We start from the raw sequence: 72089 nt of genomic DNA on the forward strand, positions 1-72089 counted from the left end.
CTGATCACCTAACTAGGGTTTATTCATTCCGGTTAATCAATTAATAGAATCCATAATTGTTCTAATTAATTGGTAATACGTAACAAGTAATAATTCAGTTCCGTGTTTGGCATTTGACTTTATTATAAACTGAAAAATCATACCTTTACGCTTCCGAACTTGTGAGAAGTATTGGGTATTGTTGGGAATTTTACAAAGAACTTAATGCAATTTTTCTGATTTAATTAAGATCTTGTTTAATTGAATAGTAAAAAGTTAGGGTTAATTCAAAGAGTTTATTTTGATTAATTAATTTAGGTAAAAGAGATTATGCTAGAGCTTGTTTGTAACGCCTGATTCCTGGTATGCATTTAATTATAATTTTATTCATTTTTAGTCAGGAACTCGACGAGTTGGAGGCCCAAACTCATCGAGTAGGAAATGGATTTGGGACACGGGTTTTGAAGTCTAGTCGACGAGTTAGAAGCCCCAACTCGACGAGTAGGACCGCCAGAGTGAATCCCTAATTTCGGGGTTTTGCACCTTATTTAAGCATCTTAATCCCTTTATGTCAGCCTCATTTACAAAAAGTCCCAAAACCCTAGCCACGAAACCCTAGAGCCTTGTGTGAGCTTGTGTGCCATTTTTGAATGAAACATTATGTGTTTTGAAGCTTGTGAAGGAAAAGGAAGCTTGAGGACTCAAGAAGGAGATACTAGATCCAACAACTTCGTTTCTTCCTCGTCATTTTCTGGTAAACAAGTCTCAAACTTGCTTAGTTATTGAGGACTCAAGAAGGAGATACTAGATCCAGCAACTTCGTTTCTTCCTCATCATTTTCTAGTAAACAAGTCTCAAACTTGCTTAGTAGCTTCTTAGATCTCTTTATCATCTTTTATTGAGTTTTGGTCCAATAAGTTTGATCTTTGGGATATGGACGTCCCAAGTGAGTGGACCATCAAATCTGGAATCATTAAGGGTTTTCATGGCATAAAGGTGCAAACTTTATGGCCATTGAAGCCCATGCAAGCCATAGGATGTTGTTTTTGGTCTTTTAAGCTCCAAAAGGCCATGCATGGAGTGAAAGGTGGAAGATTTACGTGTTCAAATGATGTCTAAGGACTAGATCTCTGTTTGTATTCTTTAGTTTGGACTATGGATGACTTGTGGACCAAGATCTAAGTCTTAAAGAGTTGGGGTTTGAGCCAAACCCGTCAAATGAGGGTATTAACGAATAAAGTTGGAAACTTTACCCTTAAAAGGACGATTTTAGTGTGTATGAGAAGCAAGAAGCTTAGATCTGATGTGTAGGAGCTTAATCCATTAAGATGGCCCAAACAGACAGAGGAACTCAACGAGTTGAGTTGACTTGTCCCGATTCTGCTTATGGTAGGACTCGACGAGTTGACTCACCTAATCGCGACTATGAGTAGCCAGGGAACTCAGCGTGTCGGGGGGATGACTCGACGAGTTGGATTATGATTTCAGGGTTTTTGATTTATGGAACTCGAAGAGTTGATGGGGCAACTCGGAGAGTTGAGTCAACCCGAAATGTTAACTTTGATCAGGGGTAAAATGGTCATTTTACCCTAAGAAGGATTATTGAATTTTGACTAAGTGTTATTGTGATAATGATAGTCGGGGAGTCGTTGGAGCAGCAGTTAGAGATTCCTCATCGCGAGATTTCACAGTCAGCTTTGCGAGGTGAGTTTTCCTTCAGTAGGAACGGGTCGAAGGCACCAATGATCGCCCATTTATGTATGTTAGCATGTGCCGGACTTAGGTCCGATGTTGGGGTTAGCCCGATGTAGGTTATATGTTTCCAGACTCCGATCTGATGCCGGAGAAAGCCCGAGGAATGTTTGTATGCTTGATGTCTTTGTGATTCTTGCATGTGTTTGTTTATATGTGTCGGGCTTTGGTCCGATGCTAGGGCAAGCCCGAGGAATTTTTATATGCTCATGTTATGTGTTTATGTTATATGCTTTGTCGATATGTTATATGTATACCGGACTTCGGTCCGATGCCGAGCGGGGCCCGATGTAGTGGGCAAGGCCCAATGTATGTTATTATGTGATTATGTGTATGGTATGTGGTAGTTTGGGGAGACTCACTAAGCTTTGTGCTTACAGATTTCAGTTTTGGTTTCAGGTACTTCCTCTAGCAAGGGGAAGTGCTCGGGATGATTGCAGTGCACACACACACCGTATATTCAGCCTGGGATTTTTATACTCTGATGTTGTTGACAGATGTTATGATGTTTTGAGATACACTACTTATGTTTTATGAGATGATTCAGATTATTATGGTTTTATTTATAATTTAAAAATGAAACTTTTGGACTGTATTTTTGGGATGTTTCATTGTTAGTTTTTCTCAGTAGCAGCTTAGATAGAACGCATCTCAAATAATTAGATCTGGGTTAGTTGCATGATTAGGAAAGTCACAGCAAAGCTGAAACCGTTTTTTTTTATTGATTTTCGTTTAATTTAATATCACTACATTTTTACTTTTTAGTTTATAATTAAAACCCCCTTTTATATTCTATTTCTTGACTAGATGTGCTTGATGCAAAAATGCATTGACTATTAGGCTGTGTCCCTGAGGATTCGACCCGGCTTCCATGTGCTATATTTTTAGTGAAACCGGTAGTGATAAATTTTATTTGTTTAATACGTGCGCGCCAGCGTGTTAACACTCGGTAACCGTTTGTCACCAAATTAGCTAAGTTTTCGAATACAATCATTTAACGACTTAACCCCGCAAACCATTAATCTAAGCGACAATTTGGTAAATTAGGGTGTATAACCCTTACCAACCAGATTAACATTAACTAATCAACGAGTTCGTAATAGCACTATATTATGAAATCCTGTAACACACTCAGGGTCTAACAACCCACTACAAAATACTGCGTAAATATAATTACGTAATAACGAGATAAAAGTACCTCAACTTATCTCGTAACTCAATCCTCGTAACCCCGTACACCCATAAAATCTTTCGGTCGTAAGTCTCTGGGAACACCTCTAGAGCTTTTCCCGATCTAAACGTAAAAACTCCAAACAACACACACAAAGAAGTTATATATACTCGGTTGGATAACCCATCAGCACGCCGCAACCAAGTAGGTTACACGTTGTGTTGCGGTGTATTGTTCACGATTCTGACATGTGTACTACCTGATTGTCCTGTGTCTCGACCATTCAACACGTGCCTCTGTTGGCTTATCGCTAAACAATGTCGCGTCACCTTCAGGGTCGTGTCGCGTCCATGAGTTGAATTTCATTGACTTCTTCAGGATATCAACATACTTTTATTTCAACTACATACGACCATAACATCTTTATATGTACTCCGTTTTTAACGAACTTTATATCCATAATATAGCCTCAGAGTGAATTATCATTTTTTCCACTAATCCATGTTTATTCTTACACCGTAATAGTTGTTATAATAATAGATAATGATAAGAAAAATATATAATGAGGGTAATATGGTAATTTTATATTTAGTAACGACCAAAGATGCAATAAAAAAACGTATTATGGGGACTGTCCGAGTTAAAAAAAAAAAAAAAAAAAAAAAAAAAAAAAAAAAAAAAAAAAAAAAAAGTTAGAGACCAATCACGTAGATTACCCAAAACCATAAGGATCATTTGTGTAATTTACTATTTTATTTATTTCAGGATACCTTAAAAGAATACAAAAATTCATTGTAGCTTGATAGTATGAGAGTTTATAAGACAACAAAAAACTCATAGTAGTTTGATAGTATCAGAATTTGTGTAAAAAAAAAAAAAACTCGTAAAATAGTTGGTCTATTTTTATAAGTTTTTTTGTTGGTTTAATTATTCTTCTTTGAACTTTAAATGTGTTTTGTATGATTTTTCTCATTAGTGAATAAAAAAATTTGGTTTAATTGTTTCTTAAAAGAAGTGGTTTCGATAAGAAATATTTCCTTTGTGCATAAAATAATGTTCACAATCATATTTAATTATTTTGCAAGGTTACCAAACACGAGAATGAATGTATTGAAAATCAATAGGTGTTTATACCAAACACAAGAATGCATGTATTGAAAATACGTGTTTATACCTTTGTATTTGATATCTTTGGTTTTCTCGCACCTGAGATATTGTCTTTAAAATAATTAGTTTTGTCATTCAGAAAGGCTTAGCGACATAATTTGTTACCCGTTTGTCTTCCATAATTATATACCGACTTCTTTTGTTTTAAAGATTATATAATAATATAATATTGCTAGGATACAAAAAAATAAAAATAAATAAATAACAATTTAACATGAGATACAACATGAATAAAGAAATATTTTGATTTTTACCTCTTTTTCAATTTCATCGATGAAAATGCGGAATTGATTCAATATATATTAATTATTTAATTATTTATTATTTTTAATGTATTAAAATTGATTTTTTTTAATATGATATTTTGAGAGTACACGAAGAGCTGTATTAGTTGATGTTTTAACGGATATTTATAAGACATATATAATATTAGTTCGATAAAATAAGGATTTAAAATGATTAGAAAATATTAAAAATAAAGATTTTGGCGAATCTGGTATGTCGGAAGTTTATGAAGGTACGTATGATATTTGAAATTAGGTTAGGCAAAGTATGAAATTTTAATTTTAAGAAAGTTATATACAAATTTCTCCCATATTATTCTTGTTGTATCTAATACTTAAAAAAAATACTACAGGTGTAATCTCACATTGAATTTAAAAATCTTGAAATCAAAATATTTGTAATATTACATTAGAATTCAAATAACTTGGAATAAATTCAAAAAATACCGAGGTCATATAGGTGTTGAGAATGTGAAGGGAATAAATAAGAGTTTTGTGTAAGATAGAATATGTAAGGATTTGGTAGATGGCAGAGATGGTAAGTAAGAATATGTTTCGTGGGGTATGGTGTTTGTTTTTGAGATCAGAAAGTCAATGTGGAGCTTGCGATACCCATTTATTTTCTAGTTGTCTTTTGTTCCCTAGCGTCTTCGGTTCTCATTGAAATTTAACTAATACCATCTCTCTTTCCCTCCTCTGTGTATATAGATTGTAAGTTTGAATTTACTTAATTTTCTTTAAAGATATATAATATTTAATTAGATGGTGTTTAATAAAAATATCATGACAGTTTATTAAATAAAAATATCATTGCATTTTGATTGATCGGAAGGAAGTTTGTGAACGTTTAAACTTGAACAAAAATCTAAAAATAGTGTAGATAGGATTCCTATTGTTAAGATGTTTGCATATTGTGACGAGGATGAAACATGAAGAACACAAACTAATTTGAGCAACTTGGACTGAACAAAATGAACGTCAATATCTATGTGTATCTATGTCTTAGGTGCACTACTCTAGTAAGTATTGGTGGATCTAGTGTATGTATTACAAGAGTTCCGTTGCATGAACCCCACTTGAATGTTGGATCCTAACCGTTATTTTTTATTAAAACAGCCATTAAAATTTTCATTTTTTGCTAAAATTAACCATTTTGATATCATTTTTGCTGAAAAAACCTAATTTGTGTAACATTTTTAACCAAAAAGAAACTTCCAAAAAATCTTAAATTTCAGATTTTTATAAATTTAAATTTGTATTTATTTTTTAATATAAGATGGACCCGTTATATTTTGCTTTGGATCCACCACTACTTACGCAATTGTGAGATACTAAACTGGTTGCTTGTAGACCTGGCAATTTCAGACACGTAAACACGAATCTGTGAGAGACACGACACGACACGAATACATCTTAAAAATTGAGATAAAGCTTATTTCTTATCGTGTAATCGTATCGTGTCAAATTCGTGGCTGACACGTTTTCATGACACGAATACACGAATTGTCAGGTCTAGTTGCTTGCCCTCCTATCGATTATCTATTTTTTTTAGAATGACCTATCTGTACCGTAACTAACTATAAGTATCACGATCATTGACAATATTTCTCTTGATACCTATAAACTTATCAATAAATCTATGGATTTTATTTGAGAATTCAAGAACATATAATTTATTTAAAAAACCTCATTCATCAAGCCACACCCGATCACAATCTTCCTACAAGATTCCTACATATTCATCTTGTAGATTCAAAGGAAACGTAGATAAGAAATGATTTCATGTAATGACACTTTGACCCATATTTTCCTATTATAATGTTGCGATAAGAAACCTGCCTAATTAACTACATTGAGTGTAGATGTGATGCTTTACTCGAGCCTGGAACTCTGGAAGCTAGGGTATTGCCAAGAGAATGATGAGATTTTTATTGGTTGTTCAACCATGTAGATTAGGCTCTAATGTAACATAAAACCATTGTTGGTGGCACACATTAATGCTGTCAAAAGCTAGAGCTACTATATCTTATCTATTAACTTGGATATATACTAGCTATAAGAAGAAGCAATGAAGCATCATGCCAACATTGAACGAGATAAAAACTATGTACACCTACCAACAACATGCAATGGTAACAACAATCCATGCATTATTACTTAGTTAAGTTTTAGGACCCAATGATCACTTTGGGGTATGTAACGTGTTACTCGTCTCATTGAAATGAAAAGACCTCAATATTTTTCAAATCGGTCTTTGATAAATACGCGTTTCTATTCAAAAATCCAAGAGTATGCATATCACTGTTTGTACTTGTACGTCACCTAAACTTATGAATTATATATGTTGTGCATACAAAAGATGCCGAAAACAAACAAACCAATCCAAAATAGAGAACTAACATAAGAAATCATACCCAAATAACTCAGAGAAAGAGTTATGTGATTATGAAGTGCATGGTGTATGTAGGGATAAAGCCAGTTTGAAAAATGAAATTCTTCAATGAGTGAAAGGTTTCTGAATATGTTTTGTTCGGATGCGATGTTAATAGTGATCTGACTTTATGGTACAAGTACTTTTTTATGCTTATTTTTAAAAGTGGTACTGAGTACTCGATCGATTATTGTATTAATGACAATAGGACACCTGAATATTGCTAAATATATAGGTTAAAAAGAGAGTCAGAGCATCAAACATTTAGCAAATGTACTGTTGAAACAGTAGATACTCTTCATATAAAACTGCTGATGCACATGGGAAAAGAAATCTTTTGTTCATTTCTCTTCAAACTTATCGTAAATCCTAATCGATTTCGTTGACCACAAATTACACCCCAAGTTGTATATCTTTGATCAACTTCTGCATGTTTTCTTCAACGCTTGGGAACATTACCACGTAATAAAATAATGCATCAAACGTCGATCATTAACTTAGTCATCACGAAATCAACTTATTCCTTTAGAATTAGAAGTAATACTTGCTGGATTATGAAGTTGTGTTTTTATAACTCATTGATTATAAGTAAGTGATTTGTTATTAGTTATACTCAAGCTGTAATGATTGAGTCAAATTGATAAATCTGGGAAGTGTAGAGTCAATCAAAATGAACACACCCAGACATGCAGTGTCCTGATGTCCCCTGGAGCGTGGGACCAAAATACACAGTGCTTAAGCGCCCCATTGCAGTGTCCTAAAGCACCCATACTGGATACAACAAACACCATCATTACCCCAGAGACCCAATAGTTTGATATCTTAGAGAATTAAGGAAAACCATATACAATATGAAAATAATACAGATGAAAAGGATTTTGAAAAGCAGAATTTGATTACGACTGGCTAGGTTTTAGTAAACGGGGATTAAAAAGTTGAAGAAGTCTGAAAAGGACTAGACAGCTATTTCTCCTTCTTAAACAAGAGCTAAGAGTACTTCAAGATCACGGGAATATTAGTAATTAATTTCCTAGACGTTTGGAGATGGAATCAAAACGGATTCAATACAATTACATTCCCCAAACATTTTTTCCCCACATGTCATATCCATTTGCAACTAGCGATGGAAGGTTTTAAAAGTAGCGATAGATGTGGCAAAGGAGTGTAATAGATTCCTTTGGGTTATCGGCAAGAAAATTTAACGATGGAATTATCCACGTAATTCGTTAACACTTCTTATTTCAAAATTGGTTTTAAAATTTTTTAGAAATCTAAAACAAAAATACTACCTAGGGTGTTCACGGGGCGGTTCGGTTAGGATAGTAATAAAATTGTGAACCATGACCACGCGGCGGGTACCTCATGCGCACTAACCAAAACCAAACCATATTGACAAAAAAACCGAACCGAACCGAACCGTATGAAAGCGGGTAACCACGGTTCAGTTCACAGGTACTCAGTAAATATAAAAAATTAAATTCAATTGAAACTACAAACTCCATTTTAGTTATCTATTTCTTAAAATTAGTAAGTCAAAGAGTTTAAAAAAAAAACATAATGAAGTTTAAAAAACATAATGAAGTTCAAATATCATATATTATAATTTGTATAATAAATACAATAATAAAAATAACAAGAAAGTCAAATGAGTTTAGAATTATAAAATTGAAGTTGTCGATATGGATTTTTGTTTAAATTATTGGACTCGTAGATCAATCGAAACAATACCAATGAAATAATATTTTTTTTTACTATATATATATATATATATATATATATATATATATATATATATATATATATATATATATATATATATATAATCAAACGGTTCGGTTCGGGTATCCGCGGATACCTAAATATCAAAACCAAAAACCGACCCGTTGATATCCGGTTTTTTCGGTTTCGGCTTTTTTCGGTTACGGTTTTTTTCGGTTTCGGTTTTTTAGGTTTCGGATTGGCCGGTTCGGCTCGGTTTTCGGTTTTGCGGTTTTTTTGCACACCCCTAACTACAACCAATCTGAACGTAACCCAAAACTAGCAGGTATGGTTGAGCTTTTCAACCCATTTAGGATAAACAGGTCAATCTGTCTAACCTATTTAATTAAACAGGTTGGGTTGTATAAATGTTGTCAATCCGTTTTCAACCCACCAACCTATTTAATTTTAATATATATTTAATTTAATAATCATTTAAATATTACCATGTATTAATCTAAGTATTAATTTATAAATTACAATGTTGTATTATTATTTATGTTTTAAAAGATGCAATCATAATCGCTGTCATTTTTTTGTACCGACAACACTAATCACTCTTCAAAATCATTTAAAAATCACATATCTTTAATGCTATTTGAATAATTTCTTTGTATTTATGAATTGAGATTACGCTTTTATTATACTTTGAAAGTTTATTTAAGTTTTAAACTAATTTAAGTGTTGTAATATTTAGTTATTTTTTTTTATTTTAAATGGGTTAACCCAGGTTTAACCTATTTATTTAATGGGTTGGGTTGAGAATTACATAAACGGGTCAACCCGATAACAACTCATTTATCTGAAAGGTTTGATTGGGTTAGAAATATATGCCCATTTAAATAAAAAGGTTGGGTTGGGCTGAAATCTTCAACCCCAATTAATAAATGGGTTGAACCTGAACACAACTCAGGACGACCCATTGTCAACTTTAAAAAATACCCTAAATTATGTATTCCAGAAACCAAAATTTGGAATATGTTTCAAAATTCAATATTCAATTACCCAAATCATTAAAAGTTTAGCATTCACAAACAATTTCAAAGAATAATGTATCAAAATGCTCAATTTCTCTCATATTTAGTGTTGTGTCATACATTGCTTCATATCTCCCAATGCACATGTACGTATAAACCTATGATTAGAACATGAATACGAAAGGTAGATTTTTGTAAGCACATTAGGCCATCTACAATACATATAACGAACACCTTCGTGGTTGACGTGGCCACGAACCACGATCGTGAATACCATCCCGACGGTCCGTGGTTGCTCGTGGTCATGGTGATTTTTAGTGGGGAGAACGGAGGACCACAAACACCTTCTCTCTCATGCCAACCTTCTTTTTCTATTTATGTCTTCTTTCTTCTCTTATGCTTTCCGTTTGTGGTCGTTAGTTGTACACCAACACTCGTTCGTGGTTTTTGATGGTCTTCGTGGTTTGTTGTTCGTCGTATGTGCTGCGGATGACCTTGACTTAATAAGGAAATTTTGTAAAATACAATGTCGTATTATGTCAAAATGGAAGTAGGATGCTATAACTGGACAACATTTTAGTGTACAACATTACAGTAAGAAATATGAAAGTAAGATGCTATAATGACCAAAGTTAATAATGTCGTATGAAAGTGGGATGCAAAAATGAAAAAAGAAATTAATGAAAAAGTACTTCGATGCAATGCTAATATAAGCATATCTTGTCACACAAGCAATCAATCAAGGTGGCGGTGAAAAAGATGTTGCAATGGTCGCTAGGGAATAGGAAGGTGAAAGGTTAAGAGATGGACATTAGAAGGATGTTGCAATGGTGGCTTCCCAATTTTGTTTACTTTTTCCGATTTCGTTTGGTTTTTGTTCACCCCTGACTTCCCTTAATTTAATGTTTACTAATTTTCTTATTTTAAAATGATTTTATATACATTAATATATCTGAAAAGCCCTTTATACATTGTTAAGGTGAGTTTACAAAAAAAAATTGATGGTTAAATCGGAAAAGAATTAAGGTGTTACTGTCAAATCAGAAAAAAAAAATATATCTAATGGTTGAAGCATTAAACGCAAAAACAACAATGTTTTTATACAATCTGTAACATCCCGAAATCCAGGTAAAGCTATTTAACCTTTCCATTTTGTCAAGTTGTCAAGATTGGTCCCTTGAGAGAGTTCTTGTAGCAAATGAGTACGTTGGGCGTACTGGGGAGTACGATGCGCGTACTCATGCGCTTAATTTGGACGCGGACTCGCCTAGGTACATTAGGCGTACCCAGGGTTACGCTGGGCGTAACGGGTCCAAATGCAAACCCTAAATGTTTGGCTTGTGCACTATTTAAAGGATGCTAAGGCTCATTTCTCATCCTCCATATCAGAGAGTGAAACCCTAAGAGAGGGCCTTCCATCGTCCTTAGCTTGAGTGTGTGTGTTTTGGAGCTAAAAGTTTCTTGGTGTGTTAGTGAAGAGGAAGGAGAAGAGCTTGTGGAGGCTAAGGCTTGAAGTGCAAGTTTGGATCTGAGATCTTCAGAGAAAGGAGCTTCATCTAGAGGTATAAAGTTCAAAACTTTCCTCTTTATTTGGTTTGATGTTGCATGGACCATTTCTAGGGTTAAAAGTCCCAAAGGTGGAGACTTTATGAGTGTAATGTACTCCATGGACCTAGATCTATCCCATTTCAGTGGTATTTGTGTTATACATCCATAAAGTTTCCATCTTGGTCGTTGTAATGAGGTCATGCTTGAGTTATGAGCTTTCTAGAGTTAGGAAATGGAATGTTATGGGTGTTAGTGACTTGTCCAGCCATGCAAAGGCTTAAAGTCACCAACTTTAAGGATTAAGAGGCTTAGAAATGGTCAGATCTAGAAGTTAGACGTGGGTCTTAACTGTTTAAGACCTCAAGAGCTTAGAGTCTGAAACTGAGAGTTACGCGGGGCATAATCCAAATACGCGCGGTGTAAGGGGTCGCACACCCCGTTTCTGTGAGGACGCCGGGTACGCCCAACGTACATGTTTGGTATGCGCAGCGTAACCCGGAGAGTTGACTTTTAGGGTTTGGTCAACTTTAGGGTCTTTAAGCCATAAGAAGGGTAAAATGGTCTTTCACCCTTCTGAGAGTACTAAGAGAGGGAAAGTCTAGCCTTGAGAGATGTATTGATTTAGAGTGTTGATTTCATATGATTAGGCGGAGGCTAGACCAGATTTTACAGAGTTCGAGATTACCGAGTTACCCGAGGTGAGTCTTCTCACTATACTTTACCTAGAGTGGTAATTAGAGTTATGAGACAGAGTATTTGTATGTTTTTGCATGATGAGATTTCTATTTGATTTATGTTATGTATGTTACAGAGTTATTGAGTTAGGACCGTAAGGTCCACAGAGTTAGGGCCAGAGGGCCCACAAAGTTATGGGACCAGAGGGTCCCACTGAGACACATTGACCAGAGGGTCAAACAGAGTTATAGCCTCGAGTGGCTAATATGTGTTGTGTGTGGTATTTTGGAGAACTCACTAAGCATTTATGCTTACAGTGTTATGTTATGTGTTTCAGGTACCAGTGAGGATCGCGAGAAGGCGCCGGCTTGATTAGTACACACTTGAGGAGCTTTTACATATTATGATCTTGGGATGCGATGTTATGAATTGATTATGTGATACAATGATATTTTTATAACAATTATGAATGAAAGTGTGGTTTTAAAATGTGAAAAACTATTTGAAAATTTGGGTGTTACACAATTTAAAAGAGTCACAGTTACCTAAAAACCTTTTAGACTATGTTTGTAGCAACCAGTCATAACTCATTTTTTTTATTAAAAAAAATCTTCTCATCCATATAAACATCCAACCAATTATTATTATTATTATTATTATTATTATTATTATTATTATTATTATTATTATTATTATTTATCGTTTAGCAACAACTTATCCAATCAATTATTATTTTTATTATCTTTTATCATTTAGCAACAACTTATCCAATCAATTTTTATTATTATTATTATTTATCATTTACATCCCGTTCTCAAGTCCAACTTAAGGTGAGAAAAAAAAAAGAAAATGGGTGGAAATAAGAGAAAAATAATAGAAATTTGTGCTCCCGAGTTTTATTAAAGAAAGGAAGTGGAAGTAATGAAAGAATCACTTTTCCTCCTAATTTTCCTTCCGGTTTGGAAGGATTTGAAAAGAAATAACAAATTTCTTTTCCTTTCTTTTATCTTCTTTTCTCTCCTTAATTTCTTTTTCTCTTCTCTTATTTCTTTGCTACAACTTGGGTGCGGGGTGTTAGCAACAACTTAATACAATCAAAATATATTTTATATGATAGTTTATATAGTATTATATTTTATTCCTACGGAATTAAAAATTGATATAATTTTATATCTTTTCATAATATATTATCGTTATATAGTTATTAAAACTGAAAAGAAAAAAAAAATATAAACAATATCATAAAGATAGGTCATGGTCGTGACTCGTGACTATAAGTTGGCCGGTGATATTTTCTCTAGATCGATTGTCATTCGTATTTTTTAATTGTTTCTTTTTAAAGCAATTAATCAACATACACAAGTCTAGAAGTGGTAAGGGGTCGACCTGGGTTGGGTTCGCGTTCAACTCATTTAATAATTAGGTTGGAAATTCCAACCCAACCCGACCTGTTTATTTAAATGGATTGATATTTTAAATTCAACCCAGCCTTTTAAATGAATGAGTTGTCACTGGATTGACCTGTTTATGTAGTTCCCGACCCAACCTATTAAATAAATGGTTTAAACTTGGGTTAACCCATTTAAAATCAATTAAACAAATTATATAGTTAAATATTATACCACTTAAATTATAAAACATAAATAAAATTTCATAATTATGACAAAAGCACAATTCTAATTCATAAATACAAATAAATTGTTCAAATACCATTAAAAATGTTTAGTTTCATATTGATTTTGGAGAGTGATCAGTATTATCGTCGCTAAAAAAAGATGCAAATTAAGATTGAATTTTATTAAACATAGATAATAATAATACAATATTATAATTTCTAAATTAATACTTTGATTAATACATCATAATATTCGCATATTTATGAAATTATATATATATATATATATATATATATATATATATATATATATATATATATATATAATAGTTAAATGGGTTGACGGATTGAAAACAGGTTAGTAATTTGTACCCAACCCAACCTATTTAATTAAACGAGTTAGACAGATTGACCCATTTAAATTAAATGAGTTGAAAATATTAACCCAGCCCGTTAATTTTGGATTGGGTTCGGGTTGGGTTAACGAGTTGGGTCGATTTTTGTCAACTCTATACACAACCAGATAAGTATGGCCATGTGTGTACTTTGATATTTCGTTATTATGTATCATGTCATATTGTTCTATTCACTCTATCCTTTAAAATATGTTATACTTATATTTCATTTTTTTCTTTATCTTTTACTAGTTGTGAAACTTATGTATTATATGAGTTAATTTTAAAAAAAAAGTTAAATATAAAGGTTAAAATATTTGATAACTTTGAATTTATAAGAAAATAAGAAAAATAATGAATTATTATAATCTAATGTTTTTTATTTTTTAAAATTAAACAAATAATTTAAATAAAGAAAAGAAACTAATGACTTTTACTTTTGGAAATTTTGAAATTAAAAGACAAGTTTATTAATGAAATTAATATCCATTTATTGCTATATTTATTACAATTATTACATTAAAATATTATATAAAATTTAATAAAATAAAAAAACTCATAAAATGATATGTGGAAAAAAAATTCAAAATAACCACAATATGATATTTAGCAAATTGGATGAGAATGTGACAAATGACAAAAAAAACTTCATTTAATAAAGAGTATTTTTTAATACAATTAACATTTATTACTTTAAAGCACTTAACATGCTAACTAAATAAATATAAGATTACCAATAATTAAAAACTTTCATGAATTTAAACTAAAAAAGTTAAAAAGTTACATAATAATAATAAAAAATAACATCACTACCAGTTCAAATAACATTAACCTAAAATAATAATGACAAATACGAGAATATATATATATATATATATATATATATATATATATATATATATATATATATATATATATATATATATATAGTCTTCATCTATGTTAGATAGCAGAGTTGTATATATATGTTCCGCCAAACTAAGACGAATATTATTATATGTTTCTCGATAACATGACATTCTTATCCTAAAATCATATTATATAATATGATGCATACATGTATATTATGTTTTTTTTATTTTTTTGGGAGACAATGACTATCTCAGGATTTTCAATACATGCTAATGATGATTAATGACATAAAATACCCGTTCAACATCCTTCCTTGTTGCTTCATGCATTGCCTTAAACATTTTTTATTTTTCATCTTGTAGACAAGTAAATGATTTGAAAAATATAGCATCTTCAAGATATATCAAATCAACAAGATAATATGTATGCTTGTATTGTACTCCATTAACTTCAAACGAACACTCGAATGCTATTTTATTTAACATGTTGAATATCGACGATTGAATTAGAATATTGATGTCATTATAGGAACTGAAAACACCAAAGTAAGCATGCAAATTCTATAGATCTTGACTCCATTGATTTTTGAGTTATCATCAAGCATAGATGATCACCTCACATGTATTGACCTCGTTATGTATTAATTTGTTCACTCACAATGTATACAATTAATCCTTCCAATCATTATAGGAAAGCCATGTTTGGATTCATGTACATTATATAATTGTCGACTGTCATTCCGTGTAAGTTTACACAAATATTGTTTGTTGTAAAGCTTAATGACACATTCACGAAAGTTATAAATCTTTTCGCTTTAGTTTTGTCTCATAGATCTTTAATAACTCGTCTTTAAACCTCTATGAACAAATTTTTAGAAATAGAAAGTGAAGTCGTTGTATAAAAAATTCTTAAGATATATATATATATATATATATATATATATATATATATATATATATATATATATATATATATATATATAAGTAAATTACATAAAGGGTCCCTATGGTTTGGTTAAATTTATAGTTTTTGTCCTTAACTTTAAAATTTGATAGGTTAAATCTTTGTGGTTTACGAATATTGCACTTCAGGTCCTTGTTCAATATAAAAAGACCAAATTAATTTTCTTTCTTTTTTTCTTTTTTCTTTTATCAATGATATATATATATATATATATATATATATATATATATATATATATATAATTGTTTTTTATCGTTATTTTAATAGAATTAATATAGATTATTTATAATTTTTTTTATTTTATAAATCAATTATCTAAATTTTATAAAATCATATTATTATTATTATTATTGTTATTACTATTATTATTATTATTATTATTATTATTCATTCATTTGTTTGTTTATTTATATTTCTTTTTGTGGTTTAAAAATCTTTTAATATTTTGACGTTTATTTGAATATATTAATTAATGTTGTTTTTTTGACGTTTTGTTTGTTTAAATTATATAATGATTTTTTTGACGTTTTTCTTCGAATAAAAAAATTAAAACAGTAACCTAGATAACTATCAGTTTTCGAATAAAATTATTTAATGGTCGTTTTTTCTACTTCTTTTAACGATATATATAAATATATATATATATATATATATATATATATATATATATATATATATATATATATATATATGTTAGATTGAATAGTTTTACTTTGGTTTTTTTCATAAATAGTTACAAGAAAATATAAAATTATTTAGGCATTAAATGAAGAATCACTGACATATAAAAGAATGATGACAATGAAAAATATATAAAATCATAAAACCTCTTAAAACTAAATAAAAGAACAGACACTAACATATAAGTGAATGATGTAAACAAAAAACACATAAAAAACAACATTAAATAATTATATTGGATGATTTATAGTTATTAGTTTATTATTTTAATTTGTTTATTCAAATAAAATGTAAAAAACGTCATTATATAATTTAAACGAACAAAACGTTAAAAAAAACAACATCAAATAATATATTCAAATAAAGTGTCAAAAATATCAAGGTTATTATTTTAATTTGTTTATTCGAACAAAATGTAAAAAAAAAAATCATTATATAATGTAAACAAACAAACATTAGAAAAACAACATCAAATAATATATTCAAACAAAACGTCAAAAATATTAAAATATTTTTTAATCATGAAAGATAAACAAATAAATAATAATGTGATTTTATATAACTTAGACAATCGATTTAAAAAAATAAAAATAATTTAAATGATCTTTATTAATTCTATTAACATAAAGAACCAATAAAATCTATAATTTATAATAATAATAATAATAATAATAATAATAATAATAATAATAAATTCTTAACAGAAAAAGACAAAAGAAAAGGAGGTAATTTGGTCTTTTTATATGGAGTAAGCACTTACAATGCAATATTCACAAACCACAGGGATGTAACCTATCAAATTTTAAACTTAGGGACTAAAACTACGAATTCGAGCAAACCATAGGGACCATTTCTATAATATATATATATATATATATATATATATATATATATATATATATATATATATATATAAAATGGGTTTAAACCCAAAACCCATGAACCATGGGTTGAACTCATAAACCGAAAATACAGACCCTAGAAACTGAGTGAAAGAACCTATTTCATGCTTAACATTATTAATCCAAGTTACTCCAAAACATGCTACATGCATATATATAAACAATATTTTACATTGATAATTTAATTACAAAAAACTGGATACAAACCGACTAAATTTTAGTATATTACATAACTACCCAATAAATTATAATTTTATAATATACGATCACTAAATACAAAAGAAATATTATTAACTATTCTATATCTCCCAACAGTACGTGTATATGCTGAATCCTTATTACCTGCAATAGTTAAACACAGAGCAACAAAGGCATATGTGAATCATGTAACAAGCTTTCCATATCAATCAATGATTCGATTCAAAGATTTACAATCAATGAGACATAACAATTTTCATACTTGATATACATCAATAAAGCTTCAGCCCAAATGACACAAAAGACATACAATTTCTGATTAAACATTTTGGTAGATTTCAGGCTTTCAGCCCTATCTAATATTCTGCCAATGTCGTAGTGATAGAAGTCATTCTCTTACGAGATATGCTCTACACGACCATAGACTACATACCAATACCACGGTGATACTAGTCCTTTCACGGATCACATGGTCAAAGGTATAACTTTGCTACCATAATAACACGGGAAATAACACGGAAAAGCACATAGCACATATAACATATAACATACAATTGTTCATATATATTGAACTCATCGTGAAATAATCGGATGTTGCGATGAAATTCCCCCTAAAGAGCGTTTTTTGCCGATAGAATTTGACTAAACATTGTCGGCAGCTAGCGATCGTCGGCTCAGGAAAATAGCTCAAAATCAGAAATACGAGAGAGAGGGTTGTGTTTTGTGTAAACGGAAGTAAGAGGGCTGGCCCTCTATTTATAGGTCAAAATTTGAGGTTCACGATGTGAACCATGCTTGTTCACGTCGTGAGTTTGATCCCAGTCATCCCCTAGGCTTGTCGTGTGCCTTCTAGGCTTGAGAGGTGTCATTCAAGTAGTCCACATCGTGAACCATGCTTTTTCACGTCGTGAACGCAGTCAAGTCTCGAAGTTTGTGCTCCGAACTTCAAAAATTCATATCTTTCGCATACGAGCTCCGTTTGACATTCTTTATATCCACACGTAGGTGAACTTATGCTACAACTTTCGTTTAGACTCCGTCGACTAATTTTGACTTTATTTTAATATTATATTTTTAAGGGGCCGAGACAGGAAAAGTTCGTTAAAAATTCATAATTTCTTCATCCGACGTTCATTTTCGTCTGTCTTTTTACCGTTGTACCACTATTGACGAAACCTTCGACTTTCGTTTAGGTTGTGTCGGCTAAAATTCACTTGATCTTTATTTCTAGTTTGGGTAAATTACACGGATAATCCCTATGGTTTAGGGTAGTCTGCGTGTTTGGTCCCTAACAACTTTTTTTAACTCGGACCGTCCCTACTTTATAATTTTATTGCACGCTTGGTCCCTGTCCACTCTAAAAAGACTAATTTACCCTCATTCAATTCTTTTTTTAGTTAAATTTTTATATATTTATTAATTATTAAATAAATTAAATTATTAATATATTTTTAGAAAAATGACCCACCCCACATCAACCCTCATATAGCTCCTTCCACCACCTCCGGTTACCATCTCCGGTAACAGATCCGTCCCCGACATGCACCGGTCATCATCTCCGACTATAGATTAAATACCGTAGAAATCTTTCAAAACTCAACACAAAGCTACATAATCTTCAACAATAAATATGAAAATACATCTAAAACCAACCTCTAACACAAATACAAAATCCAAATAAAACCTGAAAATCAAATATTAGAAAAAAATGTAACCTACGATGCAAATGCAAATCCAAATCTGAAATCATAAGATGTAATTCAAATTAAAATCCAGTCGACTCCCACATCCCTAAAGCATCCCCTATTTCTTCGGTAGCAAAAGAACAAACCTCTGATTTTGAGGGGTTGAATGGTTTCAGATGTCGATGTTGCACTACCACCAATGATCGAAGGAACTCTGTAATCTCGTGGGAAATCGAAACATCAACCCCTCCACTAGTTTATCAATTTGTGAATAGAAAACTCACAAGTAACCAAACCCTGGCATATCATTCCTTTCTTTTTATCACTGGAAAGATCTTTAGAAAACTCGTCAGTTTCCTATATTCTCTCTTCAGAACCCTAGTTGAAGCCTTGTTTGAGTTGTGATTTAAAATCTAAAAATCAATCTGCACTCTAAAGCTTATGTACAAGATCGATTTTTGAAAGTCGATCTCCACATGTCACTAAAGATTTCTGATTCGTTTCCTATCTCAACTTCGGTGGTAGTACTTCGTGGATATGCGACGGGAAAATTATGGAAGTGGAGGGGACGAAGGCAACAAATGAGACGGAGGTCTCTTGATGTTTGGTTATAATAAGTGTATTTGATTTTGTTATAATTTATTATTTATTTAATAATAATCAGAATAATAAAAAAAGAATTAACAAAATAAAAGTAGTTCTAAGGGCAAAATAGTCTTTTCAAGACTGGTAGGGACCAAACGTGCAACGAAAATATAAAATAGGGACGATCCGAGTTATAAAAAGTTGTTAGGGACCAAACATGCAGATTACCCTAAACCATAGAGACCATCCGTGTAATTTACCCTTTTAGTTTTTAGCTGTATACTACTATACCAAAACTTAGAAAAATCATAACTTCCTCATACGAAGTCAGATTTGGACGTTCTTTTTATGAAAATTCTCGGTTTAATGAATACTACGACTTTCCTTTAGATTACTAAGGCTAAAAAGTAGTTTATCGAAAACTCACTTTTTACGTCATACAACATCGTGTCGGTTCTGTCGCGAAGCTTTAAGAAGTCATAACTTCTTCGTTATAAGTCGGATTTCATTAAGGTTTTCGCCTAAATGTTTCTAACGAGATTCTTTACAACTTTCAATAATAAAATTTTACTTATTTCAAATTTTATATTTTCGTTAAATTTCAATATTTAACTTCTGATCGGAATCTCATAAGACTTCCAATACATTCTAAATTATTCTAAACATAGTTTTACTTCAATTCTAGTAAAAACTATCTGTTAGGACTCAATGCTCAAATTCATATAATATTTCATAATATTATTCACTTTTTAAAATTACATAACATGATAACTGAACATGTATGTTACACTGAGAAACCGAATCGGTCAAAAACCAAACTCATTAGGTTCTAAAACCCAATAATTTGCCAAGGGGTCTCCCCTTTTATCCAAAAAAAAAAAAACCCAAAAATTAAAATACACGGGTTGGGTTCGGTTTTACCCCAAAATCCGCCCAACCCACCTCATGCTCACCCCTAAGAAACACATATTCTCTCTCTCTAACCCATTGACATGGACTACTTTTTCTTTGCCATGCCACAATGAGGGGATAGTGTTTGCCATGGGCTTGTTAAACTAAATGTCATCCATTTCCCTCGAGGCTAAGCGTCTCTTGTTCACTGCGGTTCCACGGTGACACATCATCACCGTACAATGCAACATGTATAGCACATGATTTTATAGTAGACTATATATATATATATATATATATATATATATATATATATATATATATATATATATATATATATATATATATATATATATTGAAATCATTATCTCATTGGCTTAATAAAAAAATTCAATTAGTAATCCAAATAAGTTTTAAATTGCATTCATTTTTTTTATTTTGCTTTAATATAATATCACCACTAATATGCAATTTGAATAAGGTTAATGATTTATGAAGATAATAAACTTTATCATATGTATATATTTCGTTAATTATTTTTTATATATTTAATAATGACCATTAAACTTGTTTATTTTTCTATACATATAACAATTAAACTGATTTTAGTACACATATTATGTGTAGAAAAATATAAATTACTAAATATATAAAAAGAATTAGTCATCACATATGTATAAAAAATATAAAGAATGAGCTAAAGTTTGTTAACACATTTGAATAATCATTTGGACATATTTAGGGAGTGCTTTTTTAACTAGAAAAATGTGCTTATTTGCTTATAGTGGTGGTAAAAAGAGTTTTTTAAAAAGTGTTTAGATAAGCTTTTATAGTAAAAAAAGCCAATAGAAAGTGTTTGGCTTAAAAGTATTTTTTGAAATTATTTTGATTAAAAAGTCATAAACAATTTAAAAAAATCACGTTTTAGATATTTATTAAAAAGTGTTTTTTGAAGTTTGTAGAAAAACTATTTTGAAATGTGCTTTGAGTTTGACAAACCTTTTTTTTTTTTTTTTTAAGCTTTTCAAAAATCTACAAGCAAATAAACACTTTTCAAACCAATCCCAAACACCCCTTGAAGTAAACTTGAAGTAAAGGAAACCTTCGAGGGTCTGTAGTAAAATTTACCGGATGAAACATGAACTGAGGTTTTTCCCCTTCCACGTTTAAGGCCTAAAACCCTAAATTGAAATCTAAAATTCCTCAGGTGCCGACGATCGACGAGTTATTTTTCTCCATTTGCCGACCATCTGTTTACGCATTATTACACTTTATTTATATTTTTACATTCGTTTAGGCCAGTAAGTCGCAGAAATGCAACATCTTCACAGAAAGCTAACGAGTAATAGGCCATCATTCAAATCGGTCAATCAGGTTCGTACCTGTTTAACAACTTCAATTTTGATTGCTTCTAGTATTTCATGATTGTTGATAGATTTCATCCTCTGCTGCTGCTTGGGTTTTTTGTCTAATGCTTTTTAGTTTTATCTATAGATGATCTGTTTATGGGTTTTGATATTGTGCCCTATTAACTATTAGAGAGATGCATGTCTCTTCCTTAATTTCTATTATTTGTAACACTTTCTACGTCCCATTCAATTCAATTTCTAGTTCTTGTTGGAACTGTTTTTGGATATTCGCCATTTGAAGGAGTTCTGTACACTGATTATATTTGAGTTATTATAGATAAACAGAAACTTCTTGTTTTGAATAAGTACTTTTTTGTATCGATGGTTTTAAACTCTATATTATATAGCTTTTGCTTGTAGATTCTACTTCGACAATTTTACTCTACAGACAAGTGTTTTACTTTTGATGCTGGGCAACCAATTCCAAGTACTCATCCTCAGGTATCTTGACTGAAAATACTTCATCATCTGCAATGTTATACTAATCCTCTGTTCTTATTACCTCTCACATGTAATTCCATATTAAAATTTTCATTTCTGTGTTATGATATTGATAGCTACTAAAAGAAGGTGAGATTACACCAGGAATCAGCTGTGATGAATACGTATCAAGGCGTAAGAGAATATTGGAGCTTCTTCCAGAACAAAGTGTAGCTGTTGTTGCAGCTGCTCCTGTGAAGATGATGACAGATGTTGTACCTTACACTTTTCGCCAAGATTCTGATTATCTTTATATCACTGGATGCCAACAGCCTGGTGGAATAGCTGTGTTGAGTCATGACTTTGGTTTGTGCATGTTTATGCCTGAACCTACCCCTCAAGTATGCATACATTACATATATTCTTGTGATAATATGACACTTAACAACAATTTGAGATTAAAAAGTATGAAACTCTAGTGAATTAATATTATCTACAATGAATTCTAGGACATTACTTGGCAAGGACAGATTGCTGGAGTTGATGCTGCTATAGAATTTTTCAAAGCTGATCAGTCATATCCTATCAACAAATTACATAAAGTCAGTATTGATAAACTTGTTGAATTCAAACATCATTAATTTACTCACTTCTGTTTTATTTCACTGAAGGTCCTTCCAAACATGATAAAAAATTGTTCAAAGTTATATCATAATGTGAAGACAGCTGTCCCAACTTATACAGAGTTAGAGGCATTCAAGAAAGCTGCTTATAATGGTGGACTCCATGATCTCTCCATTTACACCCATGAAGCAAGATGGGTCAAATCATCAGCTGAACTTAATCTCATGAGACAATCTGCTTCTATAGGTTGCCAGGTATCTCAAAAACTCCCACAATTATTATTATTATTTTTATTCACCACTAAAATTATTCATTCCCCTTTAAAATTTAAATAGGCTCTTTTACAAACTATGCTGCAATCCAAAATATCCCCTTATGAGAATATCTTATCAGCTAAAGTTGAATACGAGTGTAGAATCAGAGGTGCCCAGAGAATGGCGTATGTTTTATTTATATTTTTTTATATATAAATTTATTTTTATTCATATACACATTTTTTTTACATGTAATATTGTTTGTCTAACAATACTAATTACTGTTTTCCCAGGTTTAACCCTGTGGTTGGTGGTGGGCCCAATGGCAGTGTTATTCATTATTCACGAAATGACCAGAATGTGAGCTTTTTATTTTATTTTATTTTTTTAGATGATTTATTTAATAATGTATAAAACATTATTTTAAAAATTGATATTATTGATTGTTAGGTGAAAGATGGAGAGCTTGTTTTGATGGATATTGGATGTGAGTTGCATGGGTATGTTAGTGACCTCACACGTACTTGGCCTCCATGTGGCAAATTTTCAGATGTTCATGTATGTTTTAGTTATTTTATATATTTCATGTATCCTATTATTTATATAATTTTTGTAATTAATTTCATCATGTTTTATGATTTCAGAGAGAATTGTATGATCTGGTTGTAGAGACCAACAAAGAATGTATTCAACTTTGCAAACCTGGTATGAGCATCCAGCGTATACACAACTACTCGGTATAATTAAATTATAATATAATATATATTTGATTATAATATGTTGAGTTTTTTGATTTATAATTACTTGATGTTGTGTAGGTTGAGAAACTTTGTAGAGGATTGAAAGGAATGGGAATTTTGAAAAATGATAGGCTTCAAAGCTATCACCAAGTGAATCCAACTAGTATAGGTGATATGTGATATGTCATTTTTTTTTTAATTATTTCAAAAAGAAACCTTAAATTTTTTATGTGTTTGTTTTATAAATAATACAGGTCATTATCTGGGAATGGATGTGCATGATTGTTCTAAAATCGGGTATGAACGTACATTAAAGCCGGGTGTTGTAAGTTCTTTTTCTAATCTCATCATCTTTTTAGATCTTTAAAATTCAAATGCTAAAAATATTGTTGTAATTTCTATTTTTTTTTTTAAATCGAAATTGTTTTAGCCACTTTGCATAATTCCTTTTTTTTAGGTGATAACAATTGAACCTGGAATTTACATCCCATCAAACTTCGACTGTGCACAAAGGTAACTAAACTACTAATCTTAAATCCACGTGGCATAAAAAGACGAATAATGATGTGTCATTGCCACGTCAGCACAACTGACTTAGTCAACTGGTTACCAATACGCAGATACCAAGGCATTGGGATAAGGATTGAGGATGAAGTCCTAATTACCGAATCAGGTTATGAGGTATATAATATAAGTATATGTATATATATAAAAAAAATTTAGCCAAGTTTTTTTAGTCAACTGGTTGTTTTTGTTAAACAGGTTCTTACAGGATCATTACCAAAAGAAATAAATCACATTGAAACCTTGTTGAATAACCACAGCTATGGAGAGAATCGCGACATTTCTGCTTTTGGCTTCTGACTTCAAACAAGTCAATTTTTGCATTTTATGTCTAGCAATTACAAGTTGAATGAGAAGACATTTTTTTTATTGTAATGTTCAATTAAATATATGATAGTCCACGGATAACTGGTTTAGTAAATTAGTATAAATACTATATTTATTGTTTTGTGGGCTTCATTTTTTATTTATTTAGTAATTTATGCAACTGATATTAGTTGTATTGTGCAAATAGTTTTTAAACGTGTGAAGTTGAAATTGAAACTTGGTTGAATATTTCATTTGGAAAATAGTTTTGCTGCATAAATTAAGAAAAACAGAAAATGTTGTTTAATAAATATGTGATCTTAAATATAACTCCTTGTTATTTTCTATCATCGTCACTTCTCATATAATCATTTTTTCTCTTTTCTTTAATCATTACTACCATAAGCAATATATTTTTTTTATTTATTAAATTTATTCTAATAAATGATTTTTTTTCTAACATGTCATATTCTTATTGATTTGGTCACATATTACACTATTGTTATTTTCAATTATTTTTTTTCCACCAGATATTTTTTTTGGTTTTTTCTATTTTATTAATTTCACATACTATTTATAGGTCAAATAAACTTTCATTTCTTTTCTTGATCTAATAAATTGATTTCAATTTTAGTAATACAATAATTGACTTATTTTATTCAAAATTCAAAGAACTTCATATTAAATTTACATCTTAATATAATTAATCTATTAATTTAAAATATATTATTAATGAAAAACATTATCTTATTATTGATAGATTTTTAAAATGATTATTACAATACACTTATTTATTATTTTAAATTCAAAACATAAATCATATTATTAAATTAACTTATAGAAAATATATTCAGATACTATTTTTCAAAATAGTTAAAAATATTTAAATTTTATAAATGTAGAATGATAAGTCAAATTAAATAAAAGTTATCAAAAAATTGATTTTATTATAATTTTTTTTCAAAGAAATGGTTTTTAATTAATTAACAGAAAAATTACAATGCATTAACTTATAAACAATGGTTTATATATCAATTAACCATCATGATCAAAACTAAAAAAAATAAATAGATAAGCAATTTGTAAATAAACAATTACAACGTTAAGTTGTAATACTAAATCATAAACCATGTATAGACCTTTATATATATATATATATATATATATATATATATTAATTTTGTTTTAATCAACCCGTATAATATACGGGTCTTACAACTAGTAATATAATATATTTATTAGTGTGCTTATTTTATTACGAATACTATGTATTTATTATGTTATTTTGGGCATCTCTATATAGAATTAGGTTCAAATGTGGATTGACATCTATTGTGTGGACGTGTGGACATTGAGTGACAAATAAAATATGTTGTTTGATAATATGAATACGTTCAATCTTCATAACTATTGTCATTATCACGCATTCTCACCAATTAAATCGTCTATAAGATTATTATAGACTTTTTTATTATTATTATTTTCATCCTGTCAGAATGTTGTCAGGATGTTTATTGATTCATATTCTGTAAGAATGAAAATGAGTGAAAAACGATACACGAGAACAAAAATGAATAAGAATTAGTGAGAATGCATGTAAATGACAATAATTTTATGAGGTTGAACGTATTCACATTACTAAACAACTTATTTCTTTTAGTAATTCTCATAGAATAGCATTGTCCACACGTCCGCACAACAGTTGTCCATCCACATTATAACTTAGCCCTCTTTATATACATGCTATATATGTAGTTGGGTTATGTTTTTTTTGGATATATTTTGGTTATGTTACTGTGTTTTTGAACGATCCTGTGTTTATTTTATTTTATTTTTTTTGGTTTTATGATTTGTTTGAATATTGAACGAACAATTAGATAAAGTTAATAGAAATACATTACTAACTTTTATTTCTTTATATGTATTGCAAACATAATGTAAATAATTGTAGTGATGTTAATTTTTTAAACAATTGGTCTATTTTATAAGATGATGGAAGAGGTGGTCGACGGGGACGAAGGCGATCGAGAGATACGAGAGGAGTGACGACGGAGGTCAGAGGAGGGTGGTTCAACGGAGGAATCTGCCGACGAACAAATGTTATTGAGATTGGAGAAGGCGAAGGAAGTGTCAACAGAGAAGGTAAATGGCAAAAATGAGAAACACCCACAAGAGACTCAGTCAACTTCACTTTTTCATAGGATTAAGTCAGTTATTATTTACCGGGCTAGAATCATTTTTTGTGTGTATCAAACATGTTGACTGGACTGACCAGACCGAGTCAATAAAAAAGTGCTGACCGGACCGGTCAGCAAGATATCAAACGGGCCCTAAGTCACATTATCACAACTAGCATTTTAGCTAGGAAATTCTATTATCGTGTAACCATTCGACTATTGTAAAACATATACTCTAAGTAAATATCACCTAGTGCTCATTTAAATGCACCTTTCATGTTCAACAAAAAGTCTGAAAACCCTAAGAATCCCGGTTTAAGTCCATATTGGACTAGGATTCCTTATTGGGCCTAATGGACCAATAAGCATTCAATTCGACTATTTTGGGCTTGGAAACCCTATTTGGATTCTAAATGGACCCAATTCACAAATCTATAACATTTTGGACCATTTGGGCCTAGAATGATTCATTCTAACCCTAATGGGCCTTATTGGGCCATAACTAATCCAATTAACCTTAGTAAACCATAAATCCATTCTTTTATACCATTTTGGGCCGTGAACTACCCTAAAGGCCCAATGGGCCGAAAACTTCTCTATGGGCCTCATGATTTCGAGTAAGGATCAAGATTAGGCCAATTATCGAAGCCATGCTACCTCACTAATACATGGAGGTAATCCATGCAAATTACCCTCTAAACAAATACCCAATCCCATACATCTATGCACCTATCACATCTTAATCTCTCTTCCCTCTCTCTTTTTCTTCCTCTCGGCCAAAGGTAAGCACACACACACACATCAAACTCTCTCGAACACTCACAAGAACACTCCTTCCTTTCCTCTCAAATTTTCGAAGATCTAGGGTTGTTCAAGAAGATTTCCACCAAAAATCATCATTTTATTGGTATGTCCTTACATATCCAAGTGATATAACTTCATTCTCTTGTTATATCACTCCTTCTAAGCAAGTTTTTGGTGATCATACTCCTAGATCCACTCAAGAAAGCTTGCTAGGACCAAAAATCTATTCATCTCTTCTTCAAAACCGAAACATCAAAGCAAAGGTGAGTTCATACCCCCCTTGTTTTCAGTTTTCATATGATTTTTAGGGGAGAATACAAGTAAAATGTGTAGATCTATGTGTTGTATGCATGTCTTGTGTGATTTCTTAGTTTATTTTGTAAAAATGTGTTAGATCTTAACATATCTCGACATCTTAAGAAACATTGAGTAAAAATCCATGAACTAAGACACCTTATACATCATATTATCAAGTTAAAAGTGTTTATATGTAAAGCAAAAGCCATGTTAAGCGTCAAAATTGTCAAGAAAATAAAAGATAAGGGCAAAAAGTGATATTTACGTTTTTTAAAGGACCAAACAGGTCCTACTTGTATAAAAAGGGATTTTTATGATAAACATGCTTTCTAAAGGGCCAAAAATGTAAATTTTAGCTTAATGGGCTTAGTATTTGGTCCTCACGGTTTTGGGCCCAAATTTGCGAAAAATGGAAGTTTTGGGATTAAAAATGTTATTTGACCAAAGCTTGAGTCATAAATGTAAATGAACCAAATTTAGGGGTGAAAATAACATTTATTTCTAAATTGGACCAAAAAATGTAACTTTTATAAAAATTGGGCCAAAAGTGTCATTTTTACAAACAAGGGGCTGAAAATGTAATTTTCTGCAAAACTGGGCCATAAATGTCAAAATATATATTTTTGGACTAGATCCGTAAATTTCTAAATATTTGGGGCGAAAATACAAATCTTTATAAATTATGGACTAAAGTGTTATTTTTACAAAACTTTGGGCCTTAATTGAAAATTTGAGACTTATTGGCCAAGAACGTCGTTTTTACAAAAAGAGGACTTTTTATATTCAATTCGGTAAACATCGAGCTAAAGCAAACAACAAAATAATAACGAATAGACGAAATACATCGATAACAATTTTATTGGGCCTAATATTCACATTACATGGCCAATGGGCCTTAAGGCCCATTCAAGTGTATATTGAGCCCAATATTTTCCATGACATGTTTATTGGGCCTTGCGACCCATTTACATGTTAATTTGAGCCTGAGCTATGGGTCACATGTTTGTTGGGCCTTGGTGGTCCACTTACATGCCTATTGGGCCTAAATTACCCTCTTACATGTTATTGGACCTTTGTGGTCCATTTACATGCTAGTTAGGCTTGGACTGAAATTCACATGTTAGTAGATCCTAGCTATACCTTCACATAATTATTTAACTTCGTATACTTATATACATACCTTTGGATTTGAAAAGATACAACATTCACGTAAACATTAAACGTGGTATGAAAAGTTGAGAATCTAGTGAGACATGTCGGTTGGCACCTCTGAGTGTACAATCGTAGCTTGTAGTTAACCAGAGTTTCCTGGAGGGAGAGCGAGAGTTTGTGTATAGATCTATACGGAGTGACCCCCGACGCCTTAGTTGTTCGCTACAACTAGACTAGGATAGTCTAGGGCGACAAAACCTTGAGCAAATACCGACGTTTGGAAAAATGCCAAGACGGGCAACCTAGTCATTATCATGCATGGTTATAACAGCTCATATAGAGATCCAATACCAATTTAACATTTCGAAGATTAACCCTTCGATTGTGTCAATACAAAACAACTCAATTAATGATACAAGAACCTCGACATTATTATAAATCAGAAAATATCGGATTTTCTGGGGAAATACTATTATCCAATTATCACTCACTTACAATACAAAGAAATTTAAACTGCAATCATACATGTTACTGCTATGACATCCACACGTACATTTATACTTGATTTTCACATCATTTTCAGACATTTTATAGAAAATATCGGATTTTCTAAGTTTTTACAAAAATGCAAAGACTTTTTATTCAAACCTACTTATGAACTCACCAACATTATATATGTTGACCGTTTTCAAAATAATTTGTATTCTCAGGTAATCGTTAAGCAGGAAGAATTTCAAGTGTGTATAGATTTATTTTGTGTAACATCACTCATTGTACTACTAATACTTTGAATTTATGTAATCTATAACAATGTACTTGATGTGAACAATGTTGGTTGTGATATGTAATGTTGGTGATGAATGTGTTATGTTTCATGTATATTCATTGCGATGATAATTCAATTGTTAGTCACACGAGCCCCCAGACGTTTCCGCCGTCTGGTTCAGAGGTGTGACAGGTTGGTATCAGAACAATGTTTATAGTGAACTAGCATATCTAACCATACATGATATGCAACTATAAACACAATGGGACTAAATAACTCTGAACAAAAAAAAAATCACACTTATGTGCGCAAATTAGGATAATAACCTAACAATATTTAATAAAAGCTTCTGGAGGAAATTGAACACTATGATTAAACCTGGGCAGTTATGTAGTCCTATTAGGAATAAATACATCTTGATCAACTATATTTATTCATAATATGACCAACATGTGTTTGGGAGTAGTCATAGCGGGAAATGAATCCAAAAGCCTATCTCACTCTCCAATAACTCTAGGGAACCCAAACCTAAAAAAAAATTAAAATATACTATAGGAATAATCAAAACATGACTTATTCATACGCCCTTATGCAGTCACCATGGACAACGCTCAGCAAGGAGTCCATCTTTATGAAGCCCTAGTGACTCATGGGATGCTTGAGGAGAATCCCGAGGAAGAACAAGGGGGAGCCCCTAGCATTGGGCCTGATGAGTACACTGATACATACTATGAGTTCGATAGGACTGACGAAGACATGGATGAGGATAGGGACACAAATGAAGCCCCCGTCGAACCACCTACCGATGAGGCACACCAGGACCACCCTGCTCCACCAGGGAACCCCGTTGATGAGGATCGTTCTCTGGAAGCAGAGGTTGCCGCACTTTGATAGCAAAAAATTGCTATGGAGGCACGAGCCGTGCAAGCTGAGCAGGAAAGGGATGAGGTCATCGAAGAGATGACCGAGATGGCTTAGTTAGTAGCACAACATTTTGGGATATGATTTCGCTACCACCATTAGGCACTTCTCAGTATGATTAGGACCAGTAGTATCTCTTAATAGTATTAGGTTTCCCTTATGTGTACTATGCTATGTATTATCGACTCTATGCTTAAGTGATCACACTACTCATAGGGTCGTCATGCTGCCGAATTTTATATTTCCCTATGTACTGTATGCCTTCTAGCAAATTTTCATGTATCAAAACAATTAGTATTAATGAAAATGGTTTATGTTTTATCATGATGTTGTCATCTGCTATGTGTTTTACTTCCTTGTTTTATGTTAATGCATGAAATTACTTAAATACACAATCGATACGCCTAGTCTAGGGGATTCCAAACTCGCAAAACAATATTCACTCAACATCTTTCCGTTCCATGACAGAAAGATGCCTCAAAGGCCCAACCGTGGAAACAACGCAACACCAACCCCACTGGAAATAAACTCGGTTGCATTCCAGGCAGCAGTGTCCGCTGCAGTCACTGCAACACTTGCGCAGATCTGCAATGGAAACAACGAAGAAGGCAATGGACTGGGAACCGGAAGCACCAATCAAGGAGCAAACCACAGAGTCGCACGAACATGCACCTACAAGGACTTCACCAACGCCAAACCTCGAACCTTTAATGGGACAGGAGGCGTAATAGTCCTGAAGCGATGGATCGAGAAAGTAGAATCCGTTTTTGAAATCTGCGGGTGTCCGGATGAGTGTAAGGTCAAGTTCGCAGCCTGCACCTTCATTGATCAAGCTCTCTCCTGGTGGAATGGCCACGTAGAGGCCATGACACTCCCGGTGGCGAACGCGATGCCCTGGGAAGAGCTTAAGGAGATGATGTTGACAGAATATTGTCCTAGAGGTGAAATTCATAAGATGGAATAAGAGTTGTGGAACCTCACGGTTCAAAACTCCAATATCAACGCATACATATCCAGGTTTAGTGAGCTATCTCTTCTGTGTCCCAGAATGATCACCTCAGAAGGGAAAAAGATTGAGAGGTTTATCTGGGGATTGACTGCACCTATCCAAGGGAATGTCATTGCGGCAAACCCTGAGACGTTTGATAGCGCCAAGAGACTGGCCAAGAAATTGTATGATCATGACAATAAGAAGGGTGCCAAAACAGTGGAAGCGGAGGTTAAGAAGGAAGAAGAGAGCAAGAAAGGGAGAAACAACAAGCGAAAGGGAAAACAGGACTCGAAATCATCTAAGAAGCAACAAACTGTGACTATCCATGCTGCAACTCAAGCTACCACCACACCACATGCTCCAGCCTCATCCACGCCAAATGCTCCAAAGCAGTACTCAGGAAATCTCCCCAATTGTAACAAATGCAACTTCCACCATCACAGGGAATGCAGAGAGATGATTTGCACAAGGTGCAACCGGAAGGGCCATACAACAAAGTATTGTAGGGCTCAGCTTCAATAAAACCATATGCCAAACAACAACAACAACAATAACAACAACACCAATGTTTATTTTATGCAAAAAAAACTTCACCGTTGTTGCTTTAATGCTGAAAAGAAACATTTTATAAAATAAAAGTGTTTATTTTTATTAGTTTATTTTATATAATACGTTAAGATCGAAGACCACCAAATGAATACCATGGAGATTGGAGTCACACGTTATTCCACCCGGACACCAATAGTTGATGACGAAGCAAGTGGGAGTTGATGCATCAATACGTGGTTGTTTATGTCCATAAAATGGCCATGTTTTTCCCTTGTTGGTTTACCAAAAAAAAACGCAAAGGAATGAGGCATATGTTATTATTATTGTTCGCATGATATGTTGTGTTTATTTTATTTTTTTGCATGGTTGCTTAGAAAAATTGGAAATGCAAACTTTAATCGTTAAAAGTTAACAAAATTTTCTTTGCAAACAATATGAGAATTAAACAAGGTTTTATAAAAAAAGAATTTTAAAGAAAATAATCATTTGCCAAAAGGAAAGATAAAAAATTCTTAACTAAATAAAACAAAAACCGGTTTTATAAAATATAAATCTATTGCTACCCACGAAAACCATACAATTAATTATAGTCTTTCGGCATAGGGAAGTGTCTATTGCCAAATAGGAATATGAATAAGAAATGACGAACGACCTCAACCATGCAATAGTTGACAAGAACTTAAGCTCAATCATGCATTTAGTGCCACCAATATCAACGGTAGAAAAAAAAAAGTTAAGATCGTTTTAAGATTCGTTTTATATTTTGTAGAGTGGTAAAATTTCATCATACTAATATGAGGGAGAACCATTGTTCTTATACCTGACAGTGTCTAAGAATGTAGCAAGTGTGGTGGTCTTGGTAAAAAACAAAGATGGTCTTCAACATCCAATGTACTATGTAAGTAAAAGTTTCTTAGATCTTGAAAAGCTAATCGTATCTCTCTTCTATGCTTTAACTAAGTTAACACACTATTTTGAAACTCACCCATTTAAAAAGATTGAATGCCAGTTCCAGCTGATCATGTTTTGCAAAATGAGTCTGAATGTACAATCTATCCAAATGATCCTAAACTTTTTTTGTTGTTTCATACTTTTCCAATTAAGTCTCATTTTATTGAATAACATAATTGTTTATCTAATTGATAATCTTAAAATTAACAGTTTCCCATAATATAAAGTTGGATATTTCAACCTTTTCATCAGTTGGTTTGCCTTTCACATAATAAATAAAAATATCATATACTTTTTTTTCATGCAAAAAATTCTTCATCACATAACTCTAATAAACAAAATTTTTGACATCAAGTGAGTACTAATGGACTAAGGGAATCATCTCCCGCATGCATATTACCAATAACAACCAAATAAACAACCCAATACTAACAAAATATACAAATAAAAAAAATCATCAACAAACAAAAGAACGATACATACAGCTCGAATCAACAAACTAACGTGATAAAAAAAAATCATACCCAACATAAGAAAAAAATGAAGAAGAAATGTTGGTGATTTTATCACCAAATATATTTTAGTGTAATGGATTTAACAAGTGTTTCAAGAATAATGTTTTAGTTATAATACAAGTTAGGAGGTGCGGGAGTGCGCACTTGTATTTAGTTATAATACAAGTTAAGACATTACAAGGTCTAATTTGTCATTCTTGAAAAGACATTACAAGGTCTAATTTGTAATTCTTAAAAGATGGCAACTGTTGTGACTTATCCGTTGATTGGATAAATCGGTGATAAACGGCTATTTGAAACACATACGAAAACGCAAAACGTTCTTTCACTTCATCTTCTTCAATTGCTCTGATTTTGTGCCTTAAATCAAAATTGTTGCATCAGGAATTATCCCAAGTTTGGATTTCATGATACCCAAGGCATATAGGGTCGAAATATCAAACAAGAAAAGTGTTAACACGATTCCTGTTTGTGATCTAGATTTCCAATAACACTATTTCGTTTTTCCCCAACAAGACAATCATACCAAAAAGTGCTAAAAAAATTCTAATAGAAAGATTGAATAGAGCGAATACCATGTTAAGTTGTGAACTAATAAAATGGTAGAGGAAAATATTGCTAGGGTTTTATTATTGAGAAAAAATATATTACAACGAAGGGAAGAGACAACTATAAATAAGGAAACAATATAGGGGTTAACCTATTTATGGGAATAAAAAAGTCTCGATTTTAAAAGAGATCAATAAATTTATAAAGCTAACGATCAGGAGATTTTGTCATGCTTTCCAAGCCATGCAGAAATTAGTAGATTCCTGTTACGATACTTATTGGCGAATAACCCTTTGTATTGTACCATGTAATTCCAATCTTGTTAATATATAGAATAGTAGATGTTATAAAGAAAGTTTAATTTAGTTATAGTAATCATCTTTTAGTATTGATGATTGATCTTGTTTTTCTACAATAAACTCTCCATAGATCTTAACAACATTGTCCTCAAGTAGTAAAAACAACGGAGGTGAACTTATAGGAAATTAGAATACTTCAGAAACCCACCATTAGATGGAACTTTCTGTAATACCATTTCTTTACTTATTATATGTTCCTTAAATAACATTGAGTCATGATCTAATTGAACACTTGAGTTATAAAGAATCTATAAATAGGTTCCCCATTTGTTCACTGTGGCTCTCAGATATTATGAAGATGATGTGAGGTTTGAGGCAGAGGACTCACCTATAATGATGATATAAATCAACAATACTTTTTAGAACTGTGACACACACCTTTCTCATGGCCATTCCTTGATTAAACCCCCATATTTTGAATTTAAGACCTCCTTCTCGAGTGCCCACAATTTACCATGGAAGCCACCAAGGTGATGGTTAATTATAAATGATCAATCATTCATTTGAAATTTATGGGGACTATTGATATTGTTTAGAAATATAATTTTAAGGGTTAAAAAAATTTATGCCTTGTCAGTTATGACCTAAGCTATAGTTTTGAGTATTATAAAGAGTACACACATGCACATGGACATGAGATATGAGTATTATATATTTCATGAAATATATAATATATAAGTAGATATGAAACATGCAACTTCAATATCAAAGTCAAACCATACATGATACTTGATGTTTATTTAAAATAGATAGGGATATGGTAAGACATTTTCTCCCATTTATTCTAAAATTGCACTTGCAAGATCCGTCATTGTAGTTGAAGACATTGTTACCCTTTCCGCTTCCGTCTCCAATTCCAACGTTATTGTTATTGCCACTGCCAAAAGTACCGTTGACGGTTTGGTCGCCGCTTTGGGAAAAGTTTCCACGAATGGCGTTATTATTCTTTCAACTGATGGGATATTGTTTTCAATATTTGGGTAGCCATTTTTGTTGAAGACATAGCTTTTGTTCTTTTTGTTTCTGTTTGGTCCACTCACATCATTATAATCATTATAACTAAGATCATTATTCACACATCCTTCTCCATGTATATTCTTAATACTTGTTTTATTATCACTTGCATACCTCATTCTAATACATCCCCTAAACTCTCCTCTGATATTTTCCTTGAGAGATTTTTTTCTATTATACGCATGCCCTCCTTTGCATGTCATGTCTCCTATGGAACAATCAATATTACTTGTATCCACACCATATGAAAATTGTAGCTTTTCCTTTCCAACAAGATTTCTACCACGAGGAACATCAGTTGTACAAATCAAAAACGCATAAAATATGCCAAAAAAAGCTTATTAGCCATCATATAGGCTAGTTTTTCTAAATTTATATCAATGAATTACAATAAGTGATAACTTATCATAAGGATTTAATTTTATATATATATATATATATATATATATATATATATATATATATATATATATATATATATATATATATATATATATATATATATAAGGACTAGGTGAAAACCCGTGGGACCACGGGTGTTAATGTTAAATAGAAATTAAAATTTAATTATGTAATAAATAATATATCATTAAGTTAGAAAACCTATATAGCATTTTGAAATAACTTTTTTATTTGTAACTATTTAGTTACACAATAAATTGTAACTATTTAACTACAAATAAAGATTTTTAAAACCTTACTTTTTACTGCTTGTTAATCGTTCATGGTGATTGCACGTTAGAATAATAAAAATTGTTGTTGTTTTCATTTGTTTTTTTCAAAACTTTACATTGATTTACTTTGTCATGTGTTTATTTTTTAGGCTTACTAACTATAACATTGAAATCCGTTCAATGTTACTGATTTTCTTAGAATATGTTCTCTATTTTTAGTAAATTTGTAAACTTTCAGAATTTAATCACAAATGTAAATCCACATATATTATAAAAGTCATTACTTTATATAATGCAACATAATTTTAAATAACTACCAAAAAACTCAAAACAACATCGGAATTGATTTGATACAAAACAAACAATATATGTATGTAATGAAATTAACATAAAAAAAATACAATACATAATTATAAATAAATAAATTATTATGATGGATGAAATGTGCTTTGCTAAATAATTTTGAAACTTTTAGTTTATTAATATTGTTATCTAGATAGATATAGAAGAAGACATGAAATTATTCTTTGACACATTTTATTGAACACCTATGGTGCATTGTTTTATCACTCCATGTAAAAAATAAAAAATGAATGTTATACCCCTGCCACATATTACAACATCTATCCAGACACAACTTTTGTCAAAATTATCCTATTATACTCCTTTTTCTTGTATGCTTAACGAATTCCATTAATGATATAAAAGTAATGAAGTTTTATATTGAAATATAATAATAAGCAATTTATAAGGGTTAAATATAAAATACAAATACTGATATAATAACATGTAACTACATGACATATTAAATTCACTTGAAGTTAATATTAATGATTCTTATTCTCTTAGCATGCCCTATGTATATTCACATCCTTTACATATAGAAAAAAGAGCATTTAATCGCTATTTAAAAAAAAAAAAAAATGAACATGGAAATTGGTAAAATTACCATAAGTATTAATATAATTTTGAATGACAAATATGATTCCTCATAGCGCACATCTATTTTCTATAAAAAATCAGCCAACTCATGTTGTAATTGATCTTAAATGCATCTAATGGATACCATCTTTCAAACAATAAAATTACCCAAAATGAAGGCCCAAAAGTCATTCCAAATTGATTTGCCTTCGTCTTCTCGTGGCTTATTCTTCATCAGTTCATCCTGATTAACATTAAGTATTTTATGAGGCATCTCATTCCTACATATCTTGGCAAGTAGCTTCGTTATAGTTTTGTATGGTGGTGGGCCCTGAAACTTGTGGGTGCATATATCTCTTACTTGAACGATATATCCACTTCCCCTCATGTTTTGTCCAACATTGAAATCCTTTTTAGTTTTAGTCCTCATTTCAAAGCTCTGTATCCATTTTGGTCCTTATTTCAATTCAAGGTTTCAAGAACCAAAATTGCTAAGATAGTTTTCAACCAAAACTGAAACAGGTTCAACGTTAGAGTAAACATGGTAAGAACGAAAAGCACATGAACCATCTTTGTATTTTACACTTAAACATAAGTGTTAAAAGATTTAGAATAGTAACTTACCTAAATGATGTTCCTCTTCCTAAAGTCATTAATACAATTCAGACTTATATTAAACCACAAACCCATCAAGTGAATTCATAAGAAACACCTCATCAGCTGTAATTATACATCTAATCTGCTTAAGACTAACAACAATAGCCTTCTCGTGTCCTAAAATTATGGCAAAGAATAATGTCTCATTATAGTAGCTTTATCTAATTCCATAACTTTTGAGTTGCCATTTTGCTTAATTTTAATCCAAGATCAGTTTCCAAAAGCATGACCTCATTTTTTTTAACCCTGGAAAACCATGCCCTATGAAGTTTTGGCCCCCACGGTTAATAAGGTTGAATCTTGAGCTATATCCATTGGAATTGGCAGATTCAATGACTTTATTGGGTTGAAGAAATGGTCATGTGATTCTTCCATTTGGGCCACTTTTATTGACTTTGAAATTTGATGAAAGAGTTATGGAGTAATATGATGTCTGCATCAATGTGGAATAAATGTCATCTACACTCCACCTAGCATATAGGCTAGTTTTTTTAATTTTATATCAATGAATTACGATAAGTGATAACTTATCGTAAGGATTTAATTTTATATCATATAGGCTAGTTTTTCTATATATATATATATATATATATATATATATATATATATATATATATATATATATATATATATATATATATATATATATATATAAAAGGATTTCAGTAAGCAAAATTAAATGTGGTAGTTAATATATAAATGAATAAATAGTTTTGCGTTTTAAATAACATATCAATATTATTATGTAACTACACCACCCAAATGATTTGACAAAACAATCAAACACTTCTCTTTGTTTAATTTTACTAAATACATGAATGTATAGTACATTCATGTTATTTGATCATTGAAATGTATACACTACTATTTGTGTTTTTGTACTTAAGCATTTTCTTAAATTATTGAATAATCCACAAATATAAAGTTTTTAAAATTTAAGATATCTTGTTATTAAAATAAAATAAATAATAATAAAAAAAAAAACTTCAAGTATGTGAAATGTTTTCTCACTCCTCTTTCCTTTTCTTTTTCATTTACATACAAAATGTTTATATGACCTCTGTATATACTCTTTCATATATTTTATACTCTTTCATATCTTTTAGATATATCTCATTTAAAAAAATGGTAAATCCTACAATCGATGGCCTTCATCAAATCTTAGAGGTTAATCGTGGAGCATTAGTATTATTTTCAAAATAACAGGAGTTGAAGCCTTAACTTTTTTGTGTGAAGTTTTGCATCTCAACCACTAGGTTCCTTTCTTATTAGGATGACATATGTCTGGTTTTCTCTTCCAAGTTCCAATTATAAAAGCTAAATATAATATTTTTACAATACTTATTTAAATAATGATTGTGTTTTGTGACATGTTGATTACATGGAAAAACAAGATATAAGGTTTACTAACCTTTTACATTTAGTCAAATGCTAAAAGTATCATTTATAAATTATAATCTAACATTAAATACTAGAGGTAGATAACTAGACGAATAAGGAAAAAAAAATCTCTAAAACACCAAAATTTTATGGTATAAAAAGCAAGAACTAGCAACAACTTTCCCCAGCTAAAATTATTTTTGGAAAAAGCATTAGAAATTATCAACTTACTTGCCATCAATGCTTTAGTACCATTGTTAATTCAAAGCTTTTGAATATTTTATTCTCTTAGGGGCAATTATTTTATAAACAGAAATTTACAGATTATGAACAGACATTATAGATCAAAATAGAGACTAAAGAAAAGAAGCAGATAGATCATAGACATAAAGGTTGACAATGATAAGAGAGGAAGAGGTCTGACAACTTAAAACAGGAAAAGTATTGGAGGGAGATTCGAGGGCATTGAACATCTAATGAGTTGATTTTAGATAGGAGTACATGATGTTCTCATTGACATTAAACAATCAGGGTTCACTTCTTAGTGTTTTCTTTTGAGTTCTACTGTTTTAGATTTCTTCTATGGTCATTTTTAACTACCCCTAACTAGTTTGGGAGAAAAGGCTTGTTCTGTACTATGCATTCAGATTTTGAGGTCTGGTAGTGCTTCTGAAACGAAACCACTAGTCCAGTTAGCTTCTGCAACCCTACTCACAAAAGAAAATTAAGGCAAAGGGTGCGTTTATGATTTCCACTTCTTAAAGGGTGTATGTGTAAGTTCCATTTCTTAAAGAGTGTGTTTTGTAATTTCTATTTCTTATAGCACAGGCTCCCTTCAAAGTAGGTTGAGTATGGAAATTCTTCTCCACATCACTTTTTCCATCCTACAAAAGAAATACCAACATACTTCTATTATTATAGCATTCTACTTTTTTTTGTTGCTATTAGGGCTTGTATTTTTGAAAAAAAAATTAAGAAAAAAAAAGAACTTCCATTCTTTCACAGATCCACCAAGTGATCTGTTACTAGTTCAGGGGCAAAACAGACATTTAAGCATGTGTGAGTGTTTATAACTGATTCTGTTTCTATGGGCCAATCAAATTTAACCCTGATTTTATTTAATGTAGGGTAGGGTTACCTTGAAATGGGGGAGTTACTGAGTGATTCTTGGATCAAAGTGATGGCTTCTGCCTTTTTGTTTGGTTCTAAACAATATATCATTTCAGCTACAGCTGCTCTGTGCATACAAAATCACCAAATAAATGACTTGAAAGAAACAGGTGTGAGCAGGATTTTTTTTGTAACAAATGTTAGTTACCTTTATGTTGCTCAAGGAAAACAGTGTTTGCCTCCCAATTAAAAAATATTTCAAGTACAACGCTATAACTGGATATAATTTTTTAAATTGCAATGTCTTAATAAGCAAAGAGATTCATAATAGAAAGACATGAACATATGATGCAATAAAAAAACAAGTAAATGAAAGTATGTTTTTATTTCTTGCAATTAGAGCTTGATATAACTGCAAACATCCATGTTGATGAAGTCTACAAGTGGAAACTTCTACCATTTCATGAAAATGCTACAATTAAAATTGGTTATATTTTATTCATAAATAAAACTGAGGAATTTAGATGTAAAAAAACAGTTGTATGGTTTAATAGTGACAAAATTGCAAGTTTGGTCCCTGTGGTATGTCAAAAATTGGATATTTGGTCCAAAATATTTTGGAGTTGCACCAATGGTCCAAAACTTCCATTTTATTACGAGTTTGGTCCAATTTGTTTTGACTTTTTTTAAAATGACGAGTTTGCCCTTTAGTTTTGTTTTTTAATTTTCTTTTTTTATTACAACAATTATAAAAAACAAAAAAAATACTACCTCTGCCCCTAATCCACCCTCCCCCACCCCCCCTCTCTCTCCCTCACACATACCATAACTGGTAAATGCTACCACCACCACCCTAATTAAAAAAAGGAAAATACCAAGGGCAAATCTGTAAAAAAAAGTTCTGAAAATTTTGGACCACTTGTGCAACTCCAAAACATTTTTGGCCAAACATCCAATTTTTGACATACTATAGGGACCAAACTTGCAATTGTCTTTAAAAGTCACTCAAAGTATAACCAATTGTTTACAACCTCATAAATTGATTTAATAAGCATATCTAAGAAAAAAATAATGTTGTTTCTTGCATTTAGCCCTTTTTAATTATACAAGAACTTAAAAACATATGTTACCTTATTTTCTTCCATTGGCATATCACTGATGTCTGGTTTTCCTTCAATATTGGGTCAGTCTGTGTCTGTCTTAACACATTCATCTCCTAAAAAAGGAAGTAATATACAGATGCCTAGATTAAGTTAAAAACAAAAAGATCATATATAGATGTCTACATTAAGTGTTTAACCCATTAAGCTCATTACGTCAAAAAGAGACAACCCCAAGGCTTATATATGTGACAACAATATTGTTTATTTGTAACACTAAAAGAAAATACATGAAACCATTCATGCACCAAAATAAAAAGAAAATTAATAACTAAATGTTGCACCATAGCAATTTCATAAATGTCAATTCTCTGATGATATGTTTAAAATGACTCTCTTATTGGTCTGATTCTCTCATAGAGAATATAGATATTCAACAAACATTTATGAGCAAACATGAAGAATACCATTAAGTGCAAAAGAGAGAATTGACACAATCAGAAACCCAAAAAGAGGGAACAACAAATAATGAGAGCAAACATCTCATGAAAAAGGAAGAGGGGTCGAGAGGAGTCGCATGTTTGTGTTGTCCAACTTTCAATGAGAAACCCAAAAAGGGAAACACTTCCTCCTAATGAAATAATGAATAATCCAAAATTTTATCAAACAAATGAAATTATATGAATTTGGGATAGATAAGTCGTCATTTAAAGAAGATTAATTTTCCATATAATACAAAAGAAATGGGGTAAATAAGAATGGACAAACCAGATAAAAATTGAATTTCAGTAAACATATGTGTATTTTCCTCCTTTATAGCAACCGTAGAAAAAGCTCATTATGTTGCTATATCTTTTGGTTGAAATTCTTCAAGAACTGATTAAACAGCCTAAAAAGCTCCTCTTTCACAAGAAATGATTCTTTATCAACAGAGTTGAAATTCTTGATTACAGACAAGAAATGTGGACTTTTATCTCCAAATAAAAAGGCAGTGTATAAACATACATTCATTTGGTGCCACCTTTACAACCATAGATTGACCAAGAAAACAAGCGCATGATCTTCTTTGTTGACCAAGAAACTCAAACAAGGAACTTAAGAAGAACAAATACAAATAAACAAAACCAACAGATTCTAAGAATATCTTTGTATGCATGATCATTTGACTATCAAAAACAAATACAAATAAAAAAAACCAACAGATTCTAAGAATATCTTTGTATGCAATGAAGAAGAATGTGAAACTCAAAAATCAAATACCCTTTGAAAAAATCCATTAAAGAAGAATCAAGAAGACAATTTTCAGATGAAAAACACAGACATGGGTTGAAGACACATATTTTTGGGCTTGTTTCCTAATGTTATTAAAAAAATGAAAATTATATTAATGTGGGATAGATAAGCTGGGATTTACCACCAAAGCATCGGTTGACAGGAACTAACTTTCAGTACACATGTGTATTTTCCTCAACTATAGCAACTGTATGAATAAAAAAAAGTGTTTTTAAAATAATACATATTCAACCAACATTGTAACAGTATTTATCAATTTTAACGTGAGAGGAGCAAAAAGAAAAAAACAAAAGACAAATATGTAAAGTGTTGGTGTCTTAAAAAATTAAGAAGAATCAAGAACAAGATAAATCGGCTAGCAAATCACAAATGACTAAAACCAAAAGATTTCATATATATATATATGATAGACCCCTGTTGAATCTATCGTATACTCCCGACATACTAACAAAATTACTTGATAATATTAAGATAATTCCCAGTCATTCGAGAGGAAAGGGGCTCTCCAAAAGAACAAAGTTCTTTACAAATCAATTCTTAGCTACTGACTCTCTAAAACAAAGGACGATATATACTATTACTAGAGACAAGACAAAAGGGAATCACAGCCAACATACTCAGGTGCTCTTCCCACTAACAAAACAGCCAATAGCAACCATAATACCATAAAAGACCATTCTACCCCTGGCCAAAAAGATAACCGACATGTGGGGGCTTATCAAAATAATATATGGAAAACAAGAAACTGATAATCAAAGAACAAACAGCAAAGAACCCAATTTTCAAAATAGGAAAAAACTATATACAAGGAACCTTTGCCTTAAAAAAAACTAAGCTCCTTTCCTTTGGTAAATTACAATCAAAGAAGAAATAACAAGACCCCAACAGAGAGATGAAAAACCATGATGATGTCAAGAAATGAATAGATAGGATACCACAATGCAAGAGTCAACAAGAATTGAATATGAGTAAACAAACATACAACAACAGAAAAATGATCAGAAGAAATCAAGATTCATAATCTATATTTTACAAGTACAGAATGGGTTGATTTTTTTTAAAAAGGAAAATGTGCTTTTTAATAAGAAAACAGAAAGTGCAATGCTATAATTGGTAGATTTAACATTTTTCAAAAATAAATTTAGAAGTTACAATGCTGTAACATAAATAAAACTGAAAAATGCAAGGCTGTTATTTGGGTTGCTTTTTCAAAAAAAAAGTGTACTACTAATAATAAGAAAACTAAAAAAACAATCTTATAATTGGTGGATTTTTTCAAAGTAAATTGTCTTGATAAAGAAAAAAAAATGATAGATTTTTTTTAAAGTAAAATGCCTCGAAGAGGAGAAAAATGAAAGTACAATGCTATTATTGAAATAAAAAGTATAATCACCTAATTTACAAATGATGATAATCAGAAGCCATTCTTTCATTGATTATGAAGCTCAATGTTTCCCCTCCCCTGCACACATCTTCAAAACTAAAACTCTTGTATATTATTTATGATATATATATTTAAATATTATATAAAGCTCATCAAAAAAGAAAAATGATCAGCAAAAAGAATAAAATTACAATTGATGTAACAACAATCAAGCAAACTTTACTGTTGCTTCTATTTTATTCCAAACTAAAAAAAAATGGGGAGAAAGTTAAGATAATCTTAGGATTCATAATTAAAAGGTTAAATAATATATGGATTATAAGTACATAATGGTAGATGCTAAGGATTAGAAAAATGTTTAAAGTACATTTTACAACGATTAGAAAAATGTTCAAATCTGGAATTAAAAATGTGACCTTTAGTGCATTTTGAATTATCTGAAAGCCTGTTTTCTGATTAAACATAGTTTCAACTTTTTCATTATTTTAAACGCGAAAATAGTTAACTTTTTCATCTTTGTTCTAAATGATTGACCAAGCATCTCAAAGAATGAGCTTAACAAGAATAAAGAGCATGATGAATTGACTATCAGAAAAATTACAAATAAATAAAATCAAAAGATTCTAAGATCATCTCTGTACAAAATGAAGAACATAACTAAAAAACAAGAAACTCAAAGACCCTAATTTTCAAATAGGAAAGCATTATATAAAGAACCTACCTATGTCATTCAAAAATCAAAACCCTTCAAAAAAAAATCCACCAAAGAAAAATCAAGAGCAAAACAATTGACAGATGAAAAACCAAAATATGAAAAACACAGACATGGGTTGAAGAGTCATTTTTTAAGCTTGCTTCCTAATGAATAAATCCAAAAGGTTAGTAAACAAATGAAAACATAATATGGGATTGCAAATAACCTAGACATAGAGTACACATTGGCGCCAAGTAAACATTATTTCTGAAGAAAAGATGAGATGACCTTAAAATTCATATCAAAAGTTTAGTAATATGGTATTCAAATATAGAAATGGCAAAAGATTAGATTGCTCATTATGTATGAAAATACTAAGAGTTAAGAAGCCGCTGTATAAAAACATTGAATATACTACAAGCACAAAAACATAAAAGAGAATAAAGAGTTAAATGATTATGATTATGATAATCATAATTATTTAACTGAAAGAAGAAATCTAACGAATTGCAATAATCAGAAAACTTAAAATGCAATGCTATAATTTGGTTGATCTTAAAAAAGGTAATACTTATAATAAGAAATCTAAAAGTATATATAGTGCTATAAATGAAAACTGTTCAACTGAAAGTACAATGTAATATTAGGTATATTTTTTAAAGTAAAATGCCTTGATAAAAAAAAATCAAAAGTAAAATGTTGTAAGTAGAAAAACAAAGTAAGTACACACAGCAGGAAGAAGGTTACCTAGCAACAGAGAAAAACACAGCACATCTCCCACAATCACAAGCTTTATGATAGTTTCAACCACATCATGTGTCTCAATAAACTTAATTTTGGATTAAGTATAAAGAAAATAGGTCCAATTAATTAGGATATAGAAAGTTAAATTGCACATACAGAGGAGGAGATAAACCCTAAAGATTAAAAGGTCAAAGAAATTTTTTTTTAAAAAAAATGCCAAATCAAGAGACATTTCTACGGATACAAGAAAAAAAGGTTGATTCAATAAGAAATCAATTAAACGTAACCAAGAAACTCGAAAACCCTAATTTTCAAGTAGGAAAATTTGGTATAAGGAACTGTTGCCTTTCAAAAGTGAAAACCCTTCGGAAAAATCTATCAAAGAAGAATCAAGAACAAGAAAACAAGAGCATGATCTTTTTTGTTTGTTATAAAGGATTGACCAAGAAACTCAAACAATGAACTTAAGAAGAACAAAAAGCATGATCAACTGACTATCAAAAACAATTACAAATAAATAAAACCAACTTTATATACAATGAAGAATGTGATGAAAATCAAGAAACTCAAAACCCTAAGGAACCTCTTTGAAGAAATCCATTAAAGAAGAATCAAGAAGACAATTTTCAGATGAAAAACAGACATGGGTTGAAGATACCAAGCATCTCATACACAATTTGACAAGAACTGAATCTTTGGATGCATACATGCATTTGTTGCACCATAGAAACTGTAATGAGATGATCTTAAGATTCATAATATGGAAAGGATACACTGCTATGAATCGAGTCTCTGAATAAATATGAGTAAAGATACATGCATTTAATCATCATATCAACTATAGGAAAAAGCATGGACAATCTTAAAATTCATAATAGAAAGGTTAAACATGTTTGTGAATTCCTTCAAAAGAAAGATTGCATTGTTCAAGACTGTATAGAAACGAAGAAACTTCCAACTCATGGAATTTCTAAAGGGGATGATTTTGTGGATAAAATCATTTAGGGATGTTTTTTTGACTGAATAACCTTCTGAATGAGACTAAATGACCATTTTACCCACAATTTCCAAATAAATTCAACATTGTAACGGTATTTATCAATTTTAACATGAGAGGAGCAAAAAGAAAAAAACAAAATACAAATATGTAGTTCTATATGATACCAAATCACAAATGAATAAAACCAAAAGATTTCAATAAAAAATATCTGTGGTAAATTTTCAATTGTTCACAAGAACACTATGCATATTGCATAGCTTGAAATAACTTAATACCAGTAAACATAGAAACTGCAAAAAATTACACTTTCATTTTTTGGATGCTTCACCAAACAGTTAAGCAACGTGAAATAAATAATACATTATTTATATCTATATCAAAAGAAAGTCATCAACAGAGATGAATATTGACATTACATACATCAAAACCATGATAATTAGAAATAATAATATATATAAAATCAATATTGATCTAAGTAGATAAACTCAACCAACAAAATTATACATCATTTATATCTATATCATTTAGAAAAAATATATAAAATTAATTATACATCATTTACATCACAACCAGCAAAGTGCAATACTATAATGGGGTTGATTTTTCAAAGGCAAATGTGCTTATAGTTATAAGGAACATCTTCAATAAATTCTCAACATTTGGGGTCAGTTTACGGTTTAATCCCAACATTTATTTTTTGAGATGAAAGGTCCTGATTATCTAATTTTATACAATAATCTGTCATTTACTGTTGAAAAAAAAAGAGGACTATTTCATTAATTTGGGCAAAATATAAAATAACCGAGACTTTTCTGTTCAAAAGATAAATGTTGGGATTAAACCGTAAACTGACCCAAAATATTAGTACTTTATCAGAGATTTCCCTATTTACAATAAGAAAACTGTAAGTACAAGGCTACAATTGGTAAATTTCTCAATCTTACATGAAAATTTTTCAAAGTTATAATGATCTAACAGAAAGAAAACTGAAAAATGCAATGCTATAATTAGGTTGATTTTTCAAAGGGTGATGAGCTTATAATAAGTAACTGAAAATTCAACGCCATAAGTGGTAGATTTTTCAAAGTAAAATGCTTTGATAAGAAACAATTTGAAAGTCATAATGTTGTATAAAAGTAAAGATGAAAAGTGAAATGCTATAATTGGGATGATTTTTTTTAAAAGCAAAATGTGCTTTTAATAAGAAAACAGAAAGTGCAATGATTAACATTTTTCAAAAAAAATTTGAAAGTTACAATGCTGTAACAAAAATAAAACTGAAAAATGCTAGGCTATTTATTATTTGGGTTGCTTTTTCAAAAGGAAGTTAAGAAAACTGAAAAAACAATGCTATAATTGGTGGATTTTTTCAAAGTAAATTGTCTTGATAAAGAAAAATGCCTTGATGAGGAGAAAAAAGTATAATGACCTAATTTATGATTTGAAGAAGATCAGCAGGTCGCTTTGACAACTGATTATGAAGCTCAATGTTTCCCCTCCCCTGCACACATCTTCAAAACTAAAACTCTTGTATATTATTTATGATATATATATATATATATATATATATATATATATATATATATATATATATATATATATATTTAAATATTATATAAAGCTCATCAAAAAAGAAAAATGATCAACAAAAAGAACAAACTACAATTGATGCAACAACAATCAAGTTTAATGTTATTGTTGCTTTTCTTTTATTCCAAACTAAAAAAAGGGGGGAAAAAGTTGAGATAATCTTAGGATTCATAAGTAAAAGGTTAAATAATACATAAGGTACATAATGTGTTCATCTAGTGCCACTTTAGAGTGAATGAAAAAGAAAGGACAAACCACCTCAATGTTTACCACAATAAAAGAGTAGACATGAACTGAATGAATCTGAGTACAAGTACACGTGAAAAAAAGATGAATATATCAAGATTAATATAACATACAACTTAATACCTTACATTCTACTATCAACAGTTAGGATGCATAGGAAATAATATGCCACCATGTCAACTGTAGTAAGAAGATGAAATCATCTTAAATTTCTTAATCAAGCTTTCATAACTTATCCTCAGTTTAGTGCCATTTTGAATTATCTGAACACCTATTTTCTGATTAAATTGGCTGTTGAATTATCTTTTCTGATAAAAGATGTAAACAGGGAAAACCATCAGAAAGCTTAGTTTAACCTATCTTAAAACTTTTCTTTATCATAATAATATGTGCTGGACTCGATTGCTGACCTTATCTGTACAACAGATAGAATCATGTTATAAAATTTGGATTTGATCCATTTAAAAATATTATTTGGCAAGATATGAACATGAACCTAAATCAAGAATCATCATTTACTTATATAAACAAAGCAACTTAGTTCTTCCGTGTGTACAAAATGAAGAACATGTATAATGAAAAACAAGAAACTCAAAGACCCTAATTTTCAATTTTCAATCTTCAAATAGGAAAAAAAAACACAAACATAGGTTGAACAGACATTTCTTAAGCTTGCTTCATAATGAATAAATCCAAAAGGTTAGTAAACAAATGAAAATATATTAATACGGGATAGATAAGACATTTAAAGAAGATTAATTTTATAAAAGGACAAATCATCTCAGATGCAATTTATCACCATACACAAGTTGACAATAACTGAATCTTTGGATGCATACATGCACTAGAAACTGTGGAAAAAGAATAAGATGTTAAGATTCAAAATCTAAGGGTTAATATCCAAATCTACACTGCTATGAATCCAGTGTCTAAATAAGGAGTTGATGACAACTAAACATACATGCATTTACTCATCATAGCAACCATTGGAAAAAGCAGAGATGATCTTAAGATTGCAAATAAGCTAAATCACCATAAAACTCAATTGAAAGAGATAGTTCCAAATAACCTAGACATGGGCGAAAGTAAACATAGAATGTTATATACATAAAGCATATTTTCTTTTTGAGACTGAATAAACCATCTGCATGAGACTAAAATGACTATTTTATCATCAAATTTCAATAAAGTTAATACATATTCAACCTCTTAACAGTATTTAAACTTTAAATATGTAAAGTGTTTAAACTTTTAAAAGTATTAATACATTAAGCTGGGTTTTTTTGGCTTAACCTTGTTATGTCATTCTATCCAGATTAAGCTAAAAAAGAAAGAGTCATATAACTAATTAAAAAAAAGAAAAAAAGAACCCCTTAACACATTTAGCTCACCAATCAACATAACATGCCTTGTTAATACAGAAATTTGAAACTTACAATAATGTAACAAAAAGAAAACTTAAAACACAATGCTACAATTTGGTGATCTTAAAAATGGTAATGTGTATAATCAGAAATCTAAAAGTATATAATTGAAAAACTGTTCAAAGTAAAATGCTCTAATAAGAAAAAACTGATAGACTTTTCAAAGTCAAATGCCTTCATAAGAAAAACTTTTAAAGTAGATATTGCAACATAAATAAACCTGAAAAGTGTAATGCTATAAAGAGTTTGATTTTTGAATGGGATACAATTGAAAGTACAATGCAATATTAGGTATATTTTTTTAAAGTAAAATGCGTTGATAAGAAAAAAAAAATCAAAAGTAAAGCTACAATGTTGTAACAAAAATAAAACTGAAAAATGCAATGCTATTATTTGGGTTGCTTTTTCAAAAGGAAGTGTACTACTTATAATAAGAAAACTGAAGAAACAATGCTATAATTGGTGGATTTTTTCAAAGTAAATTGTCTTGATAAAGAAAAAAAAAATGATAGATTTTTTAAAAGTAAAATGCCTCGAAGAGGAGAAAAATGAAATATTATTGAAATAAAAAGTATAATCACCTAATTTACAAATGATGATAATCAGAAGCCATTCTTTCATTGATTATGAAGCTCAATGTTTCCCCTCCCCTGCACACATCTTCAAAACTAAAACTCTTGTATATATATATATATATATATATATATATATATATATATATATATATATAAAGCTCATCAAAAAAGAAAAATGATCAACAAAAAAACAAACTACAATTGATGCAACAACAATCAAGTTTAATGTTATTGTCGCTTCTCTTTTATTCCAAACTAAAAAAAATGGGGAAAAAGTTGAGATAAGCTAAGGATTCATAATTAAAAGGTTAAATAATATATGGATTATAAGTACATAATAGTAGATGCTAAGGATTAGAAAAATGTTTAAAGTACATTTTACAACGATTAGAAAAATGTTCAAATCTGGAATTAAAAGTGTGACCTTCAGTGCATTTTGAATTATCTGAAAGCCTATTTTCTGATTAAACATACTTACATTTTTTCATTATTTTAAATGCGAAAAATAATACAAAATTTCATCTTTGTTCTAAATGATTGACAAGCATCTCAAAGAATGAGCTTAACAAGAATGAAGAGCATGATGAATCGACTATCAGAAAAATTACAAATAAATAAAATCAAAAGATTCTAAGATCATCTCTGTACAAAATGAAGAACATATATAATGAAAAACAAGAAACTCAAATTAAGACCCTAATTTTCAAATAGGAAAGCATTATATAAAGAACCTACCTACCTATGTCATTCAAAAATCAAAACCCTTCAAAAAAAATCCACCAAAGAAGAATCAACAAGAGCAAGACAATTGACAGATGAAAAAACAAAATATGAAAAACACAGACATGGGGTTGAAGAGACATTTTTTAAGCTTGCTTCCTAATGAATAAATCCAAAAGGTTTTTAAGCAAATGAAAATATATTAATACGGGATTGATAAGACATTTAAATAAGAACAGACTAACCATAAAAACAGCAATTGAGAAGAACTGACTTTCAGTAAACAAATGTGCATTTCCCTCCACTAAAGCAACTGCATAAACAAATTAGATGTTCTTAAGATTAATAATGAAAAGGTTACTAACCGAAAAAGTAATTAGCTACAGAAAAATCAATACAATGGAAGAGAAGTAGAGGTGACAAGAACTGAATATATGGATTCAAAATATCCATATCTACATTGCTATGAATCCAGTGTCTGAATAAGGAGTTGATGAGAGTAAACATACAAACATGCATTTACTCATCATAGCTACCATTGGAAAAAGCAGAAGAGATGAAATTAAGATTGGAAATAAGCCAAAACAAACATCTGATTTGGATACAGGATATGCACATAAGCTATAAAACAGAGTATATGTCTGGTTCCTTTCTTTCCATTTACTATGAGGAATCTTGAAACAAAAATAGAAGAGGGTATGGATAAACATGTAAACCTGCTCAAACACACACAAATCCATTCACATCATAATTCACCAAGTTCTTCCCAAAAACAGAATATTTGTTAACCAAAGCATGACAGAATATTTGTTCACATAAGACATGAATTAACCAAATCATCATTGATCAAAAGGAAGATAAGATTAAAAAAAATAATAATAACTTAAGCTACCACATAAAGACCATTATAGAAACGAAGATACTTTTATAAATCATCATCATTTGTCAGACTCCTATATGTCTCTTGAATACATGAATACATAAACCAAACATAAAGAGAAATTTAAGTGATGATGATCCTCATGTCCTATCATTGAAGAGAAATATATGTGATATCCTTTTATTTCTACTCCTACAACAAAGTACATAAAAATAACTTAAAATTGCTCATTTACAGAAACCCATAAAGAAAACACACTTGTTGATGAATAAATTCAAAGGGTTATCAAAAGACAATTTACAAATGATTCTAAGATTATCTCTGTACAAAATGAAGAACAAGATGAAAAACAAGAAACGGACAACCAAGAAACTCAAAAACCCTAATATAAATAGGAAAGAATTATATAAGGAACCTCTGCCCTTTGGAAAAAAATCCATCAAAGAAGAATCAAGAACAACACAATTAATAGATGATAAAACAAAATACGAAAAACACAAGCATGGGTTGATGAGACATTTCTTGAGCTTGCTTCCTAATGAACATCCAAAAAATTATTAAGAAATGAAAACATTTTTATATGGGATTAGATAAGACATTTAGAAGATTAATTTTATCAAACAGAAAAAATAAAAAGTTATAAAATAGAAAGGATGCACATGAAAATGAATAAAGGGGTTAAAATTAAGAATGGATAATAGAGAGAAGTAGGTGAATAAGAAAGGTCAAAACCATCTCAACTGCAATTTTGAACCATACACGAGTTGAAAATAACTGAATCTTTGTCTGAATAAAGAGTTTTTTGGTTTTACCAGTTCAGTAATTTTGTCCAGATTAAGCTAAAAGAGAAACAGTCATATATAGTTATCATTACTAAGTGCTTAACCCATTAAGCTCATTAAGTCATTTTAAACAGTGTCCTGACATTATCCCAAAGCTCATATCATCAGATAATAGAGATATTCCACAAACATTTATGAGCAAGACAAAAACACCAAAATATGAAGAGTAACAACTAACAATAATACCACTGAATGCAAGAGAGAGAATTGACACAGGTTTGTACTCCCCAACTTTCAACAAGAAACCCAAAAAAAGGAAACAGTTATTAAAGAATAAATCCAAATTTTAATTAAACATACGAAATTATTTTAATTTGGGATGGATAAGCCATTTAAAGAAGATTAATTTTGCATATAAATTTAAAAGCTATATGATAGAAAGGGGGTGAATAAGAATGACAAACCGGATGAACTGCATATTTTCCTCCATTCTAGCAACTGTAGAAAAAACAAGATGATATTAAGATTCATAACAAAAAAGTTAGTAATAAAGGAAAAAGTTCATTATGCTGCTATGTTTTGGTTTTGCTTCAACAACGAATTAAAAAAACTTAATCGTCACCAAAAGATTGTTATGAAATTCTTGATTACAATAATAGATTAAAAAGAAAGAAATAAGTTCCAAGAAAGTAAATTTGGTGGACAAATAAGAAGGCAGTGTATAAAAGCATGAATAAAACCAAAATATCACTATGATTCGTTCTGTGTCTTCTTAGTTCTACATAGTTCACCAAGAAAGTCGAGCAATAAACTTAAAGAAGGATCAAGAACGTGATCAATCGACTAGGTAAAATAATTGCAATTTGATAAAACCAATGGATTTCAAGATTATGAGATTATCTCTTTTCTAAATGAAGAACAGAATGAAAAACAAGAAACTCGTGATCAAAAAACTCGAAAACCCTAATTTTCAAGATGAGAAACAATTGTATAATGAACCTTTGCCTTTCAAATATGAAAACCCTAATTTTCGTGGGTTGAAGTTGAAGAGATTTTTCTTGGGGTAGCTTGGTGTTGAAGAAGAATGAAGGGTTTAGGTATATGTAGGTTTCTGACGGGGTTTTATGTGGGCTAACGGTAACATTTTTTATTTCTTTATTCCGTCTATCGATATTTCTTTTCTTTTTCATGGTTTTTTAAGCTTTTACAAGATTTGCCCCAATGCATTTCCTAGTTTTGATCGAGAACGTGTGTATTTTAAAGACCATCTTTAGTTAATAATCGACATTTAAAAAAAAAAAGGAGAGAGATAGATGTTTATGAAAAGCTTTGAGATGTAAGAAATGAAAATGTAGATATGGTGAGTTTTAAGGCGGGAACGGCTCTATGTTAAGTTTTCGAAGTGTGAGTTTTGATTATGGGAAATTTAGTTCTTAGACACCTCGTTAACCAAAACAGGATTATGGTTGACCCGACCAAGATTAAGGTGTTGTTTGGTTTTTTAGAGACAAAACGTCTGCAGTCTGCGACCACATCTGCAAACCTCTTCAGAAGAAGAGGGGAACCAAACGTCTGCAATCTGCAAGAAGAAGATTGTTTGTTTTTTAACAACTACAAACTGTTAAAATAAACCGAAATTATATATATATATATATATATATATATATATATATATATATATAATTTTTAAACCTAAGAAATATTTGCATTAAAAAGTACCTAATGATTTTCCTCGATGTGGCATACATAATTCTAGTGTTGGGGTTTAATGGATTTTATAAACTATATTTAAACCAATTTATTTGTTTTGACTAAATTTGGATATGATCTTTAAAATTTAAAAAAAAAAAATCATTTTGGTAAAATAGCATCAATAATTGGGTTTTTGTACAAATAAATTTGACAGCTTTTTCTTTTGAAGAAATTAATAGGGCAATTTCTTTGTGAAGAAAGACGTTTTTTCATTTAGATTTGAACGAGATGTTTTTTTTTCTTTAATTGGTGAGAAGAGGTTAGAAGACATAGGTCCATGTCTGCACCAAGAAGAGGACGCGCATACCTTTTTAGGTTTGCGGTCTTCTGAAAAACAAACGGTTTGCAAGAGAATACGTTTGCACGCCATCTGCGTGGCGCAGACATAAGAGGTCAAGAAGAGGTTTTTGAAAAAAAAAAATAAACACCACCTAAGTCTGTTATCCAATGGGACGTCCCGAAGTCTCCATCGGAGGTCAAGAGTTTTCTGGTTTAGTCGGGTATTATTAGAGATTTATTCAAGACTTTTGCAAGGTTGTTGTACCCCTCACTCGTATGACGAGGAAGGCCGTGGATTTCCATTGGGGTTATTGAGTAGCAGGTTGCATTTGAGATACTAAGGAGTAGAACTGGAAGCAGGAGAGGCTCAAAGGTGAGATTAACAAGTTTTCTACTGACAGTCATGGATTGTTAACCCGGCGTGGTCAGGTTTGGGTACCATATTTTGGTGGGATCAGGCAGACTGTGTTGGAGGAGGCACACAAGTCTAGATTTTCGATACACCCTGGAGCCACCAAGAGGTATCGGAATTTGCGACTCGTTTACTGGTGGCCGCGCACGAAGAAGGAGATAACTTGTTATGTTTGAAAGGTACTTGACCTGTCAAATGGTCAAGGTCGAGCACTAGAGGCCGCATGGCAAGCTTCGGCCTTTGGAGGTTGCCATGTGGAAATGGGAGTAAATCACCATGGATTTCATCACCAAGTTACATCGGATAGCTAAGGGTTTGATGCGATTTGGCAAAGGTGTAATCATGCACATCCTTCTGGTTTTACTGGATTTTAAGATACTCTAATTATGATTATCACTTTTGGAACAATGTTTTGTAAACAATTATGGTCTTTGGATTGGTTTTGGAAAAAAATGAAAATTTTACTCTGATTTTTTGAGATGTTACATGCCCCTAGGAGCGTGCAAGGGGAGACGTGTAATAGCCCAAATTTCCAATAAAATTTTTCATTTTAAATAACCAAAACATTTACATAAGATATAAAATTCCAAACACATTTGTTTCAAAATCCATAACATCAGATAAATTATTCATAAAATCAAAGTGTCCCAAATTAAACGCCAGAGAGTGCATGTCGCGCCATCATGTCGGGCTCTTGCCCTTAGATCCTGAAGTACCTCGAACAACCAACAAACTGTAAGGTAGTGCTTAATGAGTTCCCCAGAGCATACCCCACATAATCCACATAATCACATAACCATATCAATCACATAAGCCATGCATACAAACATATAAAGATGTCGTGGAAACCCTCCAAGATCTTACTCCATGATGTTGTGGGCTCCCCCCAGGGTCTTATACCTACATGTCATGGGCTCCCCCATGGTCTTTACATGTAATGCCATGGGCTCCCCCATGGTATGATATCCAACTGCCACGGGCTCCCCCCGAGGTCTTCCATGTTAATGACACAGAGTCAACAAGCATACCACATATCACAGAAACATAACTATCATATTACATAACATATATATAAACATATAGGGATGTCGTGGACTTCTTCTAGGGTCTTACTCCAGGATGTCGTGGGCTCCCCTCAAGGTCTTATACCTATGTGCCATGGGCTTCCCCATGGTCTTTACCTGGAATGCCATGGGCTCCCCCCATGGTCTGATAAACAACTGTCACGGGCTCCCCCTGGGGTTTTCCATGCCTAACCAATAAAGTACTAGCACGTTCACATACATACTAGGCATATCAATAATGATTCCACAATAATCATCTCAACTAACTGAATGGCCCGGCCTCAGTGCCTTCGACCTATTGATACGGTGAGGAGACTCATCTCAAATGCAAACTGTAGCTAAATAGGTCGAAGCTCTGAGTATTAGCTCTGTCAATTCCCTAATCATAAACAACTCCTTAGATACAACTCAACCCTTCAAACCCTTAAAAGTCAACCACGGTCAAAGTCAAAGTCAACACTCCGAGTTGACCTAACTCGTCGAGCTACCCATCAACTCGTCGAGTCCAACCCAAAGTCAAAATCGCGATATTGCGATCCAACTCATCGAGTTTTCCTACAACTCATCGAGTTCCTCTGTTTTCCAATAGAATCGCGGTAACCCCAACCCAACTCACCGATTTCACCTATGAACTCATCGAGTTATTCAATCTGCCAACCCACTTAATGCATTAAGCTGTTTTTCTTGAATCCAAAGGTTCCAAACTTCAGATCCATATCCCTATAGATGTCTATAAGGGTAAAGTTTCCAGATTTACCCCCAAGGATCATCTAATGAGCTCTAAACCCAAACCCTAGTTCCTTTAAGGAAGGTTTTGACTCATTAAGCCCATAAACTCTCATCCCATTGTCCCAAAACACAGATCTGATGTCCAAAGGTGGACAAATCACATAAAGTTTCTAACTTTACATCCATGCATGCTTGAAAAACTCTCCCAGGTCCATTTTAGGCTTCATAGTGGACATATTGCATGAATGTGACATGGAGGCTATTAAAGTTTGCAACTTTAATCCTTTAGAGGTCTTATAGAGGCTAGATCTACACCCTAAACCTCTGGAAACCTCTTTTCTTTGTATAGACATTTAAGTGTCATGTATTTGAAGCGAAAGAATGATTATAAATTTAAAGGATTAGTTTTTCCTAATTCTTTTTATTTATATCATGTTTTAACTAGTTTAATTTTGCATTATAAGCACACTAATTAATATTTAATAATGATATAATTTTGTATGATTAAAGGGATTTAAAAAAATAGAAATATGTATATAAGATTGCATGTGAGTTTGTATTTTATTTTGCATTGATATAAAAAGATTGAATTTTAGTTTTGAAATGTGTCGTTCCAGTGGGCTGTCACAAAATGTCTTAATGCTGAGAATTTTAACGCAAAGCTGTTTTTACGAAAGCTTTATTGTTGTTGCTTTAATGTTGAAAGGAAACATCTTATTGAATAAAAGTGTTTATTTTTATGGTATGGATCCGATAACATCATGCCTCAATAATAACCTATGTGTGTGATGTACATGGGTATTTTATGATGTAATTATGCAACGTGTGTGTTGTTTTTATTTATTATTTTGTAATGTAATGTATTTTCTTTTTAATCGTAACAAGAACTTGTATTAGTTTATTTAATACTAATAAGTTAAGACCGAAGATCAGCAAGTGAAAACCATGGAGATTGGAGTCACACATAGTTCAACAAGTGGGAACAAAATTTTAGAATTGTAATCAAATCATCCCATGGGTTGTTATCCAATATCCATTCCTCTTATGTAAAATCACTAAAACATTTTTTTTTTATGTAAAATCACTAAAACATCAAAATTTTACTGTATAAAAAACAAGATTGAAAAAAAAATGACATTATAAACACAATTTTATATATGATTTCCATACCTTTTCCTACGACTTGTTGTTTTTTGCATTTAGCCCTTTTAATTATACAAGAACTTCAAACATATGTTACCTGATTTTCTTCCATCAGCATATGTTTTCCTTCAAAATTGGGTCAGTCTTAGTCTTAACACATTCATCTCCTAAAAAAAGGAAGTAATATATAGATGCCCAGATTAAGTTAAAAACAAAAAGATCATATATAGATGTCTAGATTAAGTGTTTAACCCATTAAGCTCATTAAGTCAAAAAGAGACAACCCCAAGCTTACATAAGTGACAACAATATTGTTTATTTGTAACCATAGAAGAAAATACATGAAACCAAAATAAAAAGAAAAGTAATATCTAAATGTTGCACCATAGCAATTTCTTAATGAATTAGTCTAGTCTATGAGAGAAATCAGACCAATAATCGAGTTATTTTAAACAACATTAGCCTCAAAAGCTCATACCATCAGAGAATAGAGATAGTCAACAAACATTTATGACCAAACATGAAGAATACCATTAAGTGCAAAAGAGAGAATTGACACAATGAGAAACCCAAAAAGAGGGAACAATAAATAATGAGAGCAAACATCTCATGAAAATGGAAGAGGAGTGGCATGTTTGTGTTCTCCAATTTTCAATGAGAAACCCAAAAAGGGAAACACTTCTGAATGAAATAATGAATAATCCAAAATTTTATATGAATTTGGGATAGGTAAGTTGTCATTTAAAGAAGATTAATTTTCCATATAATATAAAAGAAATGGGGTAAATAAGAATGGGCAAACAAGATAAAAATTGAATTTCAGTAAACATATGTGTATTTTTCTCTTTTATAGCAACCGTAGAAAAAGCTCATTATGTTGCTATATCTTTTGGTTGAAATTCTGCAAGAACTGATTAAACAGCCTAAAAAGCTCCACTTTCACAAGAAATAATTCTTTATCAACAGAGTTGAAATTCTTGATTACAGACAGGAAATGTGGACTTATATCTCCAAATAAAAAGGATACATGCATTTGGTGCCACCTTTACAACCACAGATTGACCAAGAAAACAAGAGCATGATCTTATTTGTTATAAAGGGTTGACCAAGAAACTCAAACAATGAACTTTAGAAGAACAAAGAGCATGATCAATTGACTATCAAAAACAATTACAAATAAACAAAACAAACAGATTCTAAGAATATCTTTGTATGCAATGAAGAAGAATGTGAAACTCAAAAACCTCTACCATTCAAAAATCAAATACCCTTTGAAAAAATCCATTAAAGAAGAATCAAGAAGACAATTTTCAAATGAAAACATAGACATGGGTTGAAGACACATATTTTTGGGCTTGTTAGGACAAATCCATAAGGTTATTTATTAATAGAAAGAAGATTCATAATAGAAAGGTTAATAATGGAAGTGAAGTCACATGTTAGTGAATTCCATCAAAAGAAATATTGTGTTGTTCAAAAACTATTTTATGGATGTCTTTTATGCATTGTTCAAAGATTGCATTGTTCAAAGACTGTATACAAACAAAGAAACCTCCGACTCATGGAATTTCTAAAAGGGATGAATGGGTAAAAGATTATTTTATGGATAAAATCTTTTAGGGATGTTTTTTTGGACTGAATAACCGTCTGAATGAGACTAAAATGACAATTTTACCCACAGTTTCAAATAAAATAATACATATTCAACCAACATTGTAACAGTATTTATCAATTTTTAACTTGAGAGGATTAAAAAGAAAAGACAAATATGTAAAGTGTTGGTGTCTTAAAAAATTAGTTCTATATTATGATACACTAAAGAACTCGAGCAATGATCTTAAGAAGAATCAAGAACAAGATCAATCGGCTAGCAAATCACAAATGAATAAAACCAAAAGATTTCACACACACACATATATATATATATATATATATATATATATATATAGAGAGAGAGAGAGAGAGAGATTTAGGTTCAAATGTTTTTAGCAACTATTGTGTGCCTAAATGCACAAATGAGAATTCAAGAAATAATAAATAATTAATTAAATCATTAAAGGGTATATTGGACCTTTTGTACTTTTATTTAAGGAAATTATTTAATTTAAATCATTCAATTAAGGAAATAAACTAATAATTCAATTAAGGAATTAAACTAAATATATTTGACCTAGTTATGTTTGTGGCTGAACACTTCATCATCGACATCAACACCATCACCATCAAATGAAGACGAGAATCAAAGATGCTTTCGTCACCACCACCAAGCGTTTGTTTCTGTCTCCAACTTCAGTTTCTCGAATTCCAGAAAACAACGCTCATTCAAATCCCTAATTTCCCAATCTATCCTGGCTTCTAAGCGTTAGTGTCAACGGTTTCCATGTCCAAAATCGTAGCAGTAGGGTTTCGTCGGGTTCGTGTCAATTCAGGAACAGAAAAAGCACTGTGCGCATGATTAAGAACGGGAGAGATTCTGATTTTGTCTTGCGACTCGGCGCCGGTCATATGCGCCGCATGGAGCTTGGTAGCGCTGGCGCCGGAAGTTTGTTCTGCTCCTCTACAAAGTCCAAATCAGTCAAAGCTCAAGCCTCCAGTTTGTTTCATTGGATTATGCTCTCTATTTACACTTCATAATTCGATCCAATTTTGCTCACAACTATTCTGTGTATTGGTGTTTGACCTAATGTCATTTGATGAACAACTTAACCGAACTAATTGAATCATAGAAGAATCAAATGACATTAGACATTCAGTTTAGAATCACAATTTTCTAACACAAATGATCAAATTAAGATGGAGATATTACTCCTCTCAATATCCAATCAAAGTCTTCTGGATCAGTTTTGCCTTACGTTGGTATTGCAAGTCTGGGAGCAATATTGTTCGGATATCATCTAGGGTACATCACATAATTCTACATCATAAAACTACTACTGTTCTATAATATAATTCTCATCTAATTCCAAATATGTTTTCTGCTTCAGTGTTGTCAATGGTGCACTTGAGTATCTTGCCAAGGATCTTGGTATTGCTGAAAACAATTGGCTGGAAAAAAATGCGGTTGTGTATTATTCCACTTCTGTATGGAATACAATTCTAGGTTGTTTGTGTCTTTTTATTTTTCATCAACACAAATTAATTTACTCTTTGAACCTTATGGTATGCATTCTATATCAAATATGTTGTTGGAAATTATGTATTCTACCAGAATAGAATCGATATATTCTGCCAGAATGTATTATATGTATTCGGTCATATTCTATTTATTCTACCAGAATATATTAAGTGATAGTTAATTGCAAGTAACATGTTTGTAACAATTATTAGTTTTTGTTGTATTTGTGATAGGAATGGCTGGAAAAGGCGTTGAAGACCTTCATATTCTTTTAGAATATGTATAATTATATTAAAATGTATAAGGATTTTAGTTTGTAAGAATATGTATAAATTTGTATTTAAGTTCGGATGTATAAGAATATATTAGGATGTTTGTTGTTTTTCAACATCTGATTCAAGAATTTTGTTTTTCTTCAATGATATTCTATTAGAATAAAATTCTGAAAGAGCATCATTCTAACAAAATAATATTCTATTAGAATAATAGTCTGAAAGAGCATCATTCTAACAAAAATATTCTGACAAAATATAATCGGTAAAAATTGAAATTGAATTAATTAAAAAATTCAGATTTTTTTTTTAAATTAGGAGAATTAATCATCCCTAAAAATCTGAAAATTTCCTTTATAAATGTAGTTAATTGTCCAAAATACCCTTTTGCTAAAAATTGTGTGATTATATGGTACATGTTACCCAATTGTAATATCATACACTCTCAAATCATGTCCATTGATTAATTTCATCCATTGGTCCAGATCTGTGCATTCTGGCACATAATACTGAGTAAAAACAAAATAACCTAAGCCTATATATATATATATATATATATATATATATATATATATATATATATATATATATATATATATACTAGCCGTTTTTACCCGCGCTAAGCAACGGGTGCGAATATTTTTTTTCTTCAAAAATTAGTTCCTACAGAAGAATAATTCTTTATGCAAATAGTTGTGTTTTACGTTGTTGATTGTGTCGAGATCTTCAAAACATGTAGGGTCACTAATATGTGATAAAAGTATGTGAATGTAGTATCACTCCCCTTCAACGACATTACAAGAAACCAAACGACCTCTAATAATAATAATAATAATAAACTAAATATACATTGCTAGAAATTGGAAAATTAATATCTTGTGTCTCAAAATTCTAGTATTGCTATAAATTAGCTTTTTTATTTGTATATTTTATATAAACAATAACTTCATCAATATTTAACGAGATGTACTTTTTAAACTACCACTTTTTAGTTCACACATTTACTTTGCTGCAAAAACAAAAAACCAATCAATTTACATCCAAATTGAGAAAACCGGCCTTTTGACTTTATAAATCAAAATTCTATTTCAAAAGGGACAACATATACAAGCAAAAATATCAATGCAGGAACATTCAACTACACATGAAGATTTCAAACTTACGGTTTATACAAATACATTAGCTAAGTTTTTTAGTTTACCACTCGTTCAAAACAAATTAGAATCAATAACTCTAAGTTGTATTAGAGAAGCTATCTATTTTATTTGAGAGATAAATATCCAAAAAAAATTAAAAAAACAAAAAACAAACTTTTTTGTAGAATTCCCACGCGTTTGTTCCAAGATTTGACCATTTTACCCTTGGGACTTCTGTTAGCTGCTATGACTTTTGGATCTATATGTATATTGTCTTTTTGGTGTTGGCTTCAAAGTTTTGCGTATTTTTCATGAACATCCCAACGACCTTGCTTTCTTTTCATTTTATGACCTTTTTGCCCCTAGCTCTAATTGGAAGGTTATATGGGCCTTTTTATATTATCTGTCTTCACTAACACATGTTTTTATCCTACACAAATACAATATAGTTAAATGGATATCATTTTAACAAAAAACCAGATAGATGAAGAACAACTAAGAAACTAAATGAACCAAGAACCAATTTAGGAGCCTCATCCTACTAGGGCCGGTCCGGTAATTTTGAGGGCCCTGTGCTACAAGTAATAAATGGGCCCTAATATAAGAAAAATAATTAGTTTAAAAAATCATCTCAGAAAACGCAAAGCAGGTGTTTTGAACCTTGGTCTATTTATGAGGAAGCTAAAATGAGCACGCCTTAAAGCCACCTGAGCTATTGGATTTTTTGTTAAGGTACGTTAATGTATATATATATTATTATAAAGGCATCAGTTAAAAATAAAAAAAGGGAGTTGACGGGAATCGAACTCTGGAAGTTTGGTAGTAAACAGCAAAACGCGGCTTGTATAGCCAACTGAACTAAAAACAATTTGTTAATATTATTGCGTAACATAATATATAATATATAATAACTATATAAATTGGGTAGAATACGGGCCCCGTTTTTTCCCGGGCCCTGTGCGGTTGCACACCTTGCACACCCTCAGGGCCGGGCCTGCATCCTACCTTTCAAGCTCTTTTTTATGCACCTTCAATTAAAAACACTAAAACCTACAATTGAAAGGATTGGGTGTTTAATAATTGAATATATCTGATGAATTGCAAAAGTACATGTGTATTAGTATAATTTTGTAATTTACCCTTTAACAAATGACTTTCCAAATACCATCCTGAATGGAATTAAAATTGGATTATTCTTGGACATGTTGCTGCTCCTAACCTTCAATAATTCCTTGACCTATACAAATATACAATTTCAAAAGTTACTTGACTGATTATATATCATCTTTCAAAGCCAAGGCCTACTAACTTGTTTTATGTAGCTGTCAATAATAATATACAAAGTTCCATAAAAATTACAAAGAAATCAACACAAAAAAATTAAATATACTAACATTGTTGTAGTTGTTGATGTTTTAAAATATTTGTTGTTATTTGGATCGGTATAGGAAATCACCAATTGGGTTGACAACCTAGAAAAAAAACTTTGATCTAGTCCTAGAATCCCTAGAAATTAGCATGAAACTCGTCTAAAAATCCTAGAATAATTTGTTATTTGCATAATCCATAAGAAAACAATAGAATACATTTTATTATACCTCAACAGGCTGGAAGGTCTACAATTGTAACCATGTCAGTCTCGTTTGCTGTGACCTGAGAACAAATAAAAAAGTACATATATTCATATGTACTTCAGTGGTTGGTAATAAACTATATAAATTTCAGTAAAATAATACAATTTACCAGAATGAAGTTCACGAGAGAAAAAAAATCATATCTTGTTGTGACTCCTCTGTAGTGGAATCCCTTGGTTCATTTTCCAAATAATCAACCTTCTCTCAAATTCAAATTTAAGGAAACATTTCTTCGTAAAACCCAATATTCTGAAAGCATGAATTGTGATCTTAACCTTGGAAACATAAAAATTTCAACTTGGGAATCAACATAACAAAAATAAATGGTATTTCGAAAGAGAATAGAGTATATGATTAAAGAACAAAATGAAAGAATTAGACCAGTATGGGAATTCTTGAGGGCAACTATTTTGAAAAAAAAAATAGGAAAAAGCATACCAAATGGTTCCATTTTGGCAGTACAGTCCTTCAAGTTTCCTGTTGCAACATGACATCGTTATTTGTTTATTTAATTGCAGAAATTAATGAAAGACATTACCTTTTCAATCAGACTGAGATCATCAACGTCGCTATTTTTTTATTTAATTATGGTGGTGGTGCTTAGGGCTTTTTTGTAGAGAGAGATAGAGGAGCCCTGTCGTTGGCTCACAACATTTCATGGCCAGGGAACAGCGGGCTCTGGGTGCTCTAAGCTAGGGTTTTTAATGGAGATTACAGCGAGAGAGATGAAGCTGAGTCTTTAGCCACTATAAAAAACTGAAAAGTGCAAGAATCGAAAATCGAAACAAAACTTTAACTAATATATATCAATTTAGGGCTAGAAAACATAAATCGCATTAGGGCTCGTACCTGGTACTACCTACCCGACATGACAGGGTAGCAATGTCGTTGTTTCAAACGACCACCACTTGCATAAACCTTCTGTTAATATGAACCAACAAACCTACATGGAATAAGAGATGCACACATCAAGCTTATATATATATATATATATATATATATATATATATATATATATAGAGAGAGAGAGAGAGAGAGAGAGAGAGAGAGAGAGAGAGAGAAAGCAAAACGAAATTAGAGAATGTAAACTCGTAAATATGTAATTTGCAATGGATGATGAATTCGACTGAGCATGGGATGAGTCTCTTCAGTTTATTATGTATTCCTGAAGAAGAGGGATTTTCACAAAAATAAGTGCGAAGAACTTGCCCTTCTGTTGAAGTTGTTGGACGGGATAAGGAAAGAGACCAGGTCAAAAGCTATCGACATAACTATGTTAGACTGGATAAGATTATTTTTTCTACGATGCATAAAATTGTTGTATATGGTGCTTTAAGATTTGGACCTCTTAAAATTCAGCATTTAGGGGTAAATGCTTTTTAAGGTATAAAAATATATATCAGTTCTGAGTGAAGGGAAATAATATATGGAAAACAAGAAACTGATAATCAAAGAACAAACAGCAAAGAACCCAATTTTCAAAATAGGAAAAAACTATACAAGGAACCTTTGCCTTAAAAAAAACTAAAATCCTTTCCTTTGGTAAATTACAATCTAAGAAGAAATAACAAGACCCCAACAGACAGATGAAAAACCATGATGATGTCAAGAAATGAATAAAGGAATACATAGGATACCACAATGCAAGAGTCAACAAGAATTGAATATGAGTAAACAAAGATACAACGATAGAAAAGCAATGAGAAGAAATCAAGATTCGTAATCAAAAGGTTAAATAATAATCTATATTTTACAAGTATGGAATGGTGGAAGTTCATTAAAATACCGGTAGTCATAGAAAGCATCAGAAGATGAATAACTTTATACAAGTAAACATATAACTTTGAAGTAAAATGTCTTGATAAGAAACAATTTCAAAGTCATAATGTTGTATAAAAGTAAAGATGAAAAGTGCAATGCTATAATTGGTGGATTTTTTCAAAGTAAATCGTCTTGATAAAGAAAAAAATGATAGATTTTTTTAAAGTAAAATGCCTCAATGAGGAGAAAATAGAAAGTAAAAAGTATAATTACCTATTTTATGATTTGAAGAATATCACAAATGATGATATGATCAACTGATTATGAAGCTCAATGTTTCCCCTGCACACATCTTCAAAACTAAAACTCTTGTATATTATTTACTAGTTGTGATACCCGTATAATATACAGGTTGATTAAAACAAAATGGTAAATACAAATGATTAAACAAGAAGTTTTATTTAAATTTGAAATTTGAAATAAGTATAAATTAAAAAGAAAATGAAAAAATTAAATTAAAATTATGTTTTTAGTTGTCAGACCCGTATATTAAATGTATTAATTATAACAAAATTTTAAATACAAATGTTTCAATTGTAAATTTATTTAAAATTGAAATTGAAGTTTGAAATTTGAAATTAATATAGTTATTATGGTATGTTTAATTTATAGAAACTAAATTAATGGTATATATTCAATAATAATAAATGAAGTAAATGACAAATGGAAAATAAATATCTCAAAATTATGACAAAATGACATGTGGCATAATGCATGAGAGTGTGACAAGTGACCAAAAAAAACTTTTATTTATTAGAGAGGATGATACATATTTAAATATTATATAAAGCTCATCAAAAAAGAAAAATGATCAACAAAAAAGAACAAATTACAATTGATGCAACAACAATCAAGCAAATAATGATATTGTTGCTTCTCTTTTATTCCAAACTAAAAAAGGGTTGAGATAATCTTAGGATTCATAAATAATACATAAGGTACATAATGTGTTCATATAGTGCCTCTTTAGAGTGAATGAAAAAAAAAATGACAGACCGCCTCAATTGCAGTTTACCACAATAAAATAGTAGACATGAACTAAATCTGAGTATAAAAGTACACGTGAAAAAAATAAGAAACATATTAAAATTAATAATAACATACAACTTAATACCTTACATTCTACTATCAACAGTTAGAATGCGTAGGAATATGCCACCATGTCAACTGTAGTAAAAAGATGAAATCATCTTAAGATTCTTAATCAAGCTTTCATAACTTATTCTCAGTTTAGTGCATTTTGAATTATATAAACGCCTATCTTCTGATTAAATTGGCTGTTGAATTATCTTTTCTGATAAAAGATGTAACAAGGAAAACCATCAGAAAGCTTAGTTTAACCTATCTTAAAACTTTTATTTATCATAATAATATGTGTTGGACTCGATTGCTGACCTTATATGTACAACAAATAGAATCATGTTATAAAATTTGGATTTGATCCATTTAAAAATATTATTTAGCAAGATATGAACATGAACCTAAATCAAGAATCATCATTTACTTATAAACAAAGCAACTTAGTTCTTCCATGTGTACAAGATGAAGAACATATATAATGAAAAACAAGAAACTCAAAGACCCTAATTTTCAAATAGGAAAGCATTATATAAAGATCCTACCTATGCCATTTAAAAATCAAAACCCTTGAAAAAAATCCACCAAAGACGAATCAAGACCAAGACAGATGAAAAAACAAAATATGAAAAATACAGACATAGGTTGAACCTTTTATTAGTATTTGTCAGTTTTAACAGGGGAGGAGCTGAAAGAAGAAAAAAACATGTGACAAATATGTAAAGTGTTTAAACTTTTAAAAGTATTAATACATTAAGTTGGGTTTTTTGGCTTAACCTTGTTAAGTCATTCTATCCAGATTAAGCTAAAAAAGAAAGAGTCGTATATGGTTGTCCAGATTAAGTGTTTAACACATTTAGCTCACTAATTAAAAAAAGAAAAAAAATAACCCCTTAACACATTTAGCTCACTAATCAACATAACATGCCTTGTTAATACATAAATTTGAAACTTACAATAATGTAACAAAAAGAGAAGTTAAAATGCAATGCTATAATTTGGTTGATCTTAAAAAAGGTAATGTGTATTATAAGAAATCTCAAAGTATATATACGTAAGCTATAAAACAGAGTATATGTCTGGTTCCATTCTTTCCCATTTTCTATGACGAATCATGCAACAAAAATAGAAGAGAGTAAGGATAAACATGTAAACCTGCTCAAACACATACAAATCCATGCACATATCATACTCAACTTTCACATCATAATTCACCAAGTTCTTCCCAAAAACAACAACTGGGTTTTTTGTACATTTCAAGAGAGGAAAAGAAAAAACAAACACAAACCTGATATATTTCTTCATCCAACTTGGGTTTAGGGTTCATTGCGAGGGAGTGATGATGGGTGACAAGAGCGTTCCAGTATTTAAACTTAATTTTGGATTAAGTATAAAGAAAATAGGTCCAATTAATCAGGATATAGAAAGTTAAATTGCACATACAGAGAAGGAAATAAACCGTAACATTAAAAGGTCAAAGAATTTAAAAAAGAAATGCCAAATCAAGAGACCTTTCTACGGATACCAGAAAAAAGGTTGATTCAATAAAATATCAATTAAACAAACCCTATGATGAAGTCTCCATATATTAGAAAAATATAGTTCTTGTACCGTTATGTATTTATTCATTAGTTAGAGGGGTGTTCATGTAAGTTATTTATTAGTTAGAGGGGTGCTCTTGTAACTTATTTTCCTATTTATATCATCGTATCGTAACTCTCGTGTATGTACACATAGTTTTTCATTAACTCTCATATGGTATCAAGCCTTGTAACTCCCAACCTTCTTTTTCCCTCCCTCTAGAATCATCCTTCCCTTCTTCTTCATCTCCCACCCATCAGCTTTCCTCACCCTTCAGCTTCATCATCATGTCTGACTCTAATGCTTCATCTCTCTCTATGAACACCATTTTGCATCTCATTACCATTCGCCTTTCTTCATCAAATTACCTTCTGTGGAAGAATCAAATGATCCCTTTTTTTTACAATACCAATAACTTCTCGGTCATATTGACGGCTCCGTTCCGTCCCCACCACCCTCCATTTTGGTTGATAACAAGCCGACCTCGAATCCGACCTTGGCAGAGTGGGTCTCCACCAATCAGAGGGTTGTTATTCTTCTTCAAGCTTCTCTCACAGAAGAAGATTTTTCTAAGATTGTGGGCCTCTCAACGGCTCGTGACATTTGGGTATCCCTTGAAGCCGCCTATGTCAACTCCTCCTTAGAGCGTGCCCAAAATCTCCGCGATCAACTACGCCATCTTACCAAGGGTTCCTCCACCGTTTCAGAATTTGGTAGAAAATTCAAGTTCGTTTGTGATCAACTTGTTGCCATTGGTCAAGAGGTGGAGGAAGCTGACAAAACTCATTGGTTTCTTTGCGGTCTCGGTGCCTCGTTTGAGAATTTTTCCACTGCCATTCGTGCTTCTGGGGTTGTTTTTGGGTTTCGAGACTTGTTGGCTCAGGCCGAGGGTCATGAAATTTTTCTCAAATCCATTCACGGTGACACCACTCCCTCGGTTGCTTTTTCTGCTGGCGCCACTCCCTCCTCGGGTTCGAATGGTGGTAGGGGTCGGGGTGGTCGCTCGTTTCGTGGTGGTCGCGGTCGTGGACGCCGGCCGCCTCATTGTCAACTTTGTCGCCAAAATGGCCACTACGCAAACCAGTGCCCTCAACTTCAATCTTTTACATCCCCTTCACCCGTGCGTGATGTTGATCTCGCCAAAGCTTTTTTAGCCAAGTGTCAAGTTACTCCTTCCGGCCCAGATTGGTTTGTCGATTCCGGCACCTCTGATCACATGGTGTCTTCCGTCGGATCGGTGTCTAATATCGAGCCGTATGGTGGTGACTCTGGTCCAATTTGGAAATGGTAATACACTCCACATCTCTTCTGTTGGTTCTTCCAAAATTGCTAATGGTATTCACTTGCGGGATGTTTTGGTGGTTCCCCGCCTCACCAAAAATTTATTATCCATTAATAAACTAACGCGTGACAATCATGTGGATGTTTTTTTCTCCGCTTCTTCATTTTTTATTCAGGATCGAACAACGAAGCAAGTCCTAGCACAAGGAAAACGAGATCGTGGCCTCTATGTTCTAGCCACTTTTCCCAAAGCTTATGCGTTTTTTTCTGGATCCAAGCCGCGTGCCTCTTTTGAACTTTGGCACTCCAGATTGGGACATGTGTCTTTTGACACTATTTCTATGTTAAATAAACTTGGACGTTTATTTGTTTCTAGTGTGTTGCCGAAACTGAATATTTGCTCTCCTTGTGAACTTGCTAAGTCTCGTCGCTTGCCATTTTCTAATAATACTAAACACGCTTTACATATATTGGATTTGGTGCATTGTGATCTATGGGGGCCGTCACCCATTTCGTCGGTTAATTCATTTCGCTACTATGTCTCTTTTGTAGACGATTATTCGCACTTTACATGGTTGTATCCACTCAAGGCCAAATCAGAATTTTATGATGTTTTCGTCTCATTTCTCACTTTTGTGGAAAATTAATTTTCCACCAAACTTAAAGTTTTTCAAAGTGATGGGGTACGGAAATTTTAAACTATCATGTGAAGGGTTTATTAAAATCGTGTGGCATTTTTCATCAGATTTCGTGTCCGTACACCTCGCAACAAAACGGACGAGCCGAACGCAAGCATCAACATATAATTGAAACGGGCCTTGCCATGATGTTTCATGGTCACATACCCGCCTCTTATTGGGTTCACGCCTTTAGCATCGCGGTGTATATTATTAATCGCTTGCCTTCAAAAGTTCTTGGCTATCGTTCTCCTTTTGAGATGTTGTTTGGTCGGGTGCCATCTTATGATAATTTTTGCCCGTTCGGGTGTCGGGTCTACCCTTATTTGCGGGATTATTCGGCTCATAAATTGTCTCCACGGATCATTCCCTGCGTTTTTCTTGGATATCACTCTTAATACAAAGGTTACTTATGTCTTGATCCTAGATCCTCGCGCCTTTACATCACACGCCATCCTCGGTTTGATGAGTTGTGTTTTCCTTTTGACACCACTGCCACACACACTGCAATCGTTGATTTACCGCTTCACTCCTTTTTGGATGATTTTCCAGGTGTGTCCATGCTTGCTGCTGTCTCAAACCCCGCTCCACCGACCTCGCCTCCAACTCCATGTATTGTATGCGATGATCCTCCCATGCCGTCATCACCAGTCGATCCCCCCAACCCGATCCTGCTTCTACAGTGTCTACCTCGGACTCCTCTTCCGCTGCCTCAGACTCTGATCACGACTCTGACACTGAACCTGCATCAGGTTCTGGTTCGGATCCGTCGCTACCCGATGTTGAGGTTGTTTCCTCCTCGCCCTCTACTCCATCGACACCGACTCCTATTGCTCCTATCGGGCACCCCATGACCACTCAAGCAAAATCTGAGATTTTTAAACCGAGGCATTGGGCAGACCTTTCTCATACATCTGATGGTGGGTTTTATGCTGCTCTGTTTGCCTCTGCTGACCCGACAACGCATATTGAGGCTCTTAGGGATTCTAAATGGGTTAACGCCATGCGCTCCGAAATGCATGCAATTTCATAGAATCACACTTGGTCTTTGGTTCCCTGTCCTGCTAACAC

At 31.5% G+C, this 72089-nt stretch overlaps 1 protein-coding gene and 2 long non-coding RNA genes across 26 annotated transcripts; 1 reads left to right on the forward strand and 2 right to left on the reverse strand.

Annotated features, from left to right (window-relative positions):
• The first annotated feature begins 21562 nt into the window (after window positions 1-21562).
• Window positions 21563-24979, forward strand: LOC145054784 (Metallopeptidase M24 family protein). 4 transcript variants are annotated; one of them, XM_079003038.1, is made up of 15 exons: window positions 21587-21716; window positions 21807-21883; window positions 22279-22359; window positions 22476-22739; window positions 22848-22940; window positions 23010-23216; window positions 23298-23401; window positions 23510-23576; window positions 23667-23774; window positions 23861-23953; window positions 24035-24125; window positions 24211-24281; window positions 24414-24469; window positions 24577-24637; window positions 24719-24979. In XM_079003038.1, exons 2-15 carry the CDS (start codon window positions 21824-21826, stop codon window positions 24818-24820), a joined length of 1458 nt encoding a protein of 485 aa, XP_078859164.1. In that variant the 5' UTR covers window positions 21587-21716; window positions 21807-21823; the 3' UTR covers window positions 24821-24979. The 4 variants fall into 4 exon arrangements, with proteins under 4 accessions (XP_078859163.1, XP_078859164.1, XP_078859165.1 ...); XM_079003037.1 differs by having other exon boundaries at window positions 21563-21883; XM_079003039.1 differs by having other exon boundaries at window positions 21593-21883; window positions 22266-22359.
• Window positions 24980-39715: 14736 nt separating this feature from the next.
• LOC145054785 (uncharacterized) lies at window positions 39716-54190 on the reverse strand. 15 transcript variants are annotated; one of them, XR_013684930.1, is made up of 10 exons: window positions 54045-54190; window positions 53510-53543; window positions 51629-51696; window positions 50670-50738; window positions 44400-48329; window positions 43128-43193; window positions 41744-41829; window positions 40822-40889; window positions 40642-40740; window positions 39716-40387 (listed from the first exon to the last, which is right to left on the reverse strand). It is a non-coding gene; the product is annotated as an uncharacterized LOC145054785 (long non-coding RNA). The 15 variants fall into 15 exon arrangements; XR_013684928.1 differs by lacking the exon at window positions 40822-40889 and having other exon boundaries at window positions 39880-40387; window positions 44400-44468; window positions 48258-48329; XR_013684932.1 differs by lacking the exon at window positions 43128-43193.
• Window positions 54191-62916: 8726 nt separating this feature from the next.
• On the reverse strand, window positions 62917-65835 carry LOC145054787 (uncharacterized). Of its 7 annotated transcripts, none has more exons than XR_013684939.1 (9): window positions 65431-65830; window positions 65120-65337; window positions 65020-65058; window positions 64691-64830; window positions 64546-64600; window positions 64087-64184; window positions 63881-63997; window positions 63608-63659; window positions 62917-63377 (listed from the first exon to the last, which is right to left on the reverse strand). It is a non-coding gene; the product is annotated as an uncharacterized LOC145054787 (long non-coding RNA). The 7 variants fall into 7 exon arrangements; XR_013684941.1 differs by lacking the exon at window positions 62917-63377 and adding an exon at window positions 63384-63542; XR_013684943.1 differs by having other exon boundaries at window positions 63608-63997; window positions 64691-64856; window positions 65431-65835.
• Window positions 65836-72089: the final 6254 nt, after the last annotated feature.

Source organism: Lactuca serriola, chromosome 5 (genome assembly GCF_051521515.1).
Source record: "Lactuca serriola cultivar US96UC23 chromosome 5, Lser_US96UC23_V15, whole genome shotgun sequence".
Taxonomy (NCBI): Eukaryota; Viridiplantae; Streptophyta; class Magnoliopsida; order Asterales; family Asteraceae; genus Lactuca; species Lactuca serriola.

Excerpts from the sequence above, each read along its gene's own strand:
- LOC145054784 (XM_079003037.1), top strand. The coding sequence starts at position 21,824 with ATGCAACATCTTCACAGAAAGCTAACGAGTAATAGGCCATCATTCAAA. Across the intron at positions 22,941-23,009 it reads CTATCAACAAATTACATAAA|GTCCTTCCAAACATGATAAA; the intron begins GTCAGTATTGAT and ends ATTTCACTGAAG. Across the intron at positions 23,775-23,860 it reads GCAAATTTTCAGATGTTCAT|AGAGAATTGTATGATCTGGT; the intron begins GTATGTTTTAGT and ends TTATGATTTCAG.